Source organism: Ptychodera flava, chromosome 16 (genome assembly GCF_041260155.1).
Source record: "Ptychodera flava strain L36383 chromosome 16, AS_Pfla_20210202, whole genome shotgun sequence".
NCBI classification, from domain to species: domain Eukaryota; kingdom Metazoa; phylum Hemichordata; class Enteropneusta; family Ptychoderidae; genus Ptychodera; species Ptychodera flava.
In genome coordinates this window covers 18,594,783-18,649,674 of record NC_091943.1, presented here as the reverse complement: position 1 = coordinate 18,649,674, position 54,892 = coordinate 18,594,783, and the positions used below count along the sequence as shown (strand labels likewise).

Here is a 54,892-nt window from a genome sequence, read left to right as displayed (position 1 = left end):
AATGAACGTCGTGTAACGCTTTGTGTAACTTCAAACAATAAAGTCACGAACAGTCATCGAACCCAGCAAGGGTTCCATGCAGGCCCCGCTCTGGGGTTCTCTTTCTGGTATTGACTAAATGTTTCTTGTCTATTACAGTAGTATTAGTAAGCCTATACTTTGAATATGAAGTTCAATGATAAAGCCTACAGTATCTGCATTTTAATGGTTGTGACGGCAATGGAGATATACACACAAGTACTACATACGATCAGCGTACGAAAGCGGTCGCAAGTTTAGCATACGATCTATGGGAGACGACAACCGAAAGGCGAAACCGGGGGCGAAACTCTCGCCCATGATCACATTCGATAATAGACTTCCCTTAAAATCACCACAGTCTCCGAATCACTCTGTTTCTTCAAAGTTTACATTTCTCCTCTTGGGCGTGTTTTGTCTTTGCTATGCTTTTTCACAAGCGTTAAACAACTGTACGGAGCGACATTTTTCAAAGTGAAAATGACACATTCACGATAACAAACAAGCACTCTACGTCACAGTGTCGTTCTGGTGACGTCGTTGCGGCTTTTGACGTAGTACTATTATAATATCAAGGTCGGCTTCGGAAAGGGACTCGGAGTTGATTACTGCTGTCACTTTTGGTGATGGAAGTTCATTATTTTTGCTCTATAGAACACGAGTTCCTTTATTCTTCATCCTGGAGTTTTGTTGAAATACAAAAATATAGTCCTCCAGCGTGTTGACAGTGCAGCCTAACAAACAGCATTGGCAACGCATCAGGCACACAATAACAATGATTTGATACTACTGTTTACAAATTATTTCATATCAGGTCGTGAACAAAGACATTAGTCTTGTAGTGCACATGAATTCAGGTCGTGCGTACACGTTAAACAAGAGATATTTCCACATTATGTGGGGAGCGGAACGGGAAACTTATTTTTTCACAATTTAAACACCACAAAACCCCTAAATATACCCGGGGTGGAATAAATTAACGGAGCAACTAATATGACATCAGGAACGAATTAACGTGAGTTTATATGATGTTTATAGCCATTTTCAATCCTTTAATTTCGACTTCTTTTGTATTTCTAGCAATTTGATGGAGAGATAAAACGAAGTTACTCCTGTTTCAGTTTTAACAGTTTCGCAAGGGTAATAGTCGGAGTTACACGTCAATAGTTTGAGAATCAGTGCCATCGCCGTAGAAGTCACAGCTTCCTAAGGCGATCAAGATAACGGCTTATCGCCAGAATTACGGCAAAACCAAAATTTACGTAATTTAAACCGCGTGCACATTCTCAAGGAGACGTGACCCAATTATGAGCAAAGGTTCGTGCCGACAACACCGCTGGTGGGTGTTACTGCGCCTGCGCGTTTAGTGGCGCCACGTTTTCCTGTAACACGTTGCTCTCCAGCGTTGGTCGTGATTCATACCAAGGCACTGCTGTATCTATTAATTTTGCTATTCGGGTGACCTCTGTTTGTCATTCCTATTGCAGTACACTTTTATGTCCCTGGAGGGGAGTGTCCATCGACTTGCGTGCAAATGGAACGATTCATTTTGTTGAGGGGAGGTACTGGACTGTGTCAACCAATATAGTACAAGCTGGCGCATCTGAAGGACTAAAAAAATGTCAACCCTGAGGAAAAACCATTGCAAACGGAACGAAGACCTGTTTATGCGTATTTTATTTCTAAGAGACCTCCGTGGAGGCGAATGAAAGGTCGATCAAATTCGAAGTGAAGTCAAAATAATCTAGGTTAGGTCGCAGAAAAGCGTTTGAAAACAAATTTTATGATGTGTGGCCTGGATAGGTTAAAAACTGCGTCGGGACGAAGGGACGATCGTTACATGACCCAGTTAGCGAGGAAAGGTGACCGTTACAGCTACACCAGACGACGTCGTGTCGGCTTTGTCCTCGAGTGTTCATTTTTATACTCTCCCCCCTCTCTCTCTCATACACACACAAACCCACATACAATACACACATACATGCATCAGTATACACACACCGACAGTCACAGTTGAACAAAAGGCGACAATGTACAAAGCGATAGCATATGTCTATGGTTTATTTTACAATACGATAAAAACTGTTAAGAAAAAAATACGTTCACAGAATTTAATTGCATATATATATCTCTCCTGGGTTATCGCTTACCAATATCTGATAGCTGGGCTTTTAAAGAAAAATCATACAAACAAACAAACTAACTAACAAAAATCAACACTACATCCCAAGAGCTTTATTCATTATTCAATAGGGGCATGCATATGAGGGAACTATATAAACAGAGTATAAAAGCTTTACACAGAAAGTCAATTAAGTGGCACAAAAAATCGAAATATCATAATAATATATCCTTCCGATATGGAAACCAAGTATCGATCGTGATGTACACGTTTCTCGTACATGCGCAAAGATTCTCGGTTAAGCTCATCTCGCGCATTATAGAGGACCATGCACATTAAGGACAAACTAATTTCAAAATTATTCTCCCGCGCAAATACAACACACCTACGTCGCTCCCTTTCATTTTACACATTGCATTTTACAGATTAACTTGGAATGAAATAACACCAGTTCTCCTGGTCGTATTAGTATTATGTTCGGATTTCCCAAAAAAGCTGTTTCCGGGGATTCCTTTAAAGACAAAAGGTCGCTATTATTGTGATATTTTATTTTGGAGGCATTATATTTTTTTAGCAGTTTCGAATTACATGAAAATCTGTCACATAAATCAGCATCTTAAAATATGCCGGAGGAACAGGTCAAAACAGCGCATGTCTATGACCCCACACACAGAAAAATTTGGCGTTACTATATAAAATAAATCTGTGCTGATTGGCTATAGCAACTGCTCTCACAAATAGCAAGAGAAGCCCAAGGCTAACACTGAACCCATGCTCACCTCTCAGTACAAATCAACACTTATATACTTACCTAGGGAGCATGATTGCGTTTAATCACCACCAAAGGCATCCCTACACAAGCATCGATTACTAACAAGGACTGAAGACGGGCTCAGTGTAGGTGAGATGTGCCCCCTTGTGCAGTTAGATATATAGACATCATAAGATAAATATCATTTGGGTAATTAATTGTCGACCTGAACGGTGAACTTGAAGTATTTCCCGACACAGAAAACCCTCAAAAAATCAGAAACTTTGACCCCTTCAAACATATTCATTCTTTTTTTGTTTATGAAAAACTATATTTTAATTTGAATATATATACTTTTTAAAAAACTTTGTAAAACAAGGTAATTTCGACTTCTAAAAAGGCATTCTTGATTTCAAAAATCACAAACAAATATTTAATACCGTGCGATGCAAACCTTATGGTATATTTCAGAAACAGCGGCAACATTATTTTAAAAGTCTTAAGTGATTTCAAATCACTCAATCAGGTGTTTTATTTTTTACCATGCACATGCATTGGTTGCGATATAAACAAGACAAGTCTGCCGAGTAAGTTCATGCGACCTTGACGACGGTGAGCTTGATAGTGGCGTCGATGAAGCGCGCCCTCTTGTGTTAATAGTTGTAAATAGCACCCTTTACGAATACATTTTTTGAAAATGTAAATACATATGTGACAATGTCGTTCAAAAGTCAACTATATATCCACACATACGGCTTATCTAAATCGTATACGTCTGCTTGTTTCACGTTTTAAAATTAGATTGAATAAAAAACCAAGAAAAAGAAACAAAAATTGCGAGAAATATAACAGCTTGCAATTTCCACCGCTATTTCTAATCTTTGGTGGCCATGATGGCCTGAACCACAGGTGTCGAAGATACTGCCCTCAGCGAGTCCATTCACATCCTTTGACATTTCGGCGATAACGGTCACGTGTTGATTGCGTGGGTCACCGTGAATTACTATCGGAAACGTGACCGTGGACGCCGTCACTTCATAGTCCTTGCTTTTGCAAACGATATCTGCTTCTCCGTTTGTGTCTACTTTTTCCCAAATGCAATACCGGTTCGTTTGTTCTCGTTACAGGTACCTACAGGGAGAGAAGCGAAGTGGATGACGTCAATAATGTTACCTTGTGAAGCATCATTTCCACGGGTCTCAATCTTAGTCTCTGGGATAGGTGGCTTTCATGGTGTTATGATTGGCCATGGTGAAATGAAATGAAATTTGACCTCATGGTCTTAAAAATGTGCTGCATACGACAGCTTTTGTTATTTCATACAGGCAGGCGATGCCCTCCCTCCAAAATATGACAGAAACCTCGCGGCGAATGCAAGTGCGTATTCAGAAAGCTAGCCACAACAACCCCTCCCCTAACCTTTTTCGTGGCACGTTCGTTATCATCAATACACCAAGACAACAATTTACAACTGAGACTACCAATAGATGTGGACACAGGAGAGAAAATATGTGTGCTGCCTCACACCATGTTACATGACGATAGTATTGAAGGTGAGTTTATCAACAGTGAACAGTTTGAAAATATTTCCGAATGTATCAAATATGACATGTAACGTAAGCAAAACATGCGGATTCTCTTTAATATGTAATATTTACGAAAATAAAGTATGGTACATAAAAACTATTCGTACGGGCGACCGTACAGGTGATTCCAATTAAAACTATCAATAGTCCCCTACGCCATATTACGTTTCGCCTAGGTAAATACCGAAACATGGAATTACAATATCATGGCGTCTCCACGCAGCGAAAATGGAAACCTACGTCACGTAATTACCAAATACAAATATGCACATTTCAGGACAACAAACAGAGAGAGAAACTTGGCCTTCACTACTTACAGACGTCAAGTCTTTCCTCCAATAATGAAATTTGCTCACTGAGCGAGGATATTCTGTCGAGCTGTCGCAGTTGTTCGTCGTTCACTGTGCCCACTGCATTGGTCACCGTCACAACCTGTGGTTTGCGAGCATCTTGTTGCAGTGTTTGAATGTCCTGAAATGATAAAGGATTTGTGATTTTGCCATGACGTCAATCTTGCAACAACCGAGCATATATAAGTGCATCTTTCTTCATATCACTCAATATATTTCACATTTTTAAAGGGAGGGGTTGTCCCGTCGGCGGCTGTGCGTATGGGGCCCACACAACGGATCTCAGTGTACTACAACGGACGACTGTGCCGACACCCAGTGGCGGCCGAAGCAGCTTAATATAAACGAAGGGACGCAACCAAAGTGTGTTTGGCAAATTCTTGCGGTGATTGGAAAGCTACAAAGCTGGTGAACTATGAACATACATCCAATGCTAAATTTGCTTCACATTTGCTCGACATTCATCACCAGTTTCTTCGCAGAGGCAATGTTTATCAACAAGAAAATCGCGCAGCCGTCGGAGACGACCAGTCCCTTTAACGATCGAATTGCTTACATACTATAAAAAATCCCTATAGGGATGGTGATCCTACAGCTTGATGGTAGATTCATGATGTTTTCATACGAGTTGTGTGAACTTTACAAATGAATTAAACTGTGATGTGATTTCCAGACCCAGATGAGATTCCCCGAATCTAATTCCTATTCCTTGACAACTTTTAAAATAATGGTGTGAGTCATGAAAACTACTGCATCCCGTTCCTTACATGGAATTGAAATGCAAAGAGAGCTTGTTACGTTGTAGAAAGTTGGATTACTGGAATATCATTTTTTGTGAAAGGTTTAAGACTTCATAATTTTTGCAAAACTTGTCCTCACCTGTTCAAGTTTATCCACCCTGGCCATCATTACATGGAATTCTGGTATGCATGTCAGACAAACTAGAGCAACATAGAAACATATAACGAGTTAAAACAGAAAATCTAATCATCAAAACAATGACAGCACAAATTCAAAATTTTCATATTCGCGCTACATGAGTGTATGGTTGTCTATCTACTCCGCATGACACTCGATTGAGCTGCAATGAGCCAAAGGACAAACAGGTCTAGTTAGCACGCCCCCTACAGGACTGACCGAGATTAGGGCTGCCAGCAAGACAGAGCAATCTGGGTCAGATTGAGTTTGCTTTCATAGCATAGCGCTGTACAAAATCTTTTACTTGTTGCGTGTATCAAATGATTCCGAGCTGTGCGGGAGTGCCAGATAATAAAAATGATTTTGGAACTCGATATCAACAAAAAAAACTGTGCCCTGGAACCTGAATACGTAAACCAGGAGGCAAATATTGACAACACGCGGGTCTGAAGAGTTTTTCATCGAATCCAAACTATTCCGTCATGAATAGAAGATTTGTCGCTAAGAGCAGGTCTCCAGGGAATGGTAGAGTATCAATAACACGGCCGCATCGTCTCTTGTGAACAAATTTGTTCTTTTGGCTAAGGCGCGAAAACCTACCTTTGCACGATCGTCTGTCAGCATCCAGGACAAACCCAGCGTGACATGCGCAAGTGTAACTTCCGTTGTTGTTGACGCATATTTGCCCACAAGCATGTGTGCCCTCAGAGCATTCATTGATATCTAGAAAAGAATACATTAAGGACAGTTAATCAGATGATTGCAGCCATTCAAAGAAAAGTACCCGAAAATTCCTGCACTGCAGAATGCATGCCGATTCATTCGCTTAATGATTCAAAGCGACCTTGCCAATATGCCGTTACCTTTACAATCAAATTTTCGTAGATGTCCGTCGACATAAATTAAGCAGACGTTGTATAGTTACATTTATTGAAAAAATATATTTGAAATGATTTAGATATCACTATAGCTCCAGCCAAATAATAGATTTAGACTGGCATCTTCGAGTCAGTCGCTCACTGAGTGACCGTGAAGGTAAAAGCAAAAGATATTTAAGGTTTAAGAAATGGTAGGGAAGATAAAATACAAATGAGACGAAAATACCGATTAGGCAACCAGTGAAAGTATTTAGTAGAATTCTGTGAAACATATATAGGCATTATTTAGGGAAAAGCACTAGAGCAACTGGTAAACATTCTTGGATGCAAGTAGAGGCAAGGTGAAAGGTCACGTATGTGCCAGTATTTCACAGTGTATCGGCTCATCCCTTTCCAGACTGTCTGAACCCTTCGTGTGTGCACATATGTCGTTCGCTAATTTAATCTCCTGTGAAGATAATACGATGTGTCTGAGGACGAAACGGCGTGCTTACCCTCTTCGCAGTATTGACCTTTGTAACCGTGTCTGCAGTGGCATTTTTCTGGGGCCACACACTGGCCGTAATTTTGACACTGAGTTGAACATATGGCTGAAAGAGAATAAACACAAATTGCGCTTATTGAAAAAGTGAAAATTACACATATAAACATCATTAGAAAGCAAAACACAGATATACGTTCTGTCTCGTCGTTAAATTCCTCCAATCGATTTGCCATTGAAAGCGTTTTAAAATAAAATCCGACCTGAATCTGAATCCGATCTAAACAAGGACCTGTCTTTGAAGAAATTTACGGTTGCTGGCGACCTGATCTTTGGCCGGGGTCGCATTCTGAAGATACGAGAACGACGATACCATAGCGCACAGTGTGCAGTAAATGATTTTAAACTGATTGTAAGGTGGAAAAGATCATGCAAATCAGGGGATCCATTTTCTCTGTACCTTAAATCGAACTTCACATTCTTATACTTTCTAGTTTTCATAATGTTTTCATATCAATGTATTTGCACGTCATCACAATTATTGTCTTTGTAACACAGACATACCTACGTCGTGTTCTATATGAGGCACAGATGACGCTTCACGGGATATTTGATTCTACCCGTCAGAAAAGAATAATTCACACCGCAGAGTCAAGAGGTGTATGATCCTGTGGATTCCTGATTTAGCCATTTCTACGTGGTGGCATTGGAAATATGCACCAGGAATATTTGTTTTCATGAACGCGAGTTCTTTCTCCAACCCGATCAATCGGACCCGTCATCACAGGAAAAGTCCCCTTTTCCCCGAAAAAAGTTCACCAACCCCTCTCAGTGTGGGCAAGAGTGAGAAGGGGAGGGGTTACTAGGCTACGTGATTTGAAGGGCAGAGGACATAATTAACCCAGGGAGACGACTGGATAGTATCAGGGTTTTAAGACATCTGCGTTTCTAAACATTCTGAACGTTAGAGCGAGCGTAGTTGACTCAATGTTTTTAAGATGACTGGCAACTTTCACTGTCTACATCCCTGTCTCTGTGCTTTTACTAAAGCTGTAGCTTTCCGTGTATATATCTATGCATGTATCTATGTATGCATGTATCTCTCTCTCTCTCTCTCTCCTCTCTCTCTCTCTCTCTCTCTCTCTCTCTCTCTCTCTCTCTCTCTCTCTCTCTCTCTCTCTCTCTCAACTCTTCACGTTAGAGGGCGGTTTGCTTCCTTAGCATGCTTTACCCAATGACTTTGTCAGACTTTTCTTTCACTTCATGTTGTCTTTGGCCTCAGTTTATGGATACCGTTTGTCCTTTGGAAAGTCTTACTACAATAACTTACGTTTCCGACATCCCCTGGCGATATCACTGTGTTTTTCCCAGCCAGGACAACAGGTATATTTTGTTTCTGATGTCAACTGTACTTCGTACTGCTGGCGATAAGAGAGCTGGTATATGGTTCTGCAATGGAAGAACACGAGACACCACTAAAACACGTCGTTCAACATTTTCACGACTTGTTGTCATAAATATTACAATACGTGCAAACTGCATTAGAACAATACAATGTACTGAAGCGACATTAACTGTGATTTTTGGAGTATTTTCTATCGTTTTTGTTGCGTTTTGAAAAAATACATTTACATTAAGATACACTCATTTTAAAAGGCCTATAGCCGTTGTGCCTTGTCAACACAGCCTAAACAGGTTACTATTGACATTCATCTGAATTCAGTGCTGACTAATATAGAGTTCATTTGTCAGCGCTGACATTGCCCATGGTAAATCATGCGTTGTGTTTGTTGGGCTAAGCTTTTGAATTTCAAGACACTTGAGAGAGATGAGAAAGAAAGCAAGCTTGTTTTTATAGACAGATACATTAAAATGTTGTTAAAGGATACAGTTATATTCGCTTTTAAAGTCATTTGAACAAAGCGTATGTTTCTGTTACGGAAGAAGTTTGTCTGTCTATCTGTCTGTCTATCTGTGTCTGTCTGTCTGTCTGTCTCCGCTCACGTTTGCTTCTCTGCATGCATAATGCATCTAGATCTGTGCATCTACATATCTTTATTCGTGTACAGGCTGAGAGATGGTCCACAAAAATGGGGTGAGTGACAAATGGGGTCGGTATTTGACGTGAAACAGTTGTTCTTATTGATGAATGTGGAATACATGGGTGAGCGTTTGTTTGCTTCTTAGAGGAAACCACTTCTACGGCGGATTGCTTGTGTCTACGCATTCTGACTATGATACATGTTCATTTGCCAGCTTCTCTATTTTATTTTTCTACGGCCAGAGGGCAAGTTTAGATGTAAACCATACTTGGCGATTTTTGCTGCTAAATGGTAAAGACGGGTGTGGGGCCAGGCCATCGTTCATGTGCCAGAGAAGACTACAACAATATCCGCACGCTTGAATAGCACATGACAAATCCGAGCACAGTTTTGTATCAAGTGCTGCGGCAGACTGTTGGACGTTTTCACTCATCGGTAACAACCGAGCTTGGAGGTGGGCTCTCAGGAGGGATGCGTGTTACAATCACGCCCTGTCATCGGCGGTTTACTTTCAAAGGGGTGCGAAAAAACGAAGCAGACAAGATGGATGTCTTGATCGGCCTGTACGGTTCACTGCATTTACACTTCGTCTAATGTCTCGGTGTCAGCGTGTGTGACGCCACTTTGAGGTGTTATGACTCGTTGCGTGGCGAAGAGTGTTCAAAGTCAAATGTCTTCCAGATATACAGAACGGTGATTTCATCACAGCTTGACTCATGGGCGGGGGGGGGGGGTATACATAAGTGGATTTTTGCGATTCATAGATCACGAGAGTCGTTACGAAATCGTCAGTGTATGTTTCGAAAAGGATACTAGGATAGGAGGCTCAATGCATTTTTCGATAGTTTCGGAGCTTTGAAAATATCAAGATCGATCCGGTAATGGTGAGAATGATCAAAGCTAGGGCTTTTACGAAAAATGTAATAAACTGAACTTTGCTTACTAACACAGCCAGCACCATGAGCGTATTCACTATTGCATGATGGGATGTAACAGAAACTTTTTGCGACCGCTGGTTTGGTGTTTCAATCAGTTTCCAGCCTTCTTTAAGTGTAACATTTATTCTCATTGTGTGGCGTCATCACTGACAATTATCTGTCTGATAGTCATTTCGATGATCCACCCAGCCCACAGACGGACATGACATAGTTTTACTATGAATTACTTTGTACAACCTCAGGCAATCCACTTTTTATGCCGTTTATCAAAAATATTTTATCACTCATCAAAAATTGAAAGATAACGAAATAGATTGCCCTCAAATCAAATATATTCACGAAGTCACTAATACCTTTGACTCGCAACTTTCTACTTTTAAATGCATTGTCAAATGCAAGCATGCGCCATGCACTTTTTTCTGATAGGAAATGTATTTCATATTTCCATGGCAACATTTTAAAGTCAGGGATGTAACGACAACATGGGGTCTCTCTGTCTCTCTTTGTCTCTGTCTCTGTCTCTCTCACTCTCGCTTTCTCTCTCTCTCTCTCTCTCTCTCTCTCTCTCTCTCTCTCTCTCTCTCTCTCTCTGAACACAACCATTCTTGAGCAGTGCTTTCACAATCCTTTATCTTCTTAATTCCCAACTTTCCGTGACGATACATGATAGCCTACCGTACAGTGACAAGTATGTTCACTGATAAAACAAGAATTGGGTGCACCTTGTTTCGGTGGTTTCGATTGAGAATCTGTCAGCAGCGCATAGACCCACACAGGACTGAATGTATACATGCCCTCACAAGTGTCAAAGCGTCTGTAGTTATTATGCATCGCAGTGCAACTGCTGGGGACAGAGTAATCAGGCGCGTCTGGTGAGTCTGCTCCAAATCACTGCATGATTCTCGATGCCAAGGTCATAAGTCATCATCTGTATTTATTTTAAACCCCCTTTCCCCACCTCTGAAAGTACCCTGTCGAAGAGGATGAAATGTGATGAATTCGAGACACGCCGATACTGCGCGCCGACCCTTGACCGCTAATACGGCTTTTATTGGTGCTGTAATGTCGATTTCGATCGACGCTTTGGTCTAGCAATGATTGCCAGGTAAAGCTCAGTGTTAGGCTGTTGTTTGCGAATGGACTCTGTACTGCGACATTTTGAAAACACTTCACATGCCTCCAAGTACACAAAGACAGGTTGAACACTTGAAATACCATGGATACTACAAGTTACTGAATTTGTGATGTAAATCTGATAGAATGTTACCTCGTCTCTGTTTCTCAGTCTCTCTCTATCCTCTTTGTCAGTATGTTTGCCTATCTACCTGTTCCCCCTTTCCTTGCCAGGTATGTATGTATGTATGTATGTATGTATGTATGTATGTATGTATGTATGTATGTATGTATGTATGTATGTATGTATGTATGTATGTATGTATGTATGTATGTATGTATGTATGTATGTATGTATGTATGTATGTATGTATGTATGTATGTATGTATGTGTGTGTGTGTGTGTGTGTGTGTGTGTGTGTGTGTGTGTGTGTGTGTGTGTATGTATGTATGTATGTATGTATGTATGTATGTATGTATGTATGGATGTATGGATGTATGTATGTATGGATGTATGGATGTATGTATGTATGTATGTATGGATGTATGGATGGATGGATGGATGGATGGATGTATCGATTGATGTATGGATGCATGCATGCATGTATGTATGTAGAACGTACATGTACATATGTCCCTATTTAGACGATCTTCACTGTTAACTTTAACGAAATGTACCCGCCGTGTGAATCGTGTTTAAATATCATCTAGCATAATAACCATTAAAGGGCCAGTAATGCTTCTTTTGATGAATTTTTCATTATTTTATTTTACTTATCAATTGCAACTTTTTATTCTACTTCCAAAAGAATATTGAAACACATACTATTTAGCTTGTCAACTTAGCATCTACATGTGTAAAATGTATCGTTATTGTTTACATTTGAATTCTAGTCCGGACCAGAATTCATTTTTCAACAGTAACAACGCAGTTTAAACACGTATGTGTTGAGGTGACAAGCTGAACACTGTGCATATCAACATGCACTGGGGAGAGGAACAAGGAATTATGGTTCACATTCAAACAAGAATGGTGAAAAAATTATCAAAAGTTAGCATTAATTAATGGCCCTTTAAAATAAATAACAAGGCCGGTGAAATGTTAACACAGCGTCAGTTTGCAGGGTGAAATAGTCTGATTGTGCATTTGTATTTAAAGTTAAATATGATCAAAAATTTATCATATTGGTCGTATACAGCAGGTAGGTAAAATCTCTTTTGTGAGCGCCACGCCGAAGAAACCTACCGCCTTATCAACTACTACCTGGTAAGTTTTAAAGGAATTGCCGCGTTTCACGTTTTGATGACCTTATAAAAGCGAGTTCAAAACTGTAGGAGCGCCGCCTGTGTCACTTTATCCCAATACGGGTTTCTCATAGGTAATTGGGGGAACATGTAATATGTTAGAAACGAAAATTAATTGGAACGCCGCGGTAGAGAATTGTTGGAGTTTTCTGATCTTACACTGGAATGCTCCCAGTGACCGGTGTTAGCCATGTCATCGAGGAATGGTTTTGAATTCCATCGACAATTAGGGACACAGGGGCGTCACGAACTTGATATACTTTCAAATCAAATCGGCTGATTTTCCCTTTGAATTTGAACTTGTCGTTAGCGGCGACTTTATTAATTTCTTTAGCGTGCTACCAAATCCGTCAGGCCCATTTGTTTCTCTTCGCTCCGACAACTCAATTGAATCGTCCGTCAAAACACTAGCCATGCACGAAAAATTGTTTGTTATGGCTAGTGGCGCGGCCCCCTACCGGCAACATCTGTGATTTGAAACATTGCATTTCTACGAACTGGTGTCAGTATCTGCGAAAAGTCCGCCCTTCCCCGTCCAAGGGCGAAACTCATTAGCGACAATGCAGACGGGCGCTATTGTATTCCCAAATCTCAAGAAGCAAATGCATAGAATTAAAGAAACTACCGATAAAGCAACGGGTTGTTTTTCTTTAAGTTGCTTATTGCCATATAACCTGTTCGGCGGATGTTCTAATTGTGTAGAATTTTCACAGTTTTACGCGCCAGACAAAGTATCTCTGGTATTTCCTATTTCTTTGTCAATTTGGTAAATTCTACATTTCCTGGGTGCCAAGGCTGAGGAAAAAAAGTGATAAACTGTCAATTGTACGGATTTCTCACCTTGCCGAATGCTTGACATCATTTTATTTTTTGAATAATAAAATTACTTGTCGTATGTAATCTCTCACCTCAAAGTGTTACGTTGGATAACTTTCAATTTCTGCTATATCGTTTAAGATCGCCGTGTTATGATTTGAAATTTATAGTAACATCGCTTTCGATGTGTGCGTCTTACTTGAATATTTAAAGGTAGAACGCGCCTCGGGGACAGATATTAAAACTCTCAAACTTTTACCTTTCTTCTCTGATCTACCACTTGTGGGGGCTCATCTTAAAGCTCTTGGAGGATGAAACATTTTGACAGTCTTGGTTTATCGATCGAAAATCGAAAGGTGTATTTTTTACCATGGAGTTAACACAGGCATGGCGGCCATTTTGAATTTCTGGAGTCCATAAATGTTTGGTAATTTTGTTTCCCTGGTACCAAGCTTCGCAAGGTGACTCTGATCATCCATTCTCTATATAGCAAGGTAATGGTTGAAAGTTTAATAGAGGAAAGTTTCAGTTTTTTCGCTTTCGAGGCGCATACTACCTTAAAAATGGCAAACTAGGTCGGACAGCGATTAGAGCTCTTGAACCGAAGTAGGAATGGCCAGCGTATTTTTTTGTAGATGGACAACAGTCGATTATTTGACCTCGACCTCCTTTAATATAACATTTTATGAAGGAGAAAAATGTAAACACTTCAACCCGCTCAATACGAACTACTTACTGGAATACTGGAGATATATTCAAGGAATCTTTTCCTATGGAGTTGACAGACCTTTGGTTCCAATTACTGTTGTAGATCACAACATGGTTTAGTTCTTTATAGCTGTGCTATTCTTACTCCTCGAAACTGAATATTGCGTTGTCTCAGCTTGTGTGGAAGGAAACAGTTTCATTAAAAAAACGATTTTTAAAGGCGAATCTTGCAATTAAAAACGGGAAGCGGAGAAGGAAATTATCGATGGCTTGAAATAAATCGTCATATATTTTATGCCCACAATTGCTTGAAATGGACCGTCTTCGAAACCAAAGAAGAGAATCGTTCAACATGAAAGGCTTGACTTCGTTGGAGAATTCTGCGCGCGCTTTTCATTTTATTGCCGAAGGAATGACGCATTACTTTGGTTTTTGGTTTTCAGTACAATTCCCTTTGCCCGATTGTCTGAAAGTTGTTCATTCGAAAAAGGGAGACTTTAAAAAATGTGCTTCGTCGGGAGACGCATAATTTGCCTGGTGCTTTGAGAAAATCGTTGCCAAACTTTCGGCCTGGGGCGGTGAGGTCAGTCGTGTGCCCCTCTGAAATAAAAACTAGATAAACTCAAATTCATCAGATCTGGTTTTCCCTGAAGCGTTATTCATATCACAGCACCCTGTTTGCTCCATCGACGCATAGTTTTGTTTTACAGGTCACTTTTATTAACATTTTAATATCCAAATATCGAGGTACGCGCCCAGTGTCAGGGTGCCAATGTGTTTGCCATTAGGAGCCCTTGACACGCAACACCAGCATTGGAAATCATTTGGAAAAAGTCAAGAAAAATAATTATTTTTGCGAAGAAATAAACAAAAAAATCAAACCCGGACGGTGTAAAGCAGTCGGGCAATTGCGCTGCCGAGATAAACAAAATGTGCGCGACACCTTTCGGCGAGTCCGAGCGAAACCCGAGACGCACTGCAGGACGTCGGCCTCTGCGCCCCATTCAGTAGAACGCTTAGAGACCGAGCCAATGACCGGCATTTCACTATCTAACTTTTAGATACAGCCGTCACAATGACACAGCAGCCACAGATGTTGTTTTATCCCATTACAACTTCATTTAAGAACAGCTCCACCACAACTTAGAAATGAAAGATTCGACAAAGTAGCCAACAATAACCACTCACTGAAATGGCTCTTCAAACCAATTCCATCTGCTGGCGTCTAGGATTCCAATTAACGGGATGTTTTTTTGAGCTTAGTTAATAAAGCAGAGTTCAATTTTCACAGGAATAACTGTTGGTGCCGCGAATAAGCTTGTCCAATTATCAATGGAATTCATCATTTCCTTCCGCCTGAAAGTATTTTAATTTTTGCCGGGGGGGGGAGAGAGAGAGAGAGAGAGAGAGAGAGAGAGAGAGAGAGAGAGAGAGAGAAGGAGAGAGAGAGAGAGAGAGAGAGAGAGAGAGAGAGAGAGTGTGTGTGTGTGTGGGTGTGTGTGTGTGTGTGCACGTGTGCGTGTGTGTGTTTTGGACAGAGACAACGATGTATAGAGACAGGAAGACAAGCCGACAGGCATAGGAAGTAGACGAAGAGATGCAAAGAAAAGAAGAATACAAATGCAAAGACATCTTTGGTCTAAGAAACCGAATGAATTGTCTTCATATCAAAATTTGCCAGCTGCCCTGACGTATACAATTCCCTATACAAACATTTTTGACCGACAACCGATATTTATCACCGTTCCATTTTTTCTGTTCTGCGTACGGGGGGCAACTGAATCTTATCACTGTCACTGTCTAACAAGCCATCAAAAATTTCAACACGCGTGTTAGGTACACAATAAAAAGTTTTAAGATAAACACCGTGCCAAGTTTGATTTTCGTGAATGCAGGGTAATCTGACATGAACATTCTGTTCATTAGATTGCTGCCCAACGTCCACCGTTCGCCGAGAACGCTTGCTAAATGTTATTACTGGGCAAAAAGGCAAAACATATGCACGTAAGAACATATCGACGGGGTGAATGGAACCGACAATTTCTGCGTGTTACGTATGAAACCCTTTAACACAACACGGGGCGACAAAATGTCACTTTTGCGCAATTGCAAGTGCAAGCAAGTTTGATTGACGGAGTGAGAGTTCAAGTTATCGAGTTATCACATCGGTGAAATAGAAGACAGACCCCCACGGTAATGACCGCTGCGGTTTTTATTATCAACCACAAACTATCATAACAACCCTATTAATCGAACCATGCCATGAATGTTGGACTCGGGGGCAGGTAGCGACCTTTCACGCGATGTTGGACTCCAATCATGTGCTCTCGACGGGAACGCTTCAGGTATTTGCTATTATTTGAAGGGGAGGTCTGAACTTTGTTAGTATTTTGCTCAGCTATGATGGAAACGAAAAGCGGTGAAGTCCGTAATGTGAAACAGTGAGCGTTGTTCAAAACACTGTCGCAGACCACAATTTACGCCGTCTATACGACCCTTACACAATCTTGTTTCATCTCTTTTCGTCCAACTTTTAACCCTCCCCCATTTGCCTCTCTAGAGGTCCAACTTTACCATAGAAAACGATGGGATTGGTTCAAACCATGGTGGTGAAAGGGTTAAAAACACTGCTATGAAATCCGTTCATGCTATCATTCTTGAAGAAGAATCGACTATAAACTGCTTTGAACCCCATGTTTCAGCGAATGGTTTGTATTAGTCTCATGCCATCCAAATTAATTTATGTCCGGACTTAGTCTAATATATCAATATATCAGCTTTTAAATTGGGAGCGTTCAAAACGAGTGTACGGACAACATTAAGAAGATTAATAGTGAAAGCTTCAGTATGTTATTTTGGAAGAATAAGAAAACGCCTAATGATTTTAACTGATGATAGTTACACTTGGAAAAAGGGTATTTGCGGGCACAAGACGTACTTAGTGTCTCACGAATACCGTCATCTCGTAGCTGTGCAACCTATGATCTACTAACACGCTTTCTAGGCGCCTGACCCTGACAGCAGCACGCTCGATCCAGAATATCTCGACACTTTAAAGTTCGCCAACTCGCGGACATCTTATCACAAACCTGACGACACTTGCGATAGAGAACGAACGCGCATGTACTTTTTGAGCGCGAGATCGATCGAAAGAAAATTAATTGACAATGTGTCAGCATTCCGGTGATAGCTGAAGTGAACCGAATATCAGTGTGAGCTGCAATCGCTTCCAATGACGCAATTTGAAGATCTAGTGGGACTCTCGAGCCCTTATGAAGATGAAATTAGCGGAAAGTAGTTCGTGATAGCTTCTAACGGCGCTCCTTGCGTTCTTTGATAGAACGAAGATGTACTACACTTCCTTGCTATTATCTATATCTGTGAAGAAGCTCGATAGCATATAATGTCTGGCGCTCAGTGCACGACGTTGCTAGTAGAGGCATATACTGCTTGACCGGCTATATGTCTACGCCAAGGTTTATGGTGCAGAGGGAGACAAGAAGCATCTTTTTATATGTTTTAGTGTTCGCGTATAAAACAAAGAATCAAAACCTCTCGAAGTCTAGAGACGCTGTATTGTTGTGATCGCTCACAAATATTGGCGGCTGGAGATTCATACAGATGAGCTGCCGAGACGTTGTCCCCCGTGCGTATATGACTTGCACGGCGTGTGATCACAGACCGCTGTTTCAGATCTTTAAAATCCGGTTGCAAAGTATGACAAAATATCTTATTTTTTTTTGTTTGTGTCAATGTCTCGGTGACAGGTGCGGAAATACGCTAGACTGGCGCTAAAGGTAGCAGAGCACATTCGCACTGGTTTGAACATGAGATGGACAACGTGTACACACGTTGCGAGCGAGGGTAAAAACCCATTGTTTACTTTGAAATTCTGCCAGATGTTTCTCGTACTTCGAGAGCCCCCATGCCACGCCAGTACCTGAAACCAACCGAACATGTTTGCATCGAGTAATGGTGTTGGGCTGGACAAAAACATGTGTTACCTTCCCCCTCTGAAACGACACTTTAGAATAGATGTACGGCTCAATTTCCATAAACAGAGCTGCTATGTCAGAGCGCTTACACTTCCACCGACCCACCTTTCTAAGGCAGTGGCATCATGGGATATGAAAAGAAAAAAGTATCGTTACTATCATAGACCCATGACACTTGAAACAAATCAAGTATGCCATGCAGTAATCACTTTCTGTACAACGCCCGGTCGTGATGCCCGTTCATACACTTTCACCGACCTCAAACTATTTTTAATCACATAAAATCAGCCGTTTTAGAAAACATTTGAACGATGCCTCTGTGTCTGATATAAGGAGTAATGTGGTGATAATTTGTGTATTGGGGATCCATTGGTTGGTTCTGTATGCTATAATTCAGGCAGTTATGACACCAGTCATTGTGCTTTAGAGTTAGTTGGAAGCCTCTTTCTTTGCTAATTTGGTCTTTTTTTTCCTTCTTTCGCAGCAGGGTTTACCTGTGCATTGATGCAAATTTACATAATGGCGGCGAGAAGATTAAAGGGAGGGTGTCGTCGGAATCTGCTCAAAGGTTGCCAGGGACGCCAAAGACCCATGTAAACACAGTATCTAGGGTACGTTGGCGATTGATGATATTAAGGTTCCAAGACAAGAAATTTGACCTTTTTAATCTGACAATTCTCTAACAGTTAATAAGCTCAAAACCCCCATAAAGTATACATTTTCTGAAAGCCTATATATACAGGAACATTTTGATAACCACAGTGTCACCATTGTTTACATAACTATCACGTGACAAGGTAATTTGCATAACCTTTCAAAAATCGGTTTTCCCTATGTTTTGTCTCAATACCTCAAAATATCTTACTCAAACTTGCTGGAATGCAAGCTGTCACAATGCTCTTCCAAAGTGTGTCTCAGATTTTTTATATCTTGCTTAGTTTTTTTGGAGCACAATTTTAAAGAAATCAACTATGGTAAAATTCACTGCCCTGGAAGTTTTTCCGGCATAAAAACTGTTTAAGAAGGTTTAAAAAATTCTGAGACACACTTTTGAAGACTCATAGGACAGCTTGCACTCACATAAATTTCAGCCGCATATCTTAAAGCATTGAAACAAAACATAGGGAAAACCGATTTTTGAAAGGTTATGCAAATTACCTGTCATGTGATAGTTATGTAAACAGTGGTGACACTATGGTAACCAAAATGTTTCCCTATATCTAAGCTTTCCGAAAATATACAATTTACAGGGGTTCTGAGCTTATTAAACACTACAGAATTGTTAGTTTAAAATGGTCAATTTCTTGTCTTGGAACCTTAAAACATGTTTGTAAACAATGATTATCGTAAAATTTAAATTTGCAGCTATGTTGATTTGATGCATCTAGATATCATGCATGAAATAAATCCAAGCTGTTTGTGAACGAGAAAGTCGGACACGCGCAGTTCCGACGATACCCTCCCTTTCATCTGCAGTAGCTGTAACTTTTGACGATATTTGAAACTTTTTGCTTTAATGTACAGTTTCCTATGCTACTCCCGAATCATGTTTAACAACACAGTATTCGACTTGTTAAATCAGCCTGCACATGAGCAAACTGCATTGTTATTGTTGTCATGTAAAATTCTAATGCGGACTAAAATTCAAATGTAAACAATAACAGTGTATTGTACACGTTTCGACGTTGTATTGGCAAGCTATATACTAGTAGTAGGTCTTTCAATGTGTTTTAAGGACCATAACAAGAACTTGACAAGAAATTGACATACCAAACCAAAATAGCGAAAAAATCATCAAACGTTACATCCACAGCTAAGGACAAAAATCAGAAAAAAATGTAACACGAAGCATAACCAGAGAAAAGCAAAATGCCGTACGAGGTGTTTTGCGAGCTTTCCCCCTCAAAAAACAAATATCAGTATTCGGGAGAGCTGGAGAGAAGGTTAACTAGGGTCATCTCGTTCTGCCAGCTTTGTCACAGGAGGGCCACATGCTCGGCGGAAACCGGAGAGAAAATCAAATATGCGTCGTTTTTAAGAGGTCACCGCGCGCAACTTTTGCTTCGGGGTAAATGGGCAGCTGGACCGTCGGAGCATAGTGTGAACGAACGTATATTGACAATGACAGGTGGAAGAGTGATACGTCCAGCCAATAGCTGTCTGGCAACATGATTTTTGCTTGTAACTATTTGAAGGCGATATTCTCCCGTCTGTCAAAGATTATTGCCAGACGTCAGTACAACGCTGATTTACACGAATACTTCAGGAGGGGTTTCTGAGGATTCAGCGTCTTGTAATGGGCGTAAGCTTTACTTGTTGTTTTGAATTTGATAACTTTTTGTATGAAAAATCTCTGAGAATCTATTAGACGACATCGTTAGCCCTCGAAATGAATTCTGGCCCGTTCTCCCGTGTGAGGTTCAAATTTTACAGAGTTGTGAAGTTGACGAGGCTGCTGTTTTTCAACGTGGCCAGTTTTCAGTATAGCTACGCCTGAAAACGTCGATGTATGGGCCGCTTTGGCGCCTTGCCAAAGCAAGGAAGCGTAACACCAATCATGTACGACACACACGGAGATGCCTAGCAAGTGTGTTTCAAAATTCAACCCTCAACTTCTTTCATTCAACGGTCCTGGTTTCGGCAAACATGCTTTGGTTACACCGTTTTCCACGATCTCGTTTTTTAAACTTATTTGTCATCCGATATTTGTAACCAATTTAAAACAATTGAACTTTCCATAAGTTTAGAAAAACTTCAGCAAACAATCTGTATCGAATGTCCGATCTCCGCTGAGTCCACTTAATCATCACGTGACCGCAACGACCTCTCTAATTTTAACGTAGCATGTCAGTGATAGGCTGCTTTTAAAAGTTTTTTATCAAGAGAGACGCGCGCGCTTTTCCTTGTCTGTGATCGAAGTATTCTTTGAAGTGTCGTCGGTCATGGTCAATTGAGATGTTGGGTCAACGGTTTGATTATGGCGCGATGAAAACCATTGTCGAAGTCGATATTTCATTGGGAAGATTGACACATGGACAAGTGCTGCGTAAGCCTGAAAGAGATTGGTTCACAGAGAAATGGTTGAATCCATGCATACTTGTGGACAGAAGAGTGCCGATTCAATCAAATAATTACAAAAAATAGTGAAGTTGTTTTGAAACTAAATGCATTCTATACTATGTTCTGATCTCCAGATTTAAGCCGTTTTTCAAATTTATTCAAATCGTATTGTCGCTTGCTGCAATCTAATGAAATCTTATTTTATGTTAACTTCTTCAGGACTGCTACAAATCAACCATAGGGGACATTTGAAAAAAAGTCAAATGCAACGTCTTTGCAAGACTTCGTTTGATCACCAAAGGTTTTAGTCAGATTTTTGTCTGTTTACGAGGACAAACTTTCACTTGTATCATCCAAGGCGTGAAGTTAGATCAAGCTTAACATGTTAAGCGTTGTCGGTGATTTCAATAACTCTTTCCTATAAATGGTAACACTGTAATACAAACGAGCATGGCGATGATACAGTGATCATTATAAGATTAAGGCCGACAAAAGTAATGTGGAAAATATGCAGAAAGTTATTCATCGGAGGTCACTTGTTAAAGATTGACAGAATGTGTTTCAGATCAGACACAGTGTTGCTAATTTCGATAGAAAGGAATGGTCGGATTTGAAAGGTTGAGAGGTTCTTGTTTCCTCAAGACGTTCCTTAATCACCTTTATAGGTCAAGAGGGCGGCGATTGATATGATTACGCATTCTGGGCTATTCCAATATACATGTAGGTGAAAAGGTAATTGAAAGAAGAGATACAAGGACTCAATCTTGATGAACATCGTGCCGCAATATGTATGTATGTATGTATGTATGTATGTATGTATGTATGTATGTATGTATGTATGTATGTATGTATGTATGTATGTATGTATGTATATGTATGTATGTATGTATGTACGTACGTACGTACGTACGTACGTACGTACGTACGTACGTACGTACGTACGTACGTACGTACGTACGTACGTACGTACGTACGATACGCATGCATGCATGCATGCATGCATGCATGCATGCATGCATGCATGCATGCATGCATGCATGTATGTATGTATGTACGTACCTACGTACCTACCTACCTACCTACCTACCTACTTCTACCTTTCTATCTATCTATCTATCTATCTATCTATCTATCTATCTATCTATCTATCTATCTATCTATCTATCTATCTATCTATCTATCTATCTATCTATCTATCTAGCTATCTATCTATCTATCTATCTATCTATCTGTCCATCCATTATGTATCAATGTGTGTATCTATCTATAAACCAATGTAAATATACTGACACGTGCATGAGTGTTTAGATTCAAGTTTTGAGCACTTCGTCCTGTATTTCATCACACTATGTGTCATCACTAAACAATTTTGTATCATAGGATTGACTCTAATACTACATCCTATTTAAAAATGTTTGGAATTACACTGTACAACGATCACAGTATTTTTGCAACAAGATGTTCACCATGGATTATAAAAAAGTACACCAAGTGTGAATTAAAAGCGTGGAATGCGTCAAAATAAATTGCTAGGGTAACTTGATACCGCCGGTCTCGTTTGGTGAACAAAATTACCAGAGTACGTGCGAAAAGGAGTGACTGTTACATCCTTGTAGCGCCAAGCCCTCTTCCGTCTAATCGCAGTTGAAATCAAGTGCTACAGGAAAGCGAAGAATGCAAAGAAATGGACATGGTAATCCACGCAACGCATTAACCATTTGTCAGGAGTGCTGTAATTGTTCCCACCAAAATTTTAGTGCAACATTTTACCAATATTTATAGATTTTTCTGTAATTTTTTGATAATTTTGGACCAAATGGACATCACATTTTGCTGGTTACAGTTTGTTATTACAATTTTGACAAAAATTGGAAAAAAACTGACTGGAGTCAGTAGTATATTTTCTAAAGGTGACGAAAATTGATTTTGGTGCTCAAAAGGTTAAATATTTCCCTAGTATGTCTACCTTTAGAGTGTGATTCACTTAAACATAATTTTTCAGTAAAAAGTTCAAATGTTCTTTAAATCCAAAAAGTGATGAGAAAATGAAATGTGTACGATCTGAAATTCAAGAAGTGAGGCATTTTTATTTCTCGATAGCATTAAGGTAAAGGAAATTAAAAGTTTTGTTTGAAAACGTTTGTTTTCACTTTGCTTGAAGAAACTGTTAAACATTCTCTGTCATGTAATTAAAAATGAAAATCAGGATCCCAAACGCAAAATTTGTGATTAGAGAAGAAAATTTATTTCAACATTTTCCGATGTTTAAAGTTCATAATGGCCACAGTTTCGTGGAGTTTTACGCATACGAGATAGCGATCTCGCAACTGCATATTTGCAATTTCCTAGACGTACATTATAAGGTTATGGTCCGATACGAATTGAAGTCAAATTATAACACATCTTTTTATCCTGCATTTGTGATAAGGAGCAGACTGCGTCTCATTCAATTTGTGTCCTATACACCAAGTGCCTGATACTGTTATAAGTGTGTGATACGTAGGTACATTACACAAAGCCAGACAGACATATATAGACAGACACGCAGCAAGATAACCACAAAAATGACAGACATATAACAGCAAACATATCTCCGAGAAACATATTTTGTAGGCCCTTGAATAAACAAATCCAAACCGTGTCGAATCTCTCAAGCTCACAGAAGTCGACGTCACTGCAAGCTGAAAAGTTGCCGGACAGTATACAATGGAAGGTCATCCAAGGTGGGCACGGTGTCATGGCTGAAGCTATTTTTCAGGATGGACTGTGCGACGTGCAATTTCGGTGACCACCGGCTATTACGGTAGAGCAGTGATAAATGTCTTGCAGATGCAGCCCTGAATACTTTGACCTACCTGTAGCGACTGCACAATTTGTAACCGTCACATTTAGTCATGTACGGCTTGTAGATCGGCTTGCAGTAACTTCCAACCCTCATCACTGGTCGTGTCACCATTTGTTGGGCAGTGCACACATGTCTCCTGGAAAAGAAAACAGAAAATAAACAAGTGTAAACTTTGTCGTCCGAGTCGACGAATTCTTTTAACATTCTCGAAATAACACCATCTCATTTAGTTTTGGTTTTGCCCATTTAATTTTTGCTGAGTCATCTGGCGATCAAATTCGATAAAATAAGCGATCTAAAAAATAGTTGTATATGTGCCTAATTCAGATGTACCCATTCAGTCTCTCTCTCTCTCTCTCTCTCTCTCTCTCTCTCTCTCTCTCTCTCTCTCTCTCTCTCTCTCTCTCTCTCTCTCTCTCTCTCTCTCTCTGCTTAGTCAGTCATTACAAAGTACCCTCTCAGAACGAAGATGAACTCTCTAGAGAACAAGAAACTGGCTGAGCCTGTGGCGTCATGAAAAGTTCACACATCTGGCAAATCGTTCAAGGTATTGCAATCGGAAGGTACTTATTCTGCATGATGTGCATCGTTGAAATGACTGCCCTCACTTAACATTTCTTGCTATTTAATGGCTCATAAAGTTCGATCAGTTTGAAAACAAACAGCCTCTCCAAGGTTTTTTACGGCCAACAGAACACTAATTAAAGTACTGGACTGGAAGAGCTCTCGCGTCAACATTTCTGTTATTGTTTTAAAAGTTTAGCAGTGATGCGATGGGACTATTTACGCCCGAAAGAACTCATCGTCAGATTTCAAATCTAAAATTGAAATTCAACTGTGGGCTTCCTGGTCTTATTTCTTTCTTTTTACCAAGAATTTTACAGAAAATCCAACACCAGTGACAAATTTAGGAAGAGGGGAACACAACACGACATATCATTGAATTTGGAGTCTGTTGTGTTTCCACAAAGTCGCATAAATCAATGAATAACCGTATTGGTCGACAAGATGATTCATCCGAAAGAGCGCTAAAGATTCCGCTACCACTGGAGTAAAGTTTGCCGGTTTGCGAGACAAACCTATGTTACGACCCGTGATCAGAATTCCTGTGGAAGCGATAGATGTTAACTCCTGGCGGTTTTCATCTAAACCATCGAACTAAATTACCCCGGAGCTGTTTTCTGCAACTGCGTACCCTAACGCTGAACTCCACACATACGTGCCAGCGAACGAAAGACCCAGATGTATTTACATTTCAAATATACATAGCCGCTCCGCACCGACCCCCTTGCACATTAATTGTGAACAATCGACTGAGAGGGGGAGAGCAAACAGCATGGGCGTATTAAACTGGATGAAACTCGTTTTCTTCGCGGGGAGATCATTCGACTCGCGCATTCTCCAGACTGCAGTAGTTTAACATACAATATATGTTTGGTATCATGAACTTTATTAGGACGTCGATAACGAAACGCCGATAAGAAAACATTAAATTCTTTATTGATGCTCGTATTGCGGGGGAAAAAAGCTGCGAAGATCTCATTAAACGTTCCGGGTTTTACATTGTTCGGTTGAAACGATGTATGGCAATGGTAAACATAGAGTACAAATGACGAAAAACAAGCCTGCTAATCAGAGAAACACACGCCCTTGGTACCGATCGAAAATTGTTACAATGAACGCAACTCGAAAAATGAAACCCTGTGTTGATTACTTTAAGGGCAATTTTTTGTTGTGGTATGAAATCTTCAACAATTAGAACTAAGAAGGAATATTTTGGGCGGATAATTTCTCGTGATTTAGAAGTACTTTGGGCATATTTTTCTCATGTTTTGAGCCACTTTGATCATGTGACCGAGGCTGATGCCCTCTATTGCATAGTTCTAACACCGGCATATTACGATCATCTTTTGAATGGCGAGAGAGGATAAGCTGAAAATTAGTTCTGAAGAAGTGGGATGTAAGACGCATAGTGAAAAAATGTACGTTTTATATCCATCGAATAAAGGCCTGTTTTAATGCGTAAATCACTTCCCAAAAAGCCAATTTATTATAAAACCACCATACTTACTAGTTTTTCAGTTCATATTATAACCGAAAAAAAAATTACCCGAAAGGCACTCCATATAAGTTGGACTCTTGTCTTCTGGTATGATAAGCGCCTCCTTGACAACTTCCTTTTCGGACATTCATTTTCTACAATATCTTTCTATTTTAATAGTTTAGAAGACTCATTTTGAACCTTGATGAGTGAATGAAGTTCTCTAGTCTTGGTTTTGTGAAAATCACAATAATTCCCTCGTAGAGTTGACATACGGTATGACGGAAATTTGAATTTTGAAATGCTGCCCATGTCAAGGAATTTTTTTCGCTCATTCCAAATCTTTCATGGTCACTTTAGAGTTTTGCTGTTGACTATGGAAGACAATGACATTAAATGTTTTTAGAGGAAAAGTGTTAGCGCCGATTTTGAGAATTTTGTTTGGATGCGCGTACGCAAAGCAAAAATCTCGGCCTTTCTGTTTGTTTATGTAGGTCGATGTGTTGTGCACACACGGCTGTTATTTATCAATTTATTGAGTACCACTACACCAAAATGAGGAGCACACCTGCTTTGAAACAAAACCCGGAGATTTGGTTCCAACTTCCCACGATGTCGACTGACTAACTTGCGTAGAAAGTTGCTGTCTGCGAAGTCAACAGGGTGGACGCGGGATCTTCTGGAATGTTTTATCGAGATAACGTTGACAGATGCCGTGTGTGGACTATATACCTGCAAGTCGTTGAATTTCGAAGCCCCGCCAAAAACAACTACACCATACTACAGTTCCTCACAGACAACATGGCTGTGCGTACACCTCAAAGCACTCGCATCCAGAATGCAAATACCGCTGTGGGTTCTTAATGACTTGTGAAGACATATCGAATGCACTGGCCCGAGAAGAAAGTGTCATGATCCATAGCACGGTTCATATGGATGGGGGAATAGTCGCTTTATTGACTCCCTAGACAGAAACAGTCAAGCGGGTTATCTATAAAATTCAGCTTGCAGTATGTCAGGTTTCAACTCACACTTATTAACACTTGTTGAAAGGATTTCAAATCAGGATTTACCAAGCATGAATGAAGCTATCTCTGATTTTTTTACCCCCGTGTGGCTCCTTTTCAATCATTGGAATTCTACACCACCCTTTGCGTTCCTTCCGAATTCAAATGAGAGCCAACTCTTCTGTACAAGTTCGCCTAAGTGCCGTACAGTGATAAGACGCTTTGGGAATTCGTAAACTACATGTAAAATTATGATGGAAATGTTTGAAACGTTGCCAAAGTCGACTACATTGTCATGACATTATCATTTATCATGACACCTAACCGACAAGTGTTCTGCAGTAAACCAATTTCAGCTCCTTCCATCGTATGCCACGTAAGGATGTATGTTTGTTTGGTTTTGTCTGCCTCTTTCCCTATCCTCTATCGCTATTATCCTCTCTGCCACCCGACTTTCTTCGCCTGACCTGGCCCCTCTTAAGGTAGAACGCGCCTCGGGGACAGACATGCGGACTCTCAAATTTCTACAATTCTTTTCTGATCTACCACTTGTGGGGGCTCATTTTAAAGCAAAGCTCTCGCAGAAAGAAAAACTTTCACCGTCTTTTTTTTTCGAAAATTTTATTTCCCCCTACAGGATTAACACAGGGGTAGCGGCCATTTTGAATTTCAAATATGGCAAAAATGTTGGGTAATTTGTTTCTCTAGTTCCAAACTTTGCTCGGTGACCCCCGATTTTTATTGTTGATTCGTTTAAATTTTGGTTTAGGAAAGTTTGAGCAAAAGTTTAAGTCTTTCAATCTCCAGGCGCATACTACCTAAATCGATATCGCATTGCAAGATTTGAGATGTTTCTCAGTGAGTGACGACTTCTGTTTTTTAAAACTCGAACTCGGGGCCGCTTTTGTCTATCTCGCAAACAAGAAATTGAATTAATTCGAGGGTTGGGTGGGAATTTAGCTTGAAAACGGAGCCCTTGAAGTGTTGGAATGCATTGTTCCACATGGCTACAGCGTGACCTCTTCCCGTTACGGTAGAAAACTTGCTGCCAAAAGCTGTTGCTTGTGAAGAGAAAGGAACGCACATTGCTGAAGGTGATGATCAATTATACGGTCCCTCAGGAGCGACTATGTCGGAGCCAAAAGAGGTTCTCATATCACCTGACAGAAAATTGGTCTATAAATTAATGAGATCCGTCATGTCACGCTGTAATGGTTGCGGAGTGTGGCAGCAATGCAAAAAGTTTAATTCTTACTCAATAGCCTTCAAGACTAAATCAAGACTAAACCCAAGTAATAAATCCTCTGTGGAAAGGACTTCTCATTTTCTTCTCCATCCTTCAGTTCAATGGCCGCGATATTTGTCTCGTGACGATATATTATCCAGGTTCCCGACAAGGGCCGTCGCTGGTTGCGAACAGAGCCCACCAAAATAACAACTCCTGTCGTCGAGAAACGACAATGTCTCTAATGGACCACGCTTGGTTTCTCTGTCCAAAAGTCAGACTTTTGTGTTAAAGTTTAAAGCAAGGAAAATTTACGACAGAAGCAGCACCAATCTACTTAAAGTAACGTACATCCTTGAATGATCACTTAACCTTATTCCCGTAGTCGTAATTATTTTCCCGTAATTTTATTCAGTTTCCCAGCGATTTGCGGCATAAGTGGTTTAGCGATCTGGTTAAAAGAAAGGGGTTTCTAATCTTGTTAGACTATTTAAGAAGTTGTCACCCCGGGTCCCGATTTATGGTCGACTGAGCATAAGGTCGGTCTATTCGCCTCCATGCACGATTGCACTCCGGTAGTACATGCTGCACACCGCGTCCCACACATAAACACGGCCGTGCGTGGAGTATACATACACGGTCCGTAGCAGGTAATAGTCGCTGCTTGTGTTGTGCCCGTGTCAAACTAAGAGCCATGTACCTTGTATGGTTCCTCGTTAAACTGTCTGAAATGTTTCTAAAACATTTTGAAATTTATCTTTGACGAAGGTTGGCGGTGGTGATCGGTAAAAGAAAACTTTTACAAGTAGAAGCGAGTAATTTCCTAAGTATGTCTATAGTTCAAGTTTATGACGTGGTCTACTCCTGTTGTGCCTGTTCCCTCGCGCTTGCTCGAGAACCTGATGACAATTCGCTAAAAAGAGAGTGTGCACGAGTGACGAAGTTGTTTTTTTTTATCCGAAACTCGCCAAAACATCTGAAAAATGTTCTGAAACGAACTTGCCCTCGGGTTACGCTCCTGCTTGGAATTAACTGGGTCGTGGTGATTTACTCATGGCAGTAAATCTTCTGCTGCGGGTTCTCCGCATTACAGCGATAGGTGTCTCCGTGAACAATGGACGACCAATTTGTAAGACCAAGATTGTTTTAAGGACAGCAACCAAGAGCAAACACGCACATACTTTGCACTAGAATACCCAGTTCAGTAATACAGTTGAATGACCTCTTCGGCTCCCGCTGCAGCTATTAAAGGTTGGAGTGTGCTTTCGGGGAGGATGGAGATGGTGGTGTATAGCCGTGTCGTGCGAGTGATGACCGTGACGAAACTGAGGTTTTATTTGTCTTCTTTCAGCGATGGCTTCAATCGCAACGTTTTGTGGGCCGCTGCGGTGATCACGGTGGTGGCTGTGGTGTTGGTTTCAGCGATAGCGTGGCGATGGCGCTGATTTTTGTAGTTCTGCCGATCATGATGATGACACGCTACTATTAACTAGAAATATAAGTGTGGGAATATTTTTGGCGACTGTTTTAGCTTACCTTAAAAACCCGAATTTAATGATTCAGTTTATCCCGAGTTATTTCCTTCTGCGATTTTTTTCGGCAAACTCGATCAATTGGAGCCTAGATCAAGGAAACTAATAAATGGCATCGACCATTCCTACGACCTATCACAAAAATTAGCGGCAGCTGTTACTAGCCGCTGTTCTTACGCGCCTTGATGGTTGAGCGACCGACACATACACGTATATCTGTAAAGAGCGTCTCGTCCAGCTTCTCTAATGGCGCAACTCTACATTTTATTGCGTTGCTGGCATATCTAAGCTGACTAACGGAATCAGTTAAACCAATCGAAGGAGATAAACGACAGGTGGAAGGCTGCCGTCGATGAACTCTGGTGTTACTGAGCGCAAAATAAAAATGCCGATAACACGTTTTGCCGTTACAGTTCAAGCAAACAGCAAGTGACGGTGTTGTTTAAACTTACTCTCTGCAATGTCAAATATCGGATGTACCCGATGTGAGCTAGGTCATGGGAAAACAAGACAACTTTAAACATGGTCTGAAAATAACTCTTGAAAGGTGTAAACTCGACTATAACAGCTATTTATGCTGGTAATATTTTGTGATTATATTGCAGCGGTTTCTGTACAAGGGGGAGAAGCCGTAAATTTTATCATTTTCCGGCGTTTCGGCTGTGACTTGTCGGACTTTATTTTCTCGGTCTGCTTCTCAAGCGTGCTGCATTGCTCGGTGATCGCTGCGGTGAACACAGCCTGTACGCCAAATATGCACACAACTGTAACATCGCACACGTGTGAATAATTGTATTTCTTCACACATTCTCTGAGATATGATACCAACAAGGCGAATGAACTGTCCAGGCACCGCCGCCCCACTTCATTTGCGCCTGGGCCCATCAGTCTTTGCTCGCAAACATGCTGTCGACCCCACCACCGTGTCATTTTTGACAAAATTCTACAGGACAAGACTGTGTATAAATAATGAGGCGGAAATCTAAATGCAAAGCACTGGAGACAATCGATGTCACAGAGTGATATATTTGTATACCATTCATATTTCATCCGTAAACTAACCCAACAACCCCGGTCATGCCAAGTCGGGTCTTCCCCAATATAAACGACAAAAAAATGAGCTTTAGAACGTCCAATACATCGTATGGAAGCCTCACATTGACTACAGACCTTTGACTGAAATTGAATCACGGATACGGAAGCCGTTTACAGGATATCAGAGGAAACAACTTTGTTCACCACGGACAGACACACAGACAGACACACACACGTCGGTAATCATAGCTATATAGGCAAACCTTGGCGAATCTAAAGCTCAAATTGTATTGAAAACAGATCTGGACTTCGTTCGAGAACATCTTGGCGTGTTTTGTTGAGCTTTTATTACCCTTGAACGTCCAGTAATTTTAGACATTGATCACACATTTCTTCCCGTGAAACACAAAGCAATACTGTTTGCCTTGTGACGTCATGGTGCAGTGCTCGAGAGTACTCCGTACGGATCGATCCTTAAAAAAACTTTAAAATTACTTTAGGGAGCCATACTGTCCCTTTCAGACCCAGTTGCTATTACATCCTGATGTATGAGCCCTTTTTCACAAAATTTCATCAAATTGAATCTCCCTTCCTTCGAAGCACTGCAACAGTTTTAAACGAACAGAGGTGTTTATACAGGTTTACAATCACAAGCACGCGTAAGTGAAATTGCGTCAGTGTTTGCTAGCTAAAAGGTCTGGCATGTTGTAGCCATTTCTGTCAATGTCTGCGTGCACACTGAAGCTAAAGATGTGATTTATTTGAAAAATATTTTTTGTGTTAAACAGTGGTGAATGAGCGTGTTTATGGGCGTGGTCAATACCAGAGAATGAGATTTTCCTCTCTGAGCAACATAGGCTGCATCGGTGTTTTCTACGGTGCCCCTCGGTGACGTATCAGTGATTTAAAACACGGTCGTTTCCGTCCGATTTCAAATTCTAACCTTTGTTTTCTCCGAGGACCATTAGCTGGTGAAATGAAAAATGACCTTATTCCAATGTTTATTGTTGGACACAAAGCATACGTAAAATGGTCAACTGTGGGTCAGCTTATTTTGTATTCCTTTGGTGAAGTTTTCAGTGATCATACAGAGTTATCTACCGTTTGGTTAATGCATTGCATCGCCTGTTACATTCACGCTGCTCCTTACGATACTGTTTTTACACTCAACCTGAAGTTAGAACTTTTGATGTGTTTTCTAACGTTGTTTCTTGTTCTGCTACAAAAATCATATCGCAGAAGTCTCGTGTCCAACATTTTCTCACTACAGCCTTTATGTTCGGAACTTCAAAACTCCATAAGCTGTATCTTTTGGCTATTTTTTCAGAAGTTTTGTTTTGTGGTTTTCCTACATTTTCTGCATTGAGTCCCTAAACTGTAATTTAATGCCAAGTATTTAGCATATAACACAACCTATATGAGTATAATCTGCATTGTTATTGTTGAAAATTGTATTCAAGTCAGGACTCGAATGCACTTGTAAACAATAAACAATGATCACAACACACATACAAGCTGTGTTGATAAAACGAATACTCGAAATTTCAGCATGACAAACGGATTAGGGTCAGACACGGTAGTTGATATACAGAAGCAGAATACTGAAAAACTTGCCACAAATTAAAGCTTATGTGTCCCTTTAACTGAGGTCTATAGTCAGGATTGGATTTTAATTCCCTGTCGTAACATTGCATATCGTGAACGATCATTGGTGTTGGCTTGGTCAGCGTTGTGTATTACTAATTAAGCAGGGAGAATTATGCGAAAATGTACTTGCTTTTAAATACAGGAAAAATTAGCATAAAATTGTCAAAAGTTACTGTACAGCTATAGCTATTGCATCTTGAAGTGGTTCAGTTTTTGCAGCCATAAGTCCCGTTGAAGATCTCTCTGTGAACACGTTCTCGTGATAGTATTTTTTTCAAAAATAACGCAATGCCAAAATGATGTATAAAACAAGAGTAACTAGGTTTTAAAATATGCAAATCACTCGTAAGATAGATTATCTAAACCCGAAAGGAACAAAGATTTAACCTTTTCGTAACATATTCAGTATATTTCCATAACACAAATACGCTTTCTCATTATTCTTCTTTAACTGTATTGCGATGCCGAGTATTAGCTTTGTAAACAAAATGCAAGACATAAAAACACACAATGTTATTGTTGACAAACAAATTCCACTAGCCAATCCGGACTAAAATGCCCTTGTCGACAATTAGCTTTGTGCATTCTACATTATATAAGGAAGTAAGCTTATAAGTTAATTTAATATAGGGCGTTTGACATGGTTTTCAAGAAAGTGTATAGTGCAGACGCACAAAAAAACAATATTCGTAAAATTTAAATTTCTCGGGGGGTCGGGTTGAAACGATACAAGCGAAGTAAGATTTGACGATACAGAAATATGTACAAAGAACTTTGTACATGCCCATCAACCTGTAAGGAAATGCATGGTATAGTACTTGGCTGTTGCTTGAAGGCATATTTGACTTGTCTTGATCTTGTTGCCACTCTCAGCAATACTTTTATCCATGTTGTACAAACATGTTGTAAAGTAGGCAGGCACCGTTGACCCGCACTCCCCTCTTCTCCGAGATAGCAGTCCAGATAGGCTGGAACATTCCACCCGTCTGATGATTCAGTATCGGATTCCGGAAAAAAAAATACTGAGTACAGCTAACTTTTTTTTTACAAACCCCTCTGTGTCGTGTTTACAGAAGAGACAGTGTACCTCGCATGCGCAACTTCCAAACTGCCGAGCGGGTAGTCCATCTTCCCTCTGGCGATTGATCACCGAACGTGTTAGATAAAAAACAAGGGAAGTATGAGGGAACCCGATGTTAAACAAACAGAGCGTAAATCTCCGCGGAAGGTGGAAAGCACACGCCGAATAAGTTATGAACTGTTTTGTGTTTTTGCGATCAAGTGACGGACGAAATTCTGAAAGATGGTACCGGAGTTGAGACTCCTTGTCTGGCTGTTCGAATAGACTGTACTCTGTACAGTAAATAACGCAGTGTAGCTACGGTTCGGAAAGTTCGCGGAACATTGGCAATGTTTTTTCAATGGGAATGTATAAAATATACCAGTAATTCTATCCGACTTCTTCGCCACCCACATCTCTGACCAGAATAGATGCTCGGGGTACATATCAGGACTAAAGATTCTTTCTTTTCGGAATAAATCAAAGACCTGGTGACGTTCTGAAACACGCAGGCGCACGAAGTTACTATATAGACTCAATAAGAGGCAGAATCAAGCACATCATAATGGATGTCGTTAATAGATTCTGTGCTACTCCACAGCAAGACACTATATGTCCAAGAAAAATCTTCATGGTTGTATAAATTAGGTTTGTTACACAAACCCGATGGCACTAACGATATTGGTTTGAGTGATGACTTTTCATGGGTCTGAACGAATTGCTATGACGGACCAGACATCGATGACACTGCCTTACGGTGGAGCACAGACACATTTTAGCGGTGTTGATAAATCGGAGACCATGTACCACATGCGTTGAAGTTATTAGGCATATGTGAACATGTGGAAAATTTCACATTTTACGATTTCCAAAATATTGTCCGCGGACGAGGACAACCGGTTACTTCGGCAGCCATTGATAAGGGACCGTGGATAATTAAAACATGCGCATGGCAAATGAAACTCATTTTGTTTAAAGTCAAACACCCCCCCCCCCCCCCCCCCCCGCCGTAAACGAAAGTTTGTGAGTTCAAAGTCTGCTCAGGAAGTTATGTTTGAACGTTCTCCAAAGATGATAAATCGCTGAAATAGGTTGTTGAAAATTTAAACTGATGACATGCTCCTGAAGAACAAACATTTCCAAACAAAACCTGGAACTATGATTGAGTGAGTATCTCACGCATGAGCGCGGTTTCAACAGTGTATCAGTGGTGTGTAGTTATAGTGAGAATTTGAGTATGACAATCGAAATGAGAGCCAAATCTTTCTCTCTCTACGGGCTGGAATTCGATTCGTGGAATTCCAATCGTCACTTCGTTTTAATCTGCATGTCAGTGCTAGCAAAGATTGCAAACAACAGCTCAGCTCAATTCATTTTCCCCTTTATCAACCCCCTCCCGTGGCCATGACAACGCCGCTGTGTTTATCAGAGACTCTGGTAGCCATCATTTGAAACGCATCCCTTTGAAATAAGGCAATTGTTTGAATTTATTGGTAATTATTTGTACGATTCACGTAAAACAGCTTATAAATATCCTTGGCATTTTTTCCTTCTCATAATAATAGTTAAACTTAATTACGATGGATCATGTCATGCTGGTATGAGTATTGCACGCTGCGAAAAAAAATCCAACGAGCAAGTCGTGAGTGTTTGTGACGTCATTGCTCAGGCTGACTCATATAAGACGCTGTAGATTTTTGGCCCACATTGCAATGGCTCTTGGTTTATTTGCATTGTTTGTGATCAAAATACGTTTAAAAGCGTGAGAGAGACTAAGATCCACTGTTCCTTCCATATTTCATCAAATGTGATGGATAAGTCTTGTTGTTTGTGGACGACAGGGGTGCGGTGTTTTGATCCATTGACAACGATCGATGTTGACAGTTTGAAATCGAACCGACAGCAGTTGACATGAGCTTTTCGAAATGCGGAAAAACAAAAGCCGGCCATGATGGTGGTCGGTGTGAAAAAATTGGCATCTATGTCTCACCCTTTATCGGTTCAAAACAGGTTTCTTTTTACGTCTTGTAGGGTATAGCCGTTCAATAACCAGGCCTCTGCCCATTCCCTCGAGTCCCGGTTTTGCCCGTATCGGCCGACCCGACCCTGCATCCCGTCGTAAGGATATCTGGAATTTCGATTAGATTCTGAACAGCCACTTTGCCCGTAGCAAGTCTTGCCGCACGCCTGTCTGCCATCTGAGTGAGTGCCCGTGAGATACTGGAACCGCATACACGCGTGAACGGCAGCAGATTTTGTCAGCGAGTTCATTATCTGCCGTGCCGAAGTAAAGTCGATGAAAGACTAGACTCTATAAAACGTGCGTTGAAGTGAATTCGTCGGGAAGGCAGGCGGATACAAACTTCAGACATGACAAAACGGGTGTCCAAATCTTGTAACAAGTAACAAGAATATTCAAGACCATCCCATCGTAAAAATAAGACGCTTTGCCTCTTTTGAACTTTTTCATTGTAAAGATCTTACAATTTAGACATTCTCGGAATTATAACAAGATAAGCTACGCTGTGGTCATTCAACCGTTGAATTGGAATCAGCGATAGCGAAAACATCTGTCACTTTCCATCCATCGTTATTCCAAACGAGAAAATTCAATCTTCCTCTCGGTGAAACGATATAACCCTTGTACAGACGATTGGTACGAATTACGAACATGCTATTCTTAGTGATGTTTTATCGTACAAAGGGGAGGGTTTTTTTGTTTTTTTTTTTTCCATGTATTGTGTATTAACTTTGGGTGGCGGAAACGGTCGAGAAACTTTAAAATTTTTCTCCCATTTAAATAAACGCCGATGTACTTGCCAGTTCGTCGTTTACAGAAAACGAATGTGGCTCAGAGAATGATGGATCGGCGTAGTTTACACATTCCGCTAAACGACATAAAATGGATGGTCATGGCACACTGTACTGGCAGCCGCCTTGACCATGTCCTGTGACTCTCAGGCCGAGAAGGGAAAATGCCGGTACGATTTTAAAATAATTATTTTACTTTAAAGTCTGCATGTGAAGCTTTGTCATTATTTCCCACCGGGGTGCTTATATTATAGTCGGGAAAAGTTAAGTGGTTTTTAATTTTTCTGGAAGTCGTTTGTTTACGCATCAACGGAAGTTTGCTTCGGATACTTGAAAATATTTCTACAATTTCTCGATTTCACTCACATAGCAGCAAGCCATGGGGTTTCGATGTGTATTTAATGAGAAAAGAAGTTAATAATTCGGTTCGAACGAGGCCCAGTGTACCGTATGTGTCATGTCATTTTAAAAAGCCACTGTTACATGTGGCAATGTTTTTCAAACAATCTCACCAAAGTTTTCACAGTTGTCGTAGCCGAGGGCGAAAATGAGAGCCCTCCATTAGCACGGATCGATGTTCTAGTCGGTGTGTTTGTTTGCTTTTCTCTGGAGGTTCGCACCAGGATTATACAAATATTGGACACAACTCTCTTTATGAAGGGTGACCAATGTTTTCTTAGGAACCGGGACGAACTGGTCAGAAATTATATAAGTGACACGTTAACCCAGGCATTCACACATCCACCCATGAGTTTGTATTTTCATAAAATGACAGGTCTTATCTTTAGGAATGGGGCGTGAGAAGGATTAAAGACATCAATCTTAAATGATGTAGGAATACGTAGAGATGTGAATGAAAACGATCACTTTGAAAAAAAAAACAGGGATGTTACTCACAGTTTGAAAAATGTGGTTGTTGTCAACAGTTGCAAATCGCAGATCTAAGAGCAAATTTTGACTTCAAATTATTGGTTGGAAATGTGCTCTCCATCGATTCAAAGAATTTCCGCTATGTTTGCCTCATTCCTATAAATTGTAATCGACATTAAGATCTCGCAGATTAAGTTCTCGACCAAAATCTATCAACAGACTGATTACATGATAATTTGCAGTGATAATAAACGCAGTAAATATCTCCACTCTGGTTGTAATCACCGTCAAAAGCTTCACGCAAGCGCGACGTAAACGTGAAGTGACTGTCACAGACATACAGTCTATTTCAACTCCTTAAAATACATGGAAACCCTACCAAGGACAGTACAAATTCGGATCTTTCATCATATCATATCATATCATATCATATCATATCATATCATATCATATCATATCATATCATATCATATCATATCATATCATATCATATCATATCATATCATATGTCTTACACATCACATCGTATCATCATATCACGTGCATCATATCATCTCATATCATATCACATCATATCATGTCACAAGTCAACATAACATCGCATCATCATATCTTCCATACATATCATATCATATCATATAGTTATATCATATCATATCATATCATATCATATCATATCATATCATATGTCTTACACATCACATCGTATCATCATATCACGTGCATCATATCATCTCATATCATATCACATCATATCATGTCACAAGTCAACATAACATCGCATCATCATATCTTCCATACATATCATATCATATCATATATTATATCATATCATATCATATCATATCATATCATATCATATCATATCATATCATGTCTATCATATCATATCATATCATATCATATCATATCATGTCTTGTGCATAGTTCATAATATGTCATATAATATATAATATAATATCATATCATATCATATCATATCATAGCATATCATATCATATCATATCATGTCATGTGCATAGTTCATGAGTCACATAATATCATATCATATCATATCATATCATATCATATCATATCACATAATATCATGTCATGTTGTATCAGATCAGATCAGATCACGAAACATCACATCATACTTTATTTCATCATATCACACAACGTTGATTCAAGTTACATTTCCCATAAACCAACTGTAAGAGCGCGTCATAGGCGCTTAGCTACTTGGTATTATGGCATAGTAGCATTACTGTTACATATGTTCGGAAATCCTGAAACGCGAGTATTCCCTTTTCACGACTTATTCCATTTATGGTCTCACTGTACATAATACTTGATATTTCTACTGCACCACTGAGAGTCGACGCAACGAGCACTGAGTTGATCAGTCACCAGTAAGCACCGGGCACTGTCCATTACGCGCCGCTATTAATGCATCGAGTGAATCGACATATATCTCCTACTCCTCCCAGTCCCGAGATCTGACATATGCAATGAAAAATATTGCCTATGAGTAATTGCAAATGCGAGACATTTGCCCTGGTTTTTGTCGGAAGCAGCGCTCCTTAATTGTACAACCCTCGCCTATTTTTTTGTTCAATTGATAGACAGGCGATATGTCACGTTTTTGTTCAGAACATGTCACATCGCATGGAAAGTCTAGACCAGACCTGCGCTAGACTTTTTTTATGTATCGAGTGCACGTAAACACACTGCCTTGTCCGGAAACAGGCTTCACAGTTGAATCTCAATTGTGAGTTTATACCTTCCACTTAAAAGGTTTAGATTAATTTACTGCGAGGCCTTATCAAAGTAACAGAGATCTCTGGAGTCAATTTGGGATTTCTGTGAGACATTGATCGGGATTGAACAGGAAAGGGGATTTATGAAAGCGCAATTTGCACTTGGCGTCGATGACGCCCTCTTTTATGATATGAAAAACAATGTTGGTAACCATTTGAAGTCAGTTTGGCACGAGACAGATCGCGATCGGTTTCAATGAAAGGGTGATGCTTTCAGCGACGTAGAACTTTGACCCCTACACTCGCACTCGCGTTTATTCAGGATGTGCATCTGCACACAGTAAAGTGTGAAATGATGATGATTTTGAGAGATGAGATTCTTTCAAAATGTATTCGAGATTTTCACATGGTATAGGAATACATGCTTGGTCTTACGCAATAGATGGACGCTGCATCTCGCCGAGTCATCGAGGTATTCGTAGACCTCCGCTGCTCTATAGGATACTTAGAAAAAGTGATATAAGGTATATCTTTTTGATTGAACCCAGCTCTGCCATAACAGCTGTGGACTACAACCAATCCTGAAATTCACGAACGTGTAAATTAATATTTGTTGTGAAATCAGACGATGCAAGATAAAACCTCGTGACAAACCTTTTTGACCTCTCTGTAAAGCAATTTTATCAACAAAGTAGTTTTGAGCGATGCTTGGATGAAGTTATTCGCCGCGTAACTGCTATGGCATGGTCTTGGCATTTTCGCTCCTAAAGGAGCTCACGGAGGGCAACTTGTTAAAAAAAATGCTCTGTAAAAATACACAAATCGTGTCATTGTTCTAAAGTTCACTTAAAGCATATATTGAATTCTTTCTCAGGTACTGAGGTAGCATTCAGGAAACTGGACATGTGTCGAGGAATATGCTCGTCGGCACTCCTAACACCCCCCTTCCCCTTCCCCACTTCCTCCGACCCGTCCAACGAGATTCCTGTAAAATATGCGATTATCTCGTTCCAAGTTGGGAATGCATTTTGGAAGCAATTATACCAGGGTTGCGATTGGGAGCGGGGAAGACACGTTCCATACACATCAACAAAGTGATTCCATATGCATGGCTACAAATTGCCAAATGAGATCAAATGGCCATTTGACCGTCTAACACCGATGTAAAATCTCATTTTTTTTTTGCTCCAATGCAAGATTCGGAGGAAGATCACGCCTACCAACCAGCTGCACTTCTTTCTCCAGCTCAGAATGATATCTCGGCCCTGACAAAGTCAGCACAGTGGGAGTTTTGCTTCAGCATATGGCCACTAGCAAGCGTACGAGGCTTACACATGTCCCCCCTATTGACAGCCAGAGATACATATATTTTAAGACCCTTGTAAATAAAGGGTTCAGGGGAAGAATAGATGCTCCGATCTGTTTAGTCTGAGAGTTTCCAAGATCAAAGCATGAAATCGTCAAAATACCGTGCCAGCCATACACGTCCTCTCATTCGCTCGAGGGAACATTGTTATCTTTCTAGGGGGTTGGATGTTTCTGCTCACTGGCAACAAGTTAAGGTAACTCCTAGAAGAGTAATATGATGCAATCTCCACTAAAAGGCGAGGATGCAGTACTGAACATGCATCAACATGGTAAACATGGGCATCCCATAATTTCACACATCCTCAATTTAGTGTGCGCCGTACAGAGCGTCGAATGTCGCTCATCTTAAGGCCTTTGCTTGCATTCAGCCCGGTCGCACACGCTCTGCGAAAAGTTTTACGCGGCCAGGTTCACGGAAACCCGTTTAGCGCGGTGTTTGCGTCAATATTGACTGAATCCTAACTGTATCAACAATCATGTCTCCTCCAAAGAAACACACAAGACAGGCTAAACTTGACCCATTTCTAGGCCGTAAAATCCCCCCGAGTAGTAAATTTTGTGTAGTCTGTGTACAGCGAGGATTGATGCTGCCCCCGTTGCCAGGCAACCGCTACATCTGTATACCCTGTCTTGCTTACTTTCGGCCTGAATTCATGACTGTCGATGGTTAAACAAAACCGTGGAATTCCGCTCAACCCTACAAACCATTACAAAGGTCGCTATCGTGTAAATCCTGCCTAAAAGTGCGTGTGGGACCAAGTTATGTCATCTTCGTGAAGGGACAACTGCCGCAACCGTTGATAATATTCTCAAGATTTTGTTTTACAAAACAAATATATTTCTTGCTTTTCTCATCAAAGTATGTTAAATACATAGTATTGGCCTTCTAGATACTGCCTATTTCGTGCAATATGAAGTGTTGCAGTTTGACAATTGATTTATAGTTCCAACGAAAATTCGACAAATAACATCGGCTACTACACACTCATACCGGTTGCGAAATAAGAGGTATTTCTGCACTGTTTTGAGAGTAGCTGTATGTCAAAAACAGGATACAAATACTTGGAAAAAACATCAACATTTACAGACAACGACGCTCTGATGGCAAAAGTTGCAGAAAAAAAGAAACTTCGCCAAATTTGGAAAAACAGACAAAACCCAAAGACAAACAAAAACTCTTAATACTTAATACATTCAACACCCTTGAAATTATTACTCGTTCAGAAAGGTTCTACCTTCGAGTCTGTGCAAACTTCTACGAATTCAGATAGTTTGTTGGATGCTCCACGGTGATTGGAGTCAGACCTAGTGCAGTGTTTACTTCCTTTATCTCTGCATCAGCATGTGAAAATACCCAGTACTCGGCTTGTCAACACAGCTTGTGTATCCATGATGTGCGCTGGTATTGTCGACGGTTGCGTTTAATCTCCAACCTTGAATTCTTTTTTTTTCAACCATCCACGTCACATGTGTATGCAGTGTGTTGACAAGCCGACTTTAGACAGTACATCCAGCCAATGCACTCCAAATGGAGCAAAAGTGTGAAAAAAGGTCAAGGGTGCATTATTGAAGGGGGACTTCTAGTTACTCTTTACTCCAATATCTGAGGAAGTCAACCATCTATCTATCTATCTAGAAATTTGTAAAGCGCCTAATATCCAAAGTTAAACAATGCTCAGTGGCGCTTAGAGTTACAATGAAAATGCTCTCTGGAAGATGTAAGTTTTTAAGCGTCTTTTGAAAATGTTGACATTAGGAGAGGTTTTTATGTCCAGGGGTAAAGAGTTCCAAAGGACAGGAGCTGCTACAGAGAAGGAGCGGCGACCATAGGTAGTCAGATTCCATCTAGGTTGTGCAGAAAGCATTTATCAGATGAACGAAGAACACGTGATGAGGCACATGGTGTTGTTAAATTCCTGAGATATTGTGGAGCTTGTCCATTTAGGGCTTTGTAAGTAATCAGCAAAAGTTTGTATACAATGCGATGATGTACTGGAAGCCAGTGAAGTTGCATAAGTATGGGGGTAATGTGGTCGGATTTCCTGGTCTTTGTAACAATTCTAGCTGCTGTGTTTTGAGCACGTTGTAACCGCTGTAGTTGTGTATCGGGCAAGCCATATAGTAGAGCATTGCAGTAGTCAAGCTTTGAAGATATAACGGCGTGGACGAGGGTGGCACAGGAATCGCTGGACAAGTACTTTCTGATACGACCAATTTTGCGAAGGAGGAAGGGAATAGCACTGCGGTTTGGGATGTCTATACGGTGCGCATGGTAAGGTAAAGGTGCCATTTTGTCGCCATGGAGACTCGCGCCTCAAATGGCCTAATTGTAACACATACAGTTACCGCTAGTTTCAATGCTCTTTCTTTTTGTTGGTCTGTTGTTTGTATGGTTTTGTTCTTGCTCATTCCATATAAAGGTTTTTAAAACATAGTGTGTTCACGACTAATTTTTACAGTAATGACTGTGCAATTTATGATTATGGTACCTTTCAAAGCTCGCTGTGGCCTCTCAGATGATTTGGCTCCAAGTACAATACGCCACTCTAACTAAAATACATGACCAATTTCTCTCCTCACAAAACCAGCGCAATGGTTGCAGTTTAAGAGGCTGGCCAGCCGGTGGCGTACTATGACAATGGGAGAATCCGTTCTGGATGGGTGGCGGTCTGTCTTTGAGGTTTCCACGCATACGCTGTCATATTGTGTTTGATAGTTGAAAGTTCTGGAGGGATTGAATCCCGTTGATGGAGAATAAATAGTCGAGGCGTGAAAAGCCAACGTAGGAATCGATGATAAAAGTCATAAAAGCAACTCAGTCCTAGGGACTCTTATAAATCAGCCAGTTTTTAAAAGTCCAGGCATATCTCTGCCATATGCCATGCCTCTGAGAAGTCTACAGATAAGAGATAACGGTTGCGGTGTCTACTGCATTCATAGAAGTTTGCCATTTTTTTCCTGCGAGTCCATGCATCCGGTTTCCTTGAGAATTAGCCCCCAAAAAGACCAGTGTACGGCAAAGCTTATCGCTTTGCAGAGCACCAGATGCCAAGGAGGTCCCACCCTGAGGTACCGGCACCTATTAACGCTTTTTATATCGCAATTCCCGCCATCCTTGTATAGTCGTTGTTTTTCTTCAAACCATTCCTTTCGATTGATCAAACTTCCCGGCGACACTTCTTTATCATGATCGCGAGAACTCTGCAATCTATCGCGCATGCATGCAAGCTAGCAATCGTTTTTTTAAATGAGTGCACTTCCAGTCGTTCTGATTCATATACAGTTTCACCGGAATGTGTGTTTTTTCCCTGCTCTCAAATTATAAACTTTTGGAGAAGGTAAACCAGGAGTTTGAGACACTTTGAAAGTTAAGTGGTTAGCTAATTATATAGTAAGTTGTGATATCTTTGTGGAGTACAAGCAGTATTGGATGCGAAATAAAAGTTAGGGATATATGACCCCATATCCATCTTTGAAGTGAATATTATGTGACACCTTAATGTAACAATGTCCAACAATCTGAAGTGTGGAACTTATTCTCAATTGACTCTTTTGCCCATATCATAAACTAACTACGCTGTTGAGATTATGCGATAAGTTCATAGAAACACTTGGCACGTTGTGCACTTTAGCACACTCCAGTGGTCTCCAATGCCTTTTTTCAACACTTATACACTTTGTCCCGCCGCTACCGTAACTTTCTGAGGTTACAGCGAGTGTGTAATATTGGATGTCTTGTGTGCGCTGAGTCGTTGCAGCCCCGGTGTTCGTAATCTTCAGTCAACACCGGGGCCACATCCTCGGGTTGTAATCGCAAGAGTGGGTTTTCAGCTCGTTATCTCAATAGGCAACTCCGGAGTCCTTTGTAAAATAATCGTTTGAGTCCTTGAAAAAACGGTTGCTGCACATCTGCGCAATGCCCTCAGTCAATTTTGTGTTTACACCTACAGGATCGTGGTATTCATTTTACTGGACCGAATCGAACCTATGCGAAGATCAAAAAAGTCACTTTTTTACAGTCAACTGAGTTTACTCAAATTTTGTTTTGATCGACATACCTGTCAACACTTCAAACAAACGGCAGAAATTTTAACAGCCAAGAAACACTGCGAGAGGGCAACTTCCGCATTGCCTGGGAAACACAGATTGAAACAAAAATATACAAACTACCGACTGAGGGGGTTTTCTCGTTGTTAAACGTGCGGCGTAACACCCATCCAGGTCGGATGTAAGACTCTAAAGTGTTTGTGTGACCTAGAATATTACTAGACATTTATTGAAAAGCTTCCCTGACGTTGAATACAGCACGCAACCTTTGCACTTCACGTCATTAACAAACTGGAAAGCAAGTGATGCAAGCTCTATCAGCTTGGGTGCTGTCTTATAAGGAAAGCGTGCGCAATTCGAGGTTCTCGGTACGGTCGTCCTTCGCTAAGGAGAAAGCCAAAAAAATACATGTTTTGAATGCAACGGCGATGATTTACATATACATGGCATTTTACATCAAAACCGTGTTCGCTTAACAACTTCAAACCTGAAAAGAGACCAGAAGAATATATATATATATATATATATTATATATATATATATATATATATATATATATATTGCGTTGAAACTGTGTCTGATGGATTCAGTTTGGATATGTTGATATGTTGGGAGATCCGAAAATGTAGAACCTTCAGAGATACAGTTGGGCCGCCAAAGACGTTGAAATTGGTTACTGTCGATGTTATGCCCACTTAGCTACATAATTGCCCCATTTTGCCGGTGAAATTAAGCGAATCTCGATCATTCCGTATCGACGAGTTTCAATAATGCTACATCTGTCCCAATCTTGCTTCAGTCGATTTTAAAATTGCATCGGTATGAAAATTCCCAGCCCAAGTCTCTTAAGTGGTTCGGTTATCGTAGTGGTCGTAATTAGCCCCTAACGTAGAGTGAATGCAAAACTATTCAAGGCGACAACAAGCCTCTATCAGAAGCCAAGAATTAAAGCGGTTTTTTTTTGTTTAGGCAAGGAAACTCACTTTTTATCTTGCCTTTCTTCTGAGTGTGGCCACTTTGGCGCGACCACACTCAGTCGGGTCGAGTACAATGCAGAAAAACGTTTCGCCCGAGCCAACATTTTCCTTCAAAGTTTGGGAAATTCTTTTTCACAAGCACAACGCAGACTTTCAAAAGATATAGACAGAGGCGTTTCCCGCGTCACGCTCCGCAATGAAGTGAGAAAAAACTACAAGCTTCAACAAGAAAAAAAACCAATGGTCGAGAAAATTGCTGGCCTGGTAAACAGTTTGTGCTCAGAAAGCATATAGTTTCTGATTTGTGACGACAGTAATGAGCTGAGCCGTCTGACTTAAGACAATCACGAGAACCTTCAAATGGCCGCCTGATATGTCCTTGAAGGATTCTCCTTGATTTTAGAAAGCTTTCAGGCGTCCGAAGAACAGGCCTTTGAAAAAAGTCACGCTCGCCATCTAGATAATGATGGACAACGTTTTAATGGCACATTCTCTGCGAAAAGGCAATTTGGTTCAATCGGTATATCCAAATGCACGATCGGCGAAGAGAGTCCCCTGCCATCAAATTCTCATCGCGATGATGTCAGATAAAGGGTTGTTTCCTTTCAACACGGGCCAACCCAACATGACAGTAATAGCGTACTGTGAGCGTAGTCTACATATCTTGTATCCGCCAACACGACTTAAACACTACTTTAACAAATATTTGGATTTCAATTTTGTGGAAATGTTCTCTACGAAGAAGCCCAGGATTTCCGTCCCTCCGTCCCTCACAACTTAAAGTGGCACCACCGGTTTCACAGTGCGTCGGTCCAAACGTAATGCTCGGAATCAAAAGGGAGCGAGGAAGCTTTTGCGATGAAAGGGGGAGAGGGCAAAGCTTGTGACAATAGTTCTGTTGTTACCTGTTTTACGGCGCTGCTTAGACCAAAAGCATCATTTATGAAGTCACGGTCTATTTGAACTTACATTTTGGCTAAATGTAAAAATAGTCGGCAATAATATATTTAAGCTGAGTCTATTGCCCCTTTTCATTCACTACAGAAAACTCGTTTACGGGAAACACACAATGTTCTTTTCTAATCGCAAACAAAACGGCGACAAGTCCTTAACCAACTGGCGATAAAGCAATCTGCTTTGCACTAGACGAGACCTTATACCAAAAGAACCGATTTCCAAAGTGACTGCCGAGGGACTTTGTTTGGATCTGGAGTAATCTGGACGAGCTCCAGAAGTTACAGCTCCAAGTTTGACATCGTGAGCCGCGTGTGGTGCGCAATATTGTTCGCGTATCTCCTCTTAACATAGGCGACGAGGAATTGTTACAGCTTTTATCCGTCGGGTGCGGACAAGCCCTTGAATGCTGATAAACATAATGATCGACAAAAGCTCGAATGCGTGGAACCGTAGAGCATGCGACTGATAGAATCTCCTCACAGGCGAAAGGAGTACGTCAGTACAAATGTTTATTTGCCCGAGAAATGGCGTCCCGCTATACAACCGGCACTCGGAAGTTTCATTTATCGCGTTCCTCTAGAGAACGATACATGTACGCCTCTGTTTTTTTCCAAGGGCACTTTTGACTCGATCGAATATTAAGCAAAAACAAAACCCGGATGTAAAATCTACGATGCAGTAACTTGGTTCTTCTTGCTGTCTTGCCCACTGCGCTACGCGTTGCAGGCCGTCCTGTCACAACCAATTAGTGGTACATCATTTCGTACACACCATGTTCGACAAAGGCGTCTACGAAAGTCAACCAGCAGGAATTCGATGGCAGGCCACGGCAGTAGCGACGCTGCCATTGACACCCAAAGTCATTTCTTCCAGGACTTTGAGAGGTTACAGTCTGGGCAATTACTTTCCAAAACTCAAGGAGGGACGTTGATACCACGATAGACAGAGTAGTTAACCTTCAGTTGATTTTTCAGGGGCTTGATTTTATGACCCGATAAAAAAGTGGGAAGCAACGTTCACAAACCACAGACATGAACAAACAACACCATCAAACACAAACCAAACCAAGAAAAAAACATACGATAAATCTCTCTCTCTCTCTCTCTCTCTCTCTCTCTCTCTCTCTCTCTCTCTCTCTCTCTCCTCTCTCTCTCTCTGGCGTTTAGCACCTCACTCACAGCAATACCGTCACAAGAGAATCCCTGCATCGTTTACCAATTTACAAACACTATTTGAATCTGCTGTAGTGGTAAATGTGTGATGATTGAACGTGTAAATGTTATTATGATATTTGTGGTGCTTCAAACTTGATTTTGTTAAAAACATTCCATGGCGTCAATATACAAAAAGTGAGCGAAAGGCGTTGTCAAGAAAATTTGAGTCAGGCATGCCCCCACCCCCATCCCTGCTTCAGATCTGAAAGACGGGACAAGACACAGTTGACTTCCTATCGCCACCCACCTGCAACCGTGAAAATATTGCCAGGGTATCACTGTCCTAAGACAAAACAAGAGGCAAAGAAAAGATCACTTAAGAACTTTGTTTTTCTTGATACGGATAGCTGCAAGAATGGAGTGTCTCTGGGCATTCAGTGCTAGGCAACAGGACATTCGGCCAAAATGGAAAACTACACCGCGGTCCCGTCGACTGTTGACGGAACGGTGGCTTTGCAAGTCCTTCAGCCAGCTCGCAGAAAAATTTCTTAGTTTTCTCATGCCCATTAGACGTCCCCTGAGCTTGAGACAGTTTACTTTGCACATCGCTACTTTTGAAGAAGATTGACATCTACCCCCACCAATTTTTGCGATTACGACATAGTGTTGAGTGTCGAGATAAAAATGGAGCCCTCACTGGAATTTTATGGCTCCCTTTTTCACAGTGAAAGTCATCATTTTCCCGCCGAGACTGTAGAGAAAAATTGTCGACCGACGAAGTTTTCTTGTTATTTTCAGCGATAAGCGATAAATTCATGATGAAATATGAAAAGCCATGGAAACTTGAAGCACTAGAGTGTGTTTTTATAATCGATTGATGTACAAACGGGCAATTTGACATGACATTGGAATGCGGTGATAGTGTATGTTTGGTGACTTTACAAGCGCTGGGGCCATGACTATAATGAACGTTCGTGCTGGCGACTGGCTATTGTTCGTGCTGGTGAGGACACTCAAAATTCTTTGTATACTTCAAAAACTTTCAGCTTTCAGAGGTAGGTCTTCATTAACGACTCGCCGTCGCTCTGCCGCTGAGGCAGAAAAAAGCAGCACACCAGCCGGTCCTTTGAAAAAGGGCCGGACATTTCTCTCAAATTGTCGTTGCGCTCGGGACAAACGGTAATCCCGAAAAAAATACTTGTCGGGGTCTTGGCAAATTAGGATTAAGGGAAATCAAGCCACTTAAGGAAGTAAAACACGGAGACTATATTTTGTCTCGATGGTCCACAGAAAAAAAGAATTGACGAACCGAGTCAAATTGGACGGGTATTTGCATGGAGAGGGTGGTACCTTAAGACTGCCAAGGAAAGTCGTAACACTGTGAAATTATAGCTCCCGGCTGAAAAAGATTCGCCCTTGGCACAATCGAACACAAACAACATCACAGTTTACACCAGCGCCGCGGAAAGTGACAAGTTTGGTATAGTCTAAGGTGAAACTGTTCTGGGCATATAGCTTGCTGTTGAGCTCGTTAATGATGTACCCCACACATTTTCTGCTTTGTTGTTTTGAGCTCACAATATAAACAGACGAGGAATCTTACATAGCGGGGTGAACAATCCCCGGCCCTCTGGTCTCCAAATGGGATGGTCCTGATATTGAACTCGCTTAAGTTTACAGCCATACGGGGCAAATAGATGTATGCAATATGCAAGTTGCATCCACTGATGAGCAAATAGTTCCACGGAACTGGTCAGTAGCGGTTGCTCTCACTGTGTAGAAAAAAACGCAGTTCTACTATATAATTAATGGTTCTTGTACACCGCACTGAACGTACACATCTGCTGACTGTCAGCGCGCGCCAAACTTTCACTCTCTCACGTCTGAAGAATTTAAGAACGAAGAAACAAAGAACAGTGACATTGACTCAAACATCATTGAGAGTTATTGTCTCGTCCTGCTCAGTTTTGTGGAACCCTAAGGTGACGCGAGAGGGGGAGGGGGAGGTGGCAGAGGGCGGACTAGTTGAAGGTCAGAGAAAGCCCACAGCTGGAAGCATTCTTTTCGGGACTCTGAAATCACTATTGAGTTTGTGCCCATGTGTAAATACTGTATATCACTCTATTAGAAGTATGCCGAGAATCTACACAAGCTAGCCGCGCAGACTAAGTCAAGAACTTAATCACCGCTTGTGCCTGTCCTGCTTGACTTTTTCAAAGAGGAGAATGTCACGCAGAAAAACACACTAGCTTTTCAAACTTCGACTTGACAGAGTTGGCATTTGACCTGAAATCCCCCCTATCAATCAACGTCAGAGCTATTTGAGCCGTCAAACTGGCTCGTTTGAACATGGTTACATACACCAATTAGGGATACATACGTTCGCCTCAACTACTGAAAACATACTTCAGACAAGCCTCGGAAAATTAGAGGGTTATCTCGATTATTGTCATGGTTCTGAGGCTGCCCCGTGGCACGTCTGAAACGGGGTGATTCCTGGACAAGGGCAATGAATACGGTTTAGTTACTTAAAAAGCTAAGCAAGTACTTTGTTAAGAATAGCCAAGAATGTGAGGAAACACGATCGGTGACAAAGGAGGGGAAATTCAACGCCGTCTACGGTACTTACCCAGCGCGGTGCAAATAGTTCGCCGTCGCGTTACTGTGTTCCACGAAGAATAGCAAGCAGACCAAAAAACCTATGAAATACAGAGAAGACATGGCTTCGACTAGACTTGAGAGGCAGACAGCAGTTTGAGGCTTAACAGTGTTCTTTCGCATCGATGCGCTTCGCTAGTGTTCTGAGTAACGTCCCTTCAATATTTACCCTGGACTTCCCACTCCATGAAGCAGGAGGGGGTCTCGGTCAGCTAAGTCCACAACGGTAGCAGCGGAGCGGAGTGACAGCGACGTCCGGCTCACGGATGTCCCGACGAGGACGGACAGAGCAGTCAGTGTTCACGTGTACGTCGAGAGTGCAGCGAAAGTCAATTCAGTTCATGGATGCCTGTATTGTATATACATAACCCAGGGCCTCTTCTAATAGAGCGATCACAGTTCGACTGCTCTTGCTCGACTCCAAGTCTCTCCTCTCGGCCCTAGACGCAAACTCAGCGACTGCGATGGTCCTGCGACAAACAGGCACAAAACCAGAGCCCACACTCTCCAAATTCCGGCTAGTTTTCTTCTGTGTCAAGTAGGAAAATGGGCTTGATCATCCACCACCAGATGTTTTACAGGAGAGCACAGATTGGTGTTTGGAAGCCCACAGCGGACGTACACAAGCATCAATCATTCAACGGGACACGTACAATACGCGGAGAACCCCACTCACGCGATTAATATTCATAACCCGGGACAGTTATTGTGTGATTACAGCGGGACCTGTATCACAGCAGTCCGTGCATGAAATACGCATCAAAGACCCTGTAAAGAAAGTGTTGTGCGGGGTTGAGAAACGGAGGTTGTCCAAAATCCGACCGGTTTCTTCCTTTTCAAGAGCACCGACGCGCGTAAATATAGTGTTTTCTCGCTGGCTGCTTACATGAACAGCTTTGCGACTTATGTGTTTACCTATGTGACTGCGTGAATTTGTGGTGCTCTTTTTTTAAATCTATACTTAGCTAAGCCAGTAAAGCTCACGTGAGCATAAATAACCCACGCAACTTACCGTAAAACGCCTGGCAGTTTGTCTCGAACAATAACAAAACTCACGGCAAAAAAGGAAATGCCATACTAAAGTGGATATCATTGACGTTGTATTTGCATACGGGTGACATCATAATTGATAAACTGTACGGAATACTTTAAGCCTTACACGCACTGACAGATTTCGATCTGGCTCCATGTACAGCGCTGCAGACAAACACACCCCAACAACAAACCAGACGTTCCTCCATCGAGCAACAAGTATAAACTTGCTCAAAATGTGCGTACTTCATGTAGTTTTATTTAATTTATGACCCCCTTGACCCAAAATTACATCCCCTTTGAAGATTCTGAGATTTTAATGGTATTAGGGGAGTTGTATAATGGTCATACCCACTTCAGCGAGTAATCCACTACTCTTAAACGGCTTCCCTAACTCCTCGAGATTTCTTCGTTTTCACAACGGCGGCCCGCTTGAGTGTAAATGCAAAATTCTTTGGACCGCAATTCCAATATGGTCGCCTCTTCGTTACATCGTTGGTTCAACACTTAAAACGTCCTTCCGCCCTTTCCTCCACTTCAACTTTGGCTAGTCAGACGACATCCCCGCTAGTTTCGCGCCTAAATGTTTTGGCGAAAATTGTTCAACCACTGAGGTGGTGCCGCTAGGTTCTTTTTTTTTTCTTTTTAACGCCTGGGGGAACAGCGCGCGTTCGATAAAAGGGTATATCGGATAAAATAATGACCATCACAATATCATCTAGCCGGCTTTGTGTACAAAATAGAATGGAAATTCTAGATGGATCTCGTCATGTCAGAGAATCGTTGAGAAATCCACCCAACAGTACTGAAGTGAGCAAGTGTTGCACTTTAAAGTTGGATCTCATCTGATCCTTGTCAACACCTAAACCACGAATAGTTAGTTCCTCGCCAGTGTGCATAATGAGAAAGAAATGTAAAACGTGAAACGTTGCATCAGAAAAATTATCATTCCTGGTCAAGCCAGAGCTTTCCTGTTTAAAGTACTTTTTTACATGTCACCTTCTCTAGGCCTGGCAATTTGTTTTGATTATTTTAGCAGTAATTGGTGTTTGAGTATTGGTGTTATTTGAACGACTTTATAAGTCGGACAGTGTGCAATATCGAGCGATTGTCGAGGAAGGATCGTATCATTAAAAGTTCGCGCGCTAATGCCTTCCTCCTGCGTATCTGCCTATCACGGCCTGAACTCAAATTGAGCCATTCTATCGTAAATATTACGGATGAGTTTAATTTAAATAATGGGTTAAACGGACGATGAATCTTTGGATGATACTGTCGGGGCAAATCATCCCAACCGGTTAGGGTGTAACATTTACCGGGCCTAATTGAATGAAGAAGGCGCGAACGTGACGAGGTTGGCCCATTAAAACCCATTCGACAACGTCAATCGTGCGCAATGACACATTTTCCCCGAACCGTTTATTCCATTTGTTTGTTTGTGCTATTCCAGTATGTCAAGCTCCCCACATACCGTTGCTGAGAGAGCACCCAAAAAAAAAAATTGTGGGGCTTACCCACTGAGACTTACAGGAGGCCTAGGATGTGAGCCATGTCTGCGAGCCCGCCCTGGACGGCATATCTTAGCAGAGCCTCATGATCTTGGCTCACGGCGAGGCAAAATGCAGTGTTCGCGCAACAGGGGTAAAACTCCACGTCTCAGGGGTCATCCAAGTGACATGACCCCTATCTGCATCAGACTTTACCTTCCCCAGTGAAATATGTCAGCTATTTCTCAAAACATTGGTGTTAGTATTTCCCTAATGTCAATAAATCGGCCGGCGAACGAGCCCTTTTAATTTGCCTTCTCCAACAAACGCGCACAATCTTGATGACGTAGCCGTGAACTGTGTTTGTAAGGTCAACGACTTACACGATTTCTACTCAGATATATTACAAAATATATGAACTGACGTGTTTCGAACATACAAAGTGCAGAGTTGCACTTGGATGCTCTTTTGTCTGAACATATGTCTTATTTGCATGGAAACTTTCTATGTAAGGCTTGACAAATGATTTCAACAACCATTCATAAGATTCATTAGTCATTATATTGTATACAGTGTTGCAAGAATACATCCTAATTATTACATATCCGTTATCCAAAACTCTTGGTCAAAAGTCATATTACACGGTTATAAGTTGTGTTAGACAAACACAGTACTGTACAGCAAGACTATGAACAAAGTACCAGAGAGATTGAGAGAGAGAGAGAGACAGAGAGACAGAGACAGAGACAGAGACAGAGACTCATATTGAGCAAATGCAGTTTTAATATGATTGTTAGGTAATATTCATATTTTAAATGTTTCTATTGTTTCTAAGTAAGTATAAGTCGACCTTGATATAGTTCTTTACCGGTTCCATGATGCAGTGCGCGCCAGGGTGTAGAAAGCGTACGTTACTCCTTAAAGTTTTTAGCCGTAGGGTATACGCAGGGTATGTTGCTCATAGAACACTCTATGGCAGTTTACACTCTGACCTATATTTTCGTCGCCGATGGATACAAAATACACAAGGCATTTTTTCATCGCAAATTTCTGTCATTCTTGTATAACAATCCGTTGTACAAAACAAAATCAGTATGTTTGTGTTGTTTTGAGTGTGTATATGGTGTTTGATACAGACACAGCGATGCATTATGGGATAACCGGGAAAAGTTCTATTGAACTCCTTTATTATATTGTGTGTTGGTGATCTGGTGGCTTGACAGTCCAAACAGACACAAATTATCATTCAGTCTATCATTCTGTACAGTCATTCAACTAATTTGTCGATTTGTTTGTTTTCTATAGCCGAGGTCAGTTTAATCTGCCAAAACGATCGGTCACCAAGTGCTTCAAGGGTTTGTTTGTTTGTTTCAACGCTGTCTACCAATCGTCGTTCACTAGCAAACGCCTACGCCAGATCTCTCTCACTTTGGTGTTGTTTCGTGTGAATATGATCTGCAGGTGCTTTTTCAGAATTCTGTTGCATGTCAAGTATGTTAACAAAAGCCTCATCCTCCTAAAACTTGGGTGTAAGTGAATATATATATATATATATATATATATATAAATTCACTCGGACGGAAATAAGTACAGCAATGGTGTATATGTAACGTGATGCAAATGCAAAGAGTGGATCATTATGTGTTATCTTGACATAGCTTCATGAAACTGTGTAATAATTTTATGTTGTTCTCCTCCTTAAGACAACATCCTGTTGTATATACGGGATGGTAACTTTCGGAAGAAAGTCTTCTATTAGAAGTATTGCGCGAGCAATGCGGAGATATTCTGACAATACAGTGCTATATGAGTTGTATGAAGGGATGTTACTTTCGTGATCTGACATTCGCACTATGAATATATATATATATATATATATATATATATATATATATATATATATATATATCACAACTGTTGCCACTTTTGTGCATATTGTGAAATCGATGTGAAGAATCGATTGTCACCTGTATTTAACAATCAACCTTTATTTAAAGCTCTAATCGTTGTTTTGTTGAGGTAGAATGCGCTTTGGGGACAGAAACTTGTATTTGGACTCTCAAATTTGTGCAATACTTTTCTGGTCTACCGCGTGTGGGAGCTTATTTTGAAGCTCTTAGAGTAAGGAAAGTTTTCACCGTCCTAGTTTTGTTAAATCTGTAATTTGATGTTTCCTCAGTGGGTTAACACAGGGATGGCGGCCATTTTGAATCTCAAATATCTGTAAATTGTTTCCCTTGCACCAAATTTTGCACGATGACCATGATGTTTATTTTTTATTTGATAAGAGTATGGTTGAAAGTTTTCTTGAGCAATTTT

The 54,892-nt window shown here is 40.9% G+C and overlaps 1 protein-coding gene across 3 annotated transcripts; it reads right to left on the bottom strand.

Annotated features, from left to right (window-relative positions):
* Positions 1 to 2,061: 2,061 nt before the first annotated feature.
* On the bottom strand, positions 2,062 to 52,652 carry LOC139114216 (epidermal growth factor-like protein 7). Of its 3 annotated transcripts, none has more exons than XM_070675795.1 (8): positions 52,615 to 52,652; positions 23,937 to 24,062; positions 8,435 to 8,553; positions 7,118 to 7,213; positions 6,346 to 6,468; positions 5,707 to 5,768; positions 4,795 to 4,948; positions 2,062 to 4,022 (listed from the first exon to the last, which is right to left on the bottom strand). In XM_070675795.1, exons 1-8 carry the CDS (start codon positions 52,635 to 52,637, stop codon positions 3,973 to 3,975), a joined length of 753 nt encoding a protein of 250 aa, XP_070531896.1. In that variant the 5' UTR covers positions 52,638 to 52,652; the 3' UTR covers positions 2,062 to 3,972. The 3 variants fall into 3 exon arrangements, with proteins under 3 accessions (XP_070531896.1, XP_070531897.1, XP_070531895.1); XM_070675796.1 differs by lacking the exon at positions 52,615 to 52,652 and adding an exon at positions 51,067 to 51,309; XM_070675794.1 differs by lacking the exon at positions 52,615 to 52,652 and adding an exon at positions 50,026 to 50,991.
* Between the last annotated feature and the right edge of the window lie 2,240 nt (positions 52,653 to 54,892).

Excerpts from the sequence above, each read along its gene's own strand:
- LOC139114216 (XM_070675794.1), bottom strand. The coding sequence starts at position 50,177 with ATGCGAAAGAACACTGTTAAGCCTCAAACTGCTGTCTGCCTCTCAAGT. Across the intron at positions 24,063-50,025 it reads AACTATTTGCACCGCGCTGG|GAGACATGTGTGCACTGCCC; the intron begins GTAAGTACCGTA and ends TTTCTTTTCCAG. Across the intron at positions 7,214-8,434 it reads CGCCAGGGGATGTCGGAAAC|CCATATGTTCAACTCAGTGT; the intron begins GTAAGTTATTGT and ends ATTCTCTTTCAG.